This window comes from Lampris incognitus, chromosome 5 (genome assembly GCF_029633865.1).
Source record: "Lampris incognitus isolate fLamInc1 chromosome 5, fLamInc1.hap2, whole genome shotgun sequence".
NCBI classification, from domain to species: Eukaryota; Metazoa; Chordata; class Actinopteri; order Lampriformes; family Lampridae; genus Lampris; species Lampris incognitus.
In genome coordinates, this window is record NC_079215.1 from 16,595,775 (window position 1) to 16,650,548 (window position 54,774).

At 43.8% G+C, this 54,774-nt stretch overlaps 3 protein-coding genes across 6 annotated transcripts; 2 read left to right on the plus strand and 1 right to left on the minus strand.

Annotated features, from left to right (window-relative positions):
* The first annotated feature begins 1,521 nt into the window (after positions 1–1,521).
* On the plus strand, positions 1,522–7,309 carry LOC130112457 (galectin-related protein-like). Its single transcript, XM_056279805.1, has 5 exons — positions 1,522–1,554; positions 3,643–3,735; positions 3,821–3,909; positions 5,308–5,491; positions 7,166–7,309. The coding sequence occupies exons 1-5, from the start codon at positions 1,522–1,524 to the stop codon at positions 7,307–7,309; spliced, it is 543 nt and encodes a 180-aa protein (XP_056135780.1).
* Positions 7,310–9,897: 2,588 nt separating this feature from the next.
* Positions 9,898–28,755, plus strand: aftpha (aftiphilin a). Of its 4 annotated transcripts, none has more exons than XM_056280832.1 (10): positions 9,898–10,071; positions 11,942–13,641; positions 17,456–17,619; positions 21,055–21,184; positions 22,781–22,837; positions 24,478–24,600; positions 25,386–25,449; positions 26,803–26,886; positions 27,384–27,507; positions 28,333–28,755. In XM_056280832.1, the coding sequence occupies exons 2-10, from the start codon at positions 11,980–11,982 to the stop codon at positions 28,475–28,477; spliced, it is 2,553 nt and encodes an 850-aa protein (XP_056136807.1). In that variant the 5' UTR covers positions 9,898–10,071; positions 11,942–11,979; the 3' UTR covers positions 28,478–28,755. The 4 variants fall into 4 exon arrangements, with proteins under 4 accessions (XP_056136807.1, XP_056136808.1, XP_056136809.1 ...); XM_056280833.1 differs by having other exon boundaries at positions 25,389–25,449; XM_056280834.1 differs by lacking the exon at positions 26,803–26,886.
* Positions 28,756–34,631: 5,876 nt separating this feature from the next.
* Positions 34,632–50,872, minus strand: LOC130113402 (SERTA domain-containing protein 2-like). The gene is made up of 2 exons (XM_056280996.1): positions 50,695–50,872; positions 34,632–36,039 (listed from the first exon to the last, which is right to left on the minus strand). The coding sequence occupies exon 2, from the start codon at positions 36,033–36,035 to the stop codon at positions 35,106–35,108; it is 930 nt and encodes a 309-aa protein (XP_056136971.1). The 5' UTR covers positions 36,036–36,039; positions 50,695–50,872; the 3' UTR covers positions 34,632–35,105.
* Between the last annotated feature and the right edge of the window lie 3,902 nt (positions 50,873–54,774).

Sequence of the window (54,774 nt, forward strand, 5' to 3'; positions counted from 1 at the left end):
TTAACAGGGGGAGCTATGACGATGATTGGTTGGAACAGCGCCATGTTGCTGGGGCTGTTGGTTTTGGAGAGGAAAATAAAAGACACACGCGTTCGTGCAGTCAATGAGAGAAATTGTCCATCTCTTCTTTCCTGCAGTTTCCACAATGTATACTTTTGAAAAATACAATTAATGTATATCCTTTTTTTCTCGTAAGGAATTAGCATCAGTATCAAGCAAGTATCGCAAAGACACTTTTGATCAGGTGGATGCCAGGAGGAAATAAATAAACAAAATGAAGTCTGAGCAAAGTCCACTAAAGAGTGTGACACATCGGCTACACAAGCCGGACTACCACATGATTAAGATGACATTTTTGCACTAGTTTAAAAAAGACGCTCTTACAGACGAAACATGAACCATGTTTTGGCTTGAATGTATATTATACATTTATGTATTTTTTAAAAATTGCCTCATATTTCTTTATCCTGCTTTGTATGAACTATGACTGAATCTTCCACCGAGGGCCCTGCAATGGCAGAAATGCAGGAAGGGAAAGCAGACCGGTCCCCTCGACTGCCCTCAGGAAGAGGAGCAGACCTCAACGGCGCCGGAGAAACTGGAGGAAGTGAAGCCAACACAGGAAGAGAGCAAAGAGAAAGGGACAGTGGAAGGCCAAGAGCCGGGGGATGAGAGCAGGAAGAAGCAGAAGATCCTATCTCCTACAGAAAACGACTCCCTTCTTCCCTTTAACCCGAACAATCCAGTCGGTACGGAGTTTCTGGTTCCAAAGACGGGGTTCTTCTGCAAAGTGTGTAACCGTTTCTTCACTGGATTGCAAGCAGCTGAAATCAGCCACTGCAAAAGCCTTAAGCACTATGAGAACCTGCAGAAATATTTAAAAACAAGGAAGACGGCAAACACAACTGCCAACGAGTCCGGCTGAACTTTGCTATGAAAACCAGAGTGAATCTAGCCATTCCTCCTTGAGCAAGTAACTGTTTTCATTCCTAATTGTTCCAGACTTTCCCTCCTTGGTGTAATTTTGTGTTATTGTGTTCTTTATTAGCATTAGTGTTAATCTGTCATGTGTAAGTGAGATCAGCGGAAGCCATCTGCATCCAGAGACAACCCAATAAAATGAATTTTTGTTTTGGGGGGGGGGTCACGCCTTTTTGCAACAGCTTCAATGCAAAGCATTCATGTTGACTCTTGGTTCTGAACGTTTCATTAACTCTGAGCTTTTACCGAAGGTCTATTTGCAAAAGATCAAGGGGGGGGGGGAGAGAAAGCGTTCCAAGCTGATTTAAAAAAAAGGGGGTGGGTGGGGGGGGGTTAAACCCCTGATCTAGATAAGTGGGTAAAACCCAAGATTAACGGCTACGTCAGCAAGCATTCAGACGAGTAGACCGAAGCGGACCAACAGCACCGGCGCGTCTTTCTCCGCAGAGCAGGCTCGGTATCAACAGAACCGGAAGTCCTGCGTTTCTCTCCAGATCCCAACTCCGGGTCAGCCGCGCTGCCGTCTCTCCGCTGGCCGAGATGGCGAAACCGACTAGAGTTGACGGGAAAAAGGTAAATAACGAGGTTTCTAACTTTAAACTCTTGACTCGAAGAGGCGGTGGGCCGCTAGAGCTGCCGTGGCGGCGGGAGCGGCGGCCGTCGGTCTGAAATTCAATAACTTCAGCCGCTTTCACTTACTAGTGAAGTCCGTGTTTGTCTATTGTCCCCCCCCCCCCCGAGACGACGTGGGTCATTCAACTGAAAGACCTGTTACACCGGGTGCCATTGCGGTGAAGGGGCGCCCCCTGTCACTGCAATACGTGCCGGACCCAACTGAAATATTAATATTTAATAGTATTTACTGGTGGAATCCATTTCGTGATTGTCGCCCCGCTGCCGAAATACTAAACACGGGGACGGAACTTGCCCGCGCTCCCAAATTGATTGACAGGTCTCTCAGTACAGAGACAACAACTAAGCCTGAGTTACTAGTGATTTTCTAGCGCTGTGTAAGCCTCTTTACATCGCTAATGGTAGTGAAGTTCGGAGTAAAACAAGCCCATATTTTTAATAAGATTAGCTGAGAATATCGATGTCAATTCTTAACAAACTCTTCAGTTATTCACGTAAATATACCTCAATTTGATACGGTCAAATCAAATCACAGACTGGGCCATAATCGAAACACGTAATATTTTCTGACATCACTTAATTATTCTGATCGCCCTGCATTTCTACACTCTTTCTGCTAAAAGAAGTAGCATAGCATTCCGTTTGTTCTATTTGTCTCTTTTTAAAAGAGTCCCTTTTCTAGGCAGATTTATTTGTATAGCCCTAGATCAGTGTTTCTCAACCCAGTCCTCAAGGACCCCCTATCCTGCAGATTTTCTTTGCAATCCTGAATAGGTACCTGTTTGTAGTTATTCAACCAATCAGCAATGAATGTCCGAGTTTGCACACCTTGCATAATTAAGTGCTATGAGATGACTGGTCGAGTAAGTACAAGCAGGGCTACCTAGCAGGGTTACAATGAAAATCTGCAGGATAGGGGTTCCTTGAGGACTGGGTTGAGAAACACTGCCCTAGATCACAGTTTAGCCCCTGGGATTTTCACAATCACAATTTCATTCTTTACCCTTACATTCTGTATAAGGTACAACACAGAATAACAGAAAAACAGTTTGTTTAGCAAACTGATACTTTCTCATGATGTAATCAGACACACTTATTTACACACAATGTAATTGTGTAGTTGTACTCAAAGGTCAGCTCGTGAATATGAATCCAGACTAAACCACTACCACACAGTTCTTCAGACAGTTATGGTTAAATGTATTGAAAAAACAAAAGCAAAATACTAGTTATTAACATGTAAAAACTGTTGCTGAATGCTTTATTACATCATTTAGACATGAAAAGTTAAATCTGCTGATTTCAGTCCAAACTTGTCACCCTTTCTTTATTGATAATGCTGCGTTCCATTCAAAGGCCGACGTCAGAATTTCCCAGTTGAAATTTTCAATTTTCGACCTTCAAGCGGTCCGAGTGTACAACATCAAATATAAACAAACAAAACATGGCTGACCGTGACAAACAGTTTTTTTTGTTTTTTTTTTGTTTTTTTGGCAAGTGTATAGACAACTGAACTGTCAGCAGTGCAGCCTCCTTGCATGTATAAACCAAACGGAGGAATAATTTTTGTGCAGCGAAGATAACGTTAAGCGATTGTTTACTGTAACCAGCAACCTAATAACATTGGCAACATATTTTGCCATCAATTTACAAGAAGAACAGGTTTTACTACATGATATTATGAATCATTTTAATGAAATACTGGCAAATTTACGTTGCCTTTTAGTTGATGGTTTACCATTAACACTGTGTGCCTCCATGGGTGCTTCCATTGTTGTGTGACGGCAGACAACCTTTTCTCCATGAAGTTGGGGTAGATGGATTTGCCCCGAGTTTACGATTAGGAACTCTGACTTTGAGTGGCGTTCCATTGTAGTTTTTCTAGTAGGAAGTCAGAAAGTCTCGAATTCTGAGTTTTTGTTACGCGGCATAAGCCATTGTATTGTTATGATAAAAATTCTGTTATTGCCGCAGATAATAAGAGCTTATTATGATCTGTTGTAACTAATGCTTGTCTTTCATTTTAAGAGCCGTGATTACCCACAGAGTTATGACCACCTCCAGAAAGTGGACAGCAGGCAAAGATCTTCCTCTCCTTACCAAAACCCCAAGAGTAATTTGGTAAAATATTGGTCCTGTAAACAAGGATATTTAACTAACTCTGGTTGTCACTATATCTAAACACATGAAAATGTGTTCATTTTAGGCAGTTCCATTCAGAGGTCCAATCAAGGGTGGTATGCGACCGGGAAAGAAGGTCATAGTGGTGGGTGTTATAGATTCTCAACCAAACAGGTAAACATTAGTGTGAATACAGTTAATCTCTTAAGTCACAATGTGAGTTCCCTTTTCAGTGGCAGCCTGCACAGTCTCCAATAATCCTTTTGTCTTGGCTGAAAAGCACCAGTTTATAAAGTTCCCTCGTCAAACACACACAGTCCAGATGGCCAGCAGTTCCAAGATGTTTCTCTCCCTACCAACTGAAGCATACACATTAAAGACGAAATCCCTAGAGGTGTCCGGGTATCATAGCGGTCTATTCTGTTGCCTACCAACATGGGGATCGCCAGATCAAATTCCCGTGTTACCTCTGGCCTGGTCGGGCGTCTCTACAGACACAATTGGCCGTGTCTGTGGGTGGGAAGCCAGATGTGGGTGTGTGTCCTGGTCGCTGCACTAGCGCCTCCTCTGGTCGGTCGGGGCGCCTGTTGGGGGGGGGCTGGGGGGAATAGTGTGATCCTCCCATGCGCTATGTCCACCTGGTGAAACTCCTCACTGTCAGGTGAAAAGAAGCGGCTGGTGACTCCACATGTATCGGAGGAGGCATGTGGTAGTTTGCAGCCCCCTCCTCGGATCGGCAGAAGGGGTGGAGCAGTGACCGGGACAGCTCAGAAGAGTAGGGTAATTGGCTAGATACAATTGGGGGGGGTGAAATCCTTGATTCGCAGATCTGCCTCTCCCTCTGACAGTGAGAACTACAAACAAGATGTAGCAGCCATTGTCGCTCATGTGCTGTCAGCTCAGCAGTAAAAACAGCTCCCACCCTTGTAGAAATGGCAACCTCAGACCAAAGCTAACACAGGCGATCTAATATATTACAAACTACATCAAACTTCACGGGACACTGTTCCACTGCAATATTGATTGTAGAATTGGTGAATCAGCTGACCAACAGAAGCATCACCACATTGTCATCACATTTCTGTCTGTTTTTCCTGCTTGAATAAAAGTGTTTGCTGCACCAGTGTTCATTCTACTCGACTGCAGAGTGTCTCCAACCATGGTTAATATGCTTGTTAGTGTTACGTAACATGACCCCATGATCCAGATGGATAAGATAACGATTTATTATTTGAGGAAAACTCCAGATTTTAGCTTTAATGAAGGCCTAGAGGTTAGTCACACAACAGCGCATCCCACCTACTGTATACAGCGGTGTTTGTTGTCTCTATGCGGGCTATGTTCAGTGGAGCTGAAAATGGTGCAATAAACATAACATTAAGTTTGCTATCTGTTCACCATTTCACTTTATTAATAGTTTAAACAAATGGACATTACTGATAAGATTTAGAGGATATGTATGCATCGCTGCATGCATGTATTATGTATGTGTGGCTGTCCACCAACATTTTTGGTCCTCTGATAGAAATTATACTTGGCCCCTTAATTGTTTTGGCTTGTGTGCGTCTGCAGGTTCTACATTGTCTTGTCGTGTGGCTGTGGCTCATTGAAAGAAGCTCCATCTGATGTGGCCCTGGAGCTCAGTGTCAGGTTCAAAGAGCGCCTGGTCCTCCGCCGGGCCTGTGTGTCCAGGACCTGGAGTGACACTGAGAAAACCCTCCCATTCTTCCCTTTCATCAGGGATCAGCCTTTCAGGGTATCAGTACCTTATTCCCAGTGTCAGACAGGGTAACACAGGTGGTATGAGGGGAACACTGTTTGATGTGGCTGGGTCACACTCACAGCCCTCACAGCATGTTTGTTGGCAAACATGTTGTTATTTAATCTCCTGAGCAATAGGGGCACGCAGAAATTTACAAATTGCTCCATTGATGGATAGGTTCACTTTTTTTTCCACCCAAACTTAATTAAAAACATTGCGGGGCATAATTTAGAAACACACAGACTAAAACACTGATCACTTCAGAATTGAGAAACTTGCCACTTAACTGAATTTACTCACCAGGCTTCCACACAGTCCAATGGGGCCATTGTTTAAGCCTTTAAAAGCCATGATATATCTCATTTTTCAAGATGGGAAGCTCACAGTATGATTATACATAACTTCATTTTGTTTATTCAGAATATATTTTGAATCAATCAATATCTGTTAGGACTTGGAACAACTCTTTTTTTTAGTTGATGCAGTACATACCAACCATCTGTAAACTGAAGCATGTGAGATTGGGAAGTAGGCCAGCAGTCCCATTGCGTTCGCTACCGCTGCTGCCTTCCAGAGGCTGGCGTGGAAGTAGCCAGGAAAATGTATTTGCAGAAGTTCAAAATCAAGTCATTTTAACTTGGTAGTTGATTGTACTGTAAGCTTCCCATTTTTGAAAAGGAGCTATACCATGGTTTTTGAAGGCTTAAACGGTTCCCCCACTGAATTGTGTTGAAGCCCAATGAGAAGATTCATCCATCTATCTATCCATTATCCAAACCACTTATCCTGCTCTCAGGGTTGCAGGGATGCTGGAGCCTATCCCAGCAGTCATTGGGCGGCAGGGGGGGAGACACCCTGGACAGGCCGCCAGTCCATCACAGGGCCGACACATTCACACCTAGGGACAATTTAGCATGGCCGAATCACCTGACCTACATGTCTTTGGACTGTTAGAGGAAACCGGAGCACCTGGAAGAAACCCAGGCAGACACCACACAGAGAACGACCCAGGATGACCCCCAAGGTTGGACTACCCTGGGGCTCGAACCCATGACCTTCTTGCTGTGAGGCACAAAGTGTTAAGTTTCTTAATACTGAAGGGGTCAGAAAGGTTTTTCTCTGTACGATTCTAAATGAAACCCGACAACTTGTTTATAAGGTTGAGGATACGAAAACCGAACCCAGCCTTTAATAGCTGAAAATATGTCTACCAACACAGGGATCGCCAGTTTGAATTTCGGGCGTCCCTGATGACACATTTGACTGTGTCTGCGGGTGGGAAGCCGGATGTGGCTATGTGTCGTGGTCGCTGCACTAGCGCCTCCTCTGGTCGGTCGGGGCCTGTTCAGGGGGGAGGGAGAACTGGGGGGAATAGCGTGATTGTCCCACGTGCTATGTCTCGCTGGCGAAACTCCTCACTGTCAGGTGAAAAGAAGCAGTTGGCGACTCTGCATGTATCAGAGGAAGCATGTGGTAGTCTGCAGCCCTTCCCAGATTGGCAGAGGGGGTGGAGCAGCGACCAGGATAGCTCGGAAGAGTGGGGTAATTGGCCGGGTATAATTGGGGAGAAAAAGGGCGGAAAAATCTAAAAAAAAAAAAAAAAAAGGAAAACGAAAAGAAAATGTGCGGAACAAACAGTGATGATGACTAAATCCTCTTTTCCGCCAGATGGAGATCTGCTGTGAACAAAGTCGCTTTCGTGTCATGGTGGATGGGCAACAGCTTTTCGACTTTAACCACAGAGTGGCGGCTCTTGAGGCAGTAGACACCATTTGGATCAAGGGCAGTGTGAAGATTACCAAATTGGGCTAAATCTAAGGAATCTCAAACTTTACCAACTTTCAGGTGAAGACGATACATGAAAGGGTGATAAAGGAGGTATGTCATATTTAAGGACAGGAAGAGCAACGGATCCCTGGGATTCACATTGCCTGATGCTGCTTTCCATTCAGCTTGGAAGTCAGGGTTTTCGACAACCTACTAGAATAATAGGTATAATACTGAAACAGAAATAATGAGCTGGGCAGGCCTCCGAGAATCAGCAAAGATTTTTCAACTCCCAACATTTCTGAGCTACGGTTGTGTATCTCTGGCCTTCACGTGTGTTATGTGGTTATGAGAAAGCTGCAACTGACAAGTGGAAAGAAGCGCTTGGTGACTCCACATGGTAGCCTGCACCCTCCCCGACGACTGTTGAGGATGTGCAGTGGCAGGACCAGAACCATGAGAAATATCTATATCTATGTAATTAAGTCATCATGTACACTTTGAAAGTGATGTGTTTAGTTGCTCTGTATGCTCATCAGTTTGCTGATTTAGTTGGAAGTACCCAATGTCAGTGTTTCATCATCCATGCAGTCATCTTTCTTGGGACTGACCATGGTCCAAGTTGTGGTTGTTTCCCCAAATTGCTGCTTTGGAATGGTTTTAAATTTAGAGGTGGGAACTTCCAACCTGGCAATCCTGACTTCTTATGTTAAAAGGGGTAAAGTAAAATACTGCCTGTTTGCATTTATGCCGACAGTTTGACTGCAAAATGGAAGGGACACATGAACTGAAGACTGCCTAGAAAACAAGATTGAAGTTTTCCTTTTAAATTGGTTTGTATTTTTAGTTGATATTGTTTATTTGCAAGAACAATAATCTTATATAATTTGATAAATAATCAGACACTGTGTGATAACTGCTACCTTTTTGGTTTTAACTGTATTTACTCTGGAATTATTCATGAGGACTCACGCACAAATTCAAGCATTTGTTTGTGATTGTGAGTTTATACCTGGCCAACATTGATTTACTACCACTACGCCATTAAGTCAGTACAGTTGGTGGCACTGTAAATGGAGATGTTTTGTCAGATGTCAACTCCTCCAAGGTGGACAAGAGTTGAAGGAATTTGTATGGGGTAATATGTAAAGGGGCCAGTTCTTTTTGTTTTTTTCTTCACAACAAAAACCTTCGATTTTAACCTTCAGGGCTTTTAGCCTACATTATTTTTACTTGAATCAAACTATATTGAGGACAGTCTCAGAAAATGTTTTGAATTCCCCAGATCCTCTAAACACTCAGTAGTGACAAATAAGCCGAGTGAAGGATCAGGGCCACAGTGCCCTCGCAAAAGAAATAGTGCCTGGTAGAGAGGACAAGGAGGCCTTTTCTTTTGAATAAAAAGCAATAGTTTGATTTGATGCGAAAATATGTAATGGCTACCTCTAGCCAGTTTCAGAGTCTCCAGTCTGTCAAAACAGATTCATTAATATTAGTTTTATGGACAGAAACTATATAGTGAAACTACAATGGTAACTTGCCAGAATAAATGTTTTTATATGCATAAAGCAATCCACCTGATTTAGATTCTGATTTAGGTGCAGAAGTAATGAATATCAATCTCACAGTCAGATTTTATTATGTTAAAAAATTTAGTTACATCAAAGTGCCTCGAGCAAATGATAATTTATAATTCAATATAATCGTTTGTCTTTCAATGATATTGTATTGGGATGAAATTCGGATTTTGTCATACCTTGGTACAACTTTTGTTGTCTAAACTAATAACGAGAATTTATTGCCCAAAATTTCTCACAAAATATCGTCTGAAATATTTGAGGAAGTACTATTTGAAAACTAGTTTTGGTTTGATATACTTAACTTTACCAAACAGTTCAATGTGATGAACATCAGTTGGATTCTTGAACGTGAAAGCGTTGCTTATGTAAACTATCCATCCATCCATCCATCCGTTATCCAACCCGCTTATCCTGCTGTCAGGGTCGCGGGGATGCTGGAGCCTATCCCAGCAGCTGGGCGGCAGGCGGGGCGACACCCTGGGCAGGCCGCCAGGTCATCACAGGGTAACTGTGATACATATTGATATCAGGTAAAGTTCCATATGATTATCGTGGAAACTATTTTCTGTATCACTCATTACTATAAATGCCCAGTTTCACACAAATGGGCATTTGTAGGCATTTGTAGCTGAATTAATTTAAGAAGAGTAAGTGAGAAGGGGTAGGATACTTCCGCCCACTCCTTTTCGAACAGGTAACAGATAATCTGATACATACGCAGATCTGTTCGCTGAGTTTGATGTGTGGACTGGATTTGTTGATCACTTCAGATTATTGGCAATAAGGTTTATCTGTACGTTATCCTGCTCATTTACACGTTCGAAATAAATCATACATTCATTCTGTGTATACAATGGAAGCATTTTTTTCTGACCTGAACCACCTCCAGTCCTATCTACATATTATGACATATTAGGAATTTTCTTTCGTTGGATAAAGTGATAGTTTTTTATTCTCTGATTTATTTCATTTTATTCTCCGAGTCCTGTTGAAACGTGTTGCCTGCCTCGTCGCGGTGCATGTCGGGTATTTTTCGGGCAGTGGGGGGCCAAAGTATCACTAACCGGCTGACTCAACCCTAGTTTTTACTTCAGTACTAACCGTCTACTTCTGCGTTGTCAGCGTCGATTTGAGTCAGATGGAAATCCTAAATCTGTCGGCGTCTTTTTTACCGAGTCATGGAAATAACTAATCAAGACCCCACGATCAGCTGAAATGTTCCCTTTTGTGAGTAACAGCCTTCTACTGTCAACCAACCCGGATGTACAGGATAAGCTAACGTTAGCCTGTTAGCCAAATGTTAGCCAGAATTGCTGGAATATATATGTTGATGGCGTTAGCATTAGCTAGCTGCGCAGTTCAGCTAACTCGGAATATTTAACCTGTCAACCTGTGACTTAGGTTGTCTGTCTAACGGGTTTTTTTGTTTGTTAATACCGTACTAGCTAATGGGTTTAAGGTGATTAGACGCTCAAGTGTATGTTGCATGAGTACTTTAAATGAATCGGTAAGTGGGTTCTACAGTAATAGCGCCTTTTAATAATAATCCACGTAGCATGTTAACTAAGCTAACACTGTTACCACATTTCAGTGAGTCGAAGAAGCACAAGCTAAGTATTTTGGCCTAATGGCTTAGATAGCAAACTGATTCTTGTCATTGTTATGTTAATCTTGGCCATGTCTATCTACGTGTCATCCACGCACCAATGTTGGTCAGGTGTCAGCTATTCGTATAGCATGAAAATCAGTTTCACCCCAAGTGTGAAACGACAAATTGTAAACTTGGAAAAGTAACAAGTTGGTATTCCGGGCGTTTGTCAGCTAAGTGGAACTTGTATGCCAACTAAATAATTGTCAATGAGGCTTATTAATCATGTTTTCTTTCTGCTCGAGAAAGCTGCTGGCTTGACAGATCAAGTTGGTCTCTCGGCAAAGGTTGCTAATTAGTTAGCTTTTTAGACATACCGAGCACTACATTGTTAGACCCACCAGCTGCTCTCTCAGTGTACACATGTATAATCTATCTGACCAACTGAAGATATTTGGTGTACTCGGCCTAGTTGTTCTCAAAGGTCATGTGAACCCATAACGTAAATAAACAAATACCCTTTGAGATGGATCATCGACTTCTTACCGAAGTTCTCTCAGGATAGATTAGGGACACTGTTACTCTCAGAAATATTTTTGGGTTTTTGTAATAACTGTTTTGCTTCTATGTGTACAACTCGGCATTACATTGGTTTAAACCATCCCCTCCAAGGTGTTCTTTGTGATAAGGAACAAACAAAAAAAGCAAACAAGCCTTTTGTTAGACTCCCATTGCTGGTGTTGCAGGCAAGAAATGTGAACAGGCTTTCCCAAAGGCTTTCGGAAGAAAGGTTGAAGTGGTATGGTGATACAAACTCACAAGGAGCACAGAAATATATATATATAAGAAAAAGCCCTTGGAGAAAATCTCCCTTAATTTTCCAGGTCATTTTTAGATATTATTGTCTCTAAGGTGGACAGGGAAACAGTGGTAAAATGACTTGCTCTATCCTGTAAAAACAGTAATAGCCCTAGACAGTGGAGGTCGATATGTTCTTTGAATGACTCCAATTAAATTTCTGGTGGCATTCAATATTTTGATGCGAGTTGGCTAAAATTTGGCCTGAGGTTGGTGTTTTACCTTGTGCGAACACTTTGCAAGCTCAGAGTTCACGAGTGGAACCTGTTGGGTTAGAAAAGCATATTGAGGATCATGTTTCTCTCAGGCTCCCACTAAGAGCAACTACTCAAGCTGTGCCTAAGTTTTGTCCATCACAGTGTCAGTTTCTCATTAGTACTTAATTACTGTCAATTTTAAGACAATTTATTCTCTTTTAGTCAGGAGTAATTTAGTAATTAATTTTGTAGCTCAGTGTCAGCAAAACGCTGAGCTATTAGGCCGGGAGCACTGTCTAGAATTGGTCTAAATCTTCTCTTGTTAGTCAGAGGGTAGAAAGTGACTTCCTCCCGGGAGGTTCACATTAGTGAAGTATAAACATGTGACTTTTTCTTGAGCCTGATAATACTGAGTCCTTTGTCTCTTTTTTTCCCTCTCATTCTGTTTTTCCAGTTGTAGCCTGGGGAACCCTTCCAGACCATCAGAGAACCATGGAGCCAGACGTGATCCGTATGTTCTCTTCCTCCCCACCCCCAATGGAGGATGGAGCTGAGGATGAGGAGGATGAGTTTGGTGATTTTGATGGCTTCTCCAGCGTTCCCAACAGCCTTAGCTTCTCTGAATTTGATACCCCCACCACCTTCAACCAGGCTCAGGCTCTGACTGCCACCTCTCCACCTGAGTTAATCAATAATGGTAGGGTGGTCCAGGGGCTCCCCAGCCTCACCTCCACTAATGGGACAGCCCATCCGCCTGATGAGGTCGCTAAGGCCAATGGCACTGTGCATGGAGGCTGTCAGGGCAGCGGTTTCTCGGCCAGAACTGTCAACCGTGAGATAAAAAAAACTTTGTCAAACTCTCTGGATCACCCGGGGAGTGGCTTGGCTGGCAGCCAGCCTACCAGTGGTATGGATGGAGATGCTGAGGTGCTGACTAATGGGTATGTGGCAATGGAAGTTGAGGGAAGCCCTTCCTCACCAAATTCTGTCCACTGTGGTAAAAAAGGAACTTCCACTGAAGACAATGGGGCCCTCCCAACCTGCAACCCAGATGACGATTTTGCTGACTTTGCTGCTTTCTCAAATACTGAAGGACACTTTGGCCAGACGGCAAACACAAACAAGGACTCAGTTAATCCTCAAGGGGGTTGCTGGCTAGAGGAGGGTGTCTGTCAAGGGCACCGTTACATAGAACAGGGAATCACTTTGGAGGAAAATATCAGGGACATAAACAGAACTGGACCTGCTTCGGCCCACTCTGATTCCATACCTGTCTCTGCTGGGTCCCCTGATCGGGGCTCTCACTCAGTCGTTGACTCTAATCAAAGGGACACAGCCTTTGCACAAGAGCACTCTGCTTCTGAGGCAGTTTGCACTAAGGAGCCACCTGCCTTGAATTGTGTTGGTGTGGATGGCTCTGAGGACGTAGGAGCAGTCAGTGGGGAACACAGCCTCTCACTGGAGATGACCGCAGATGGCAACAGGGGACAGTCAGAAGGGAAGGGGTCTGGCAACGAGACAGAAACAGAGACGGAAACATCGTTTGGCCGGCCACTGTCTACAGATGCCTTGGAAGAATATGGGGACATGAGCACCACGGGCTCGGTTCCCTCCCCTCCTCTCCAAGAGGAAACAGCCACGCCCGCAGACCACAGCCAGCTGGCTGAGGATGAGGATTTTGGGGACTTTGGAGACGCGGGATCCTATGGTGGGCAGGGGTTCGCTGACTTTGAGCAGATAGAGGTCCAACAGGAGGAGAATGTGTCCACCTCTGCAAGGGAAAAAATGGATACAGTGGAGGACAAGGGTGCTGATGATGACGACGATGACTTTGGCGATTTTGACACCCCCAATTTTCCCCCCAGCAGACCAGAGGGGAAAGATGGAGGTGAATTTTCGGATTTCCCTGGCAGTGAGAGTTATGGGAATTTTAGTTGTGCATTTGTGGGTGTGGACTCAGAAGCAGACACAGGATGGAGAGCCTTCAATGAACCTGAACAAGGGAAAGGGGAGGGAGATTCCTGGGCAGCATTTAGCGATGAGCCCAGCTCTGTTGCACCCCAGGTAATACAAGAAAATGGGTCACAGGACATCAGAGCTGTTGCTGCCCCTCCTCCCTTTAGTGACCAAACCTGCCGGACAGATGCTCATTCAGTAAGTGGCTGATCTTATAGTCAAAGAAATTTCACTACCTTACTTAGATAATTTAGATTTTTGGAAATGTTTAGGAATATAGACTGTTTTAAAGGAATTAAAGTTGCCGATTTCGTGCATATTACTTAAACGATAGTTGAACATGTTAACAATTGTCATATGAATAATTGATTAATCATCAATAATTAAGATACAAAGCACACCTTTTTCTCAGTTGAAGTTTTATTTAAACAATTTTAGCGGTACATTAGTTATGCAAAACATTAATTTATGAAGTACAAGCAATTAAAAAGAACAAAATAAAGCAATAAGGCTCTCGTTTTGAAATGGCTGCTCTTGTATGCCTGTCCTTATTCAACAAATGGTACCGGCAAATAAAACAATATCAAATGGGGTGCAGATACTGCCATTTCTAGACTAACAAGGCAGGCCAAACCAAACCCATTTTTTAAATAAACAAAAGTGCTGTATAAAAGGAAAATAGAAAATACTCCAAACCTCTCTCCACAATAAACTTAAATTCTACTGGTTTGTATTTAAAGAGAGACTGACATGCCCTTTCTGAACACATTTTTTAACATTGGGAGTTTGAATCATAACCAAAAATAGGTGTGGTTTTATGAATTCAAAGCCATTGGCTAATGTCTTCCTGGGTGGGTGGGGCTCGGTACCACTCGTCACTTGTTATTTACAAAAAATGTGAGATAGCGAGAGGGAGATCCTCTGCGAGGATTACAGTTTCGAGGAGGAGGATTTGGTGATACAAATAACTGTTAGGTAGATAGATGATAGATATTTAGGTAAATAGATAGATAGCAATACGCCGTAGCAAGATCGATAATAAATTCTCAGCAAAATAGCACAAACTCGAGCCAAGTAGCTAGCAGGAGGGGGTGGAAGAACGGCTTCTCCGTGGTCTATAGCATCTCGCTACGGACACACCCTATATGCAAATTGACTGGTGTCTACGTATCCACCGGCACAATTTGTCATTGGACACCATCTACAGTCAATCACAGATTCATCTCGAGTGGCCGCAGGCACGCTGATTTGGCCGCTGAATTTCTCCGTGGTCACATTCCATCTCGGAACTTAGCCTGTCAATAGGAATTTTCAGATTTTGATGTCAGTATCACTTGAAGAAAATTAATATATCAGGACTAGAGCTAGGCGATATGGACAAAATCAAATATCACGATATTTTTGACCGAATACCTCCTATATCGATATTGTGACAATATTGTAGAGATGACTATTGTTGCCCTCACAAAATATTTACAGGTTTTGATAAACACATTAGTAATGTGAATATGATGTCCAAACAGGTAGAGACAAATAATATAACAGCTAGAACAGTTGTTCAGAAAATTGCATCTCTTTACTGTAATGCAGCCTTTAAAACCAGGAAAAGACAACACTTATGTCATATCAGATGATAGCTTATCACAATATCACGATTATCACGATATCGATATATCGATATACTGCCCAGCCCTAGACAGGACTGCTTCTTCCTTTGTTGCGCCTGTAGTTTTTCTGAACTGCAAATGTGAATTACGCCCTCTGGTGGTATAACAGTTAATATACGTGTGCTCCGGAGAAATGGTACACAAAATATACATTGTCAGTTAATACATTTTTAATCAGTTAAATTCTTAATGGCGGTTAATGATTAATCATTAACATCGCTAAAAGGAATAGTTTGGGTTTTTCGAAGTCTTTCAATTTTGTACAATACTCACTTCTCAATTAGTACATAGGTAGATTTCATTTTCATAGGCATCTACCCACAGATCTTGCAGTGTCCAGTACAGTGCAATGCAATTAATGGAGGACAAATTCACAATCCACGTTCAGTGCAAAAACACTCCACATTTCGGAAAAGGTAACATGATGCTGCTGAAGTCTATCATAGTGAATTTGAGTGGTCATTTTAAAAATGTCCATTTGTTTTTATTGCCAAATGCCCTCTGTGTTTGCCTTGCTGTCCTACTTCCTGCAGCAGCCTACAGGCAATTACCAGTAGAAGTCAATCTGCCAGGACACAGCAAAGCAGAAACTATTAGGGAATTTAGCTATGAAATTGATTGCAAAGTTTTAAATTGACCTCTCAAACTTGCTATGATAGACACCATGTTAGCTTTGGCTGAACTGTGGAGTGTTTTTTTTGCACTGGTTGAGGATTGTGGATTTGTTCTCCATTAATTCCACTGAACTGTAGATGGCAGGTTGTGTGTCCAGTTTACCGTATATTTGAAATTTAGGATTTATGTGTACAAGCATTAGTTGAAGTGACAGATAACACCTGTCAAGTATGTTTATAAGAGGTAATAAAGTGTATACCAGGAAGTAAAACAGGTTTGCTGCAGCAAAATAAATTCCATACTTATGTATCCCCAAGCTAGTATGAGAAGTTTACAGAAGCATAAATAATTCAATTTATGTGTTCAAGAGGTAATGAAAAATTTGCTTTAGCAAATAAAATTGAAATGGTGGCTCTAAATTATTGTGTATACGTTGAGGAAATGGTGCAGCAAACAAATGGATATAGGTAAAGGAATCCTGGTTCACACAGCGATTATCTAATTTGTCCCCATCACCCCCCTCAACCCCAACGTTGCCCGGCCCTACATTCTTCAGGTACTTATGTTGTAGTTTTACGTACAGTTCATTTGCAAACATTAGGGCTGTGTATTAGAAAGAATTTTGATAATAGGATTTGTACCAATATATTGTGATACTACCAACACTGCAATATTTTGCAATGTTTTGTCAAAGTTTTAGAAAAATATCAAAGAAAACTCCTTATTATGCATCACATCAGAGTAAACAGCCATAGCTAGTGTGGTACTGGCAGCGCCTGCTGTTGCTGTGATTCTGTGCAGACCTGTTACAATACTGCACCTGCTGCCTAGTGGTTGGAGATGTAAACGACACAAGGAAGTAGTGCTGCTGGCACATCTCTGTGTGTAATCCTAAGAATCAGTGCAGTGATTTATGAAAATCGGGACAATATTGTAAGAGATAGTATTGTGATACTCAAGTATAAAGATATTTACTTGCGCCCCTAGCAAACGTTACCACTAGGCAGAGGTTGGTGGAAGCTAGGTGCTCCTGGGTTACACAGCCATGTTGGCTGGCTGCCATTAAAACCTGTCTAACTTGACCCCAGAGGAAATGGTGGTGTTGGTAAGAAAATAACTAGAGAGGCAGGTTTGTGATAAGATAGTCATACAGTCAAGGTCTGTGTGCATGTGTGTGTGAGAGAGAGCGCCCCCCCCCCCTGTTCCTCAACAATTAGTGTCTACTTGCCCCTCAGTAAGGCCCTTGTCTTCCAACCACTGCTACCTACAAGCCACTCATAGACCATCAGTAGTAGAATTTCATTATATCTATTACTGTCACTAGAACAATGTAGTTGCAATTTTCAGCTCCTGGTGTCCATCAGTAGAAGATTGTTATTGTACTGGGCAGGTTGCAGTGACCATTAGTGGAAAACTGAGGTTTTACCGGGCAGCTCCCAGGTGGCTGCAGTAGTAAACGATGTAACTTCAGATGTGAAGCAGAGTGGGGCTACTAAAGAGCCTGCCTGTTGAGCAGACCTTTCCTAGAGAAATCGAGGTCTTTGAAAAAGAGTCCTCTTGTTTAATCTTTAACAGTAACTGACGATGTTAGAAATACTAAACATTTGTCAAGGTTCAGCCAGCCACCAGTTCTTCAGCTTGAAAAAATTACTAACTTTAAAAATTCTGTTAAAAAAAAGTTGGAAAAGCCAGTTTTTCACGTGACTCAGTGTGTTGGTTTGTTCTCGCAGGCGTCACTGTCTAGCCGTTTGGAAAAGCTGTTTCAGAACAGCTTCCCTGAGACTCCTGTCCCTCAGATGGAAGAGGAGGTGATGCCCTTGAAGAGCGTTCTGGAGACTCCCAAGGAGATACCCCAACCTGGACAAAAGGAGGAGAGGATGCCAACTAGCAATGGGTTAGTCTGCTATAGTCCTATATACAGAGAAATTGTCAGGATGAAGACCCTTTTGTGGCTTGGTATGTGATATATCATAAAAATTCCATGTGGGAGCACTAGATGCAGTGTGTGGGCTCTATTTTCTTTATTCATATTTGTCTGTCCTGCACCTACCAATATTAGTGGAATGTGTAAATCTGAGGTGCCCCTTGAGCTCCCAGTGGCTGCCCATGTTAAACATGGGAGGCTTTTAGCCTCTAGCAATATTTAAAGCGACCCTACAGGACCTACACATAGATTGATGTGCTAAGAACACAAGAGCTTTCATAACCCTATTAGCTAGGAGACTAATATTGCTTAAATGGAAAAGAAAATGTCCTTCCATTCCATTATCCAAGCCGCTTATCCGAATTGGGGTCATGGGATGCCGGAGCCTATCCCAGCAGTCATTGGGCGGCAGGCAGGGAGACACCCTGGACAGGCTGCCAGTCCATCACAGGGCCGACGCATTCACACCTAGGGACAATTTAGTATGGCCGATTCACCTGACTACATGTCTTTGTACTATGGGAGGAAACCGGAGCCCCCGGAGGAAACCCACGCAGACACAGGGAGAACATGCAAACTCCACACGGAGGACAACATGGTATGACGCCCAAGGCTGGACAACCCCTGGGTTTGAATCCAGGACCTTCTTGCTGTGAGGTGACTGCGCTAACTACTGCGCCACCATGCCGTGAAGAAAATGTCCTCTAACTTTTAATTATTGGATGAAAGACCTTTTGCGTTATTTGACATTAGAACAAATTCGATACTCGATGAGGCAGTACGAGTATGTTTTATAGCTATCTGGAAACCTGCTTTGATAAATCTAGAAAGACTGGATGCCACAGACTTCCTAGTTTTATAGAGACTACACACCCCACTTTTTAACTCATTTATGTAGTATTTATTTATTTGTTTATTTCAATTAGAATTTATTCATATTGTTTTGATGTTATTCGTCCGTCGCAGCGACGAGGACCATCTAGTCATCCTGTGATGGATGACTGATGACTTGCGCAAGGATTAAAGTGAGGAAGAGTTGCGCATCATCAACCCCACACTCTTGTCCGAGACCACCTACTACCAGTGGCAAGACTAGCAAGGTGACTGGCAATGGAGACGGATGCAGATTTTTCCTCAGGGTTTCTTCCTGAAGCCTTTCCCATAGACTAGTATACCCGCAAGGCAGCGGAGGTTATAAATCAGAGTTTGCCTTCTCCTAGATGAACTGCCTGACAGGCAGACGAGCTTCATCTACCCAGGTTTGAAATCAGAGTTGTCCTCCTAGTCTGGCTGCCAACCATGGCTAACCAGTCCAATCGACCCACCCGGTTATACCGCCGGGAACTCGTCGCCCCCGCAGCAGACTTTATGAAAACAGGAGGTACCACGAGAAAGTGCTGCTGCGGACACATTTGCATAGGAGCGGCCATATGCTAAGGTCCTGATGGACCCGCTGCAATCACTACACCAGGAAGCGAGAGGCCACCGCACCGCTTCGCATTCCTTTTGGCAAGTAGGACATCTAGCCCAATACTTGCCACCTCCCTATTGTTTTGATAAAGACTATGGGGAAAGTCATGGGAGGGATGATTTTTACTGTTTGACAGAAAAATAAAACACCTTTGGGCTGGGCAGAGAAATTGTTTGAGCCAAAAAAAAAAAAAAAGATCTGTTCACGTGAGACTGTCATTTACCTGAGGTTATGATTTGATTTAATACCAGCAGCATGTGGCTGGCTAGCAATACCATCTAATTTACACTGTTGTTGCCAGTAATTGGCACGTATGACATGAGATTAAACTAGGATGCTGGAATGTTAGTGCATGAGCTACATTAGTTGAATATATTTGGTAATAATAAGATAATTAATATTCAGTGTGTTTTTTTGTGGGGAGATTTTTTTTCTCCCCAATTGTATCCGGCCAATTACCCCACTCTTCCGAGCTGTCCCGGTTGCTACTCCAACCCCTCTGCCGATCCGGGGAGGGCTGCAGACTACCACATGCCTCCTCCGATACATGTGGAGTCACCAGCCACTTTCAGCTGACAGTGGGGAGTTTCGCCAGGGGGATGTAGCACATGAGGGGATCACGCTATTCCCCCCAATTCCCCCTTCCTCCTGAACAGGCGCCCCGACCGACCAGAAGGAGGCTCTAGTGCAGCGACCAGGACACATATTCACATCCGGTTTCCCACCTGCAGACATGGCCAATTGTGTCTGTTGGGACGCCCGACCAAGCCGGAGGCAACACAGGGATCCAGTGCGGCAATCCTGTGTTGGTAGGCAACAGAATAGACCGCCACGCTACCCGGACACCCTTATTCACAGTGTTGAGTTAATACTAGTTTTGCGCAAACATTATATGCTTTAGAAGAACTGCCCATGGTGACAAACTCATTGGGTATTATTTTTAAAAGTAGAACTGACCCTTCAAATGTCAGATGGGAGACTGCAATGTGTAAAGGACTAAGTTGTCCCATTTTTGGATTAACCTTAAAAACCTGACATGGTAATTTTTCAGGATATGAGATAGTGTCCGAGTATGCCTATTCATAATTTCACTATTTAGTTGAAAGTGTGATATTCAACAGAGTCCATGGAAAGCACTTCTGAAGGTCTGATTTTGGTTTTGGAGAAAGGAATAAAATATACATTGCCCTCTCAGTCATTCACAAAAACAATTGGTTGGTTTTACAGTTACCCCATCAACGTGTTTTCACCCATTTCCCTTTCTTGTAGCTGTCTTTTTTTGGGGGGGGGGGATTTTTCTCCCCAGTTGTATCTGACCAATTACCCCTCTCTTCTGAGCCGTCTCGGTCTCTGCTCCACCCCCTCTGCCGATCTGGAGAGGGCTGCAGACTACCACATGCCTTCTCTGATACATGTGTAGTTGCCAGCCGCTTCTTTTCACCTGACAGTGAGGAGTTTCACCAGGGAAACGTAGTGCGTGGAAGGATCATGCTATTCCCCCCAGTTCCCCCTCACCCTCGAACAGGCGCCCCGACCGACCAGAGGAGGCGCTAGTGCAGCGACCAGAACACAGACCCACATCCAGTTTCCCACACACAGACATGGCCAATTGTGTCTGTAGGGATGCCTGACCGAGCAGGAGGTAACATGGGGATTCAAACCGGGGATCCCCGTTGGCAACGTAATAAACTGCTATACCACCCAGGCGCCCCCCATTTAGCGATGTCTTTGTACTAATCTAGCACTGTGCATTGCACCAAAGCTGCTTTAGTTGCTCTTGGTGGGGTGTCGGATATCTGAGGAAGCAGGCATGGCTGCTAAGTGCTGATAGGTGGATTAGTGTGTCAATTATTATTTTGCAAAAAGTCAATTCCGTTTCAGCAGTACTATTTTATATATAGAATCTAAGGTACTGTGTCTTTCCATTGGTCCAGGACCATGCACAGGGACGTTTGGAGGCAGCTTCAGGACATCCACGAGGCTTTTGGCCTCCGACACCAGTGGGGTGGTTCCCATAGCAACAAGACCCTTCTGTGCTCCCTGGGAATCGACATCCGAAACATTGTGAGTTTTCTTAATGTTTTCACGTGATCAGTATTCCTCCTGTCAATGCAATGAATTTCAACATGAGTACATTCTGTTTGATTTGTACTTTTTAAAATGGTTTCATGCTTTACAAACAATAAAACCAATATTTATGAAACTACAGACAGATTGGAAAATAAATATTAGTCATCAAGATAAACAAGCTTTAAAGCCAGAATAAATAGGTATCTGTTCCACCGATATGTTTTAAGAATTAAACATGAAAAAAGATGAAAACATGACTAATTCCTTTGACCTCGTAGAGTTGGCAATGTAGACACACAGCATGTTTACCAAATCTGTCTTCAATTATGCATGATTTCTCTGACCTATCAAGAACAGGAAAGATGAAACTGACATGGCCTCCGCTTTAATGTTTCTACATCAGTATGAGCTACATCTTCAGGCAGGGATTTCTAAGCCTTCCCCAGGTTCTGGCTGTGGACCCGAGGTGGAACTAGGACCTTGAAACATCCTTTCTGTCTCTGGAGAGTAGCTGAATAGATTAGACAGAGGTGGAAAAAACAGTAACAACATAAAACCATTTGTTAAAACATGTAAAGACAGATAGTTAGTTAGAAAGATTTATATAGACAAAAGGATAGGTTGAACATTAAAATGGCAAGGTTTAACATTTTGACTAATAGACAGGTGATTTAAACATATCAACAGATTTCAGTGCAGTATTCTAAAAATATTTTGTTCCTGTTCAATTTTACATTCCTTTTTTCCCCCACTTTTTTAGTTCACCAGTCTATCTTTTCATCTTATCTCTTTAGTTTTTGTTTATTGTCTTTGTAATAACTTTGTTTTTAGACAAACATGATAGCCTTTATTCCAAAACTTTCATAATTTGGCCTGATAATAATTCCCTAAATGTCATAATTGTAGGGCGTCCAGGTAGCGTAGCAGTCTATTCCGTTGCCTACCAACACGGGGATCGCTGGTTCAAATCTCCGTGTTACCTCCGGCTTGGTCAGGCGTCCCTACAGACACAATTGGCCGTGTCTGTGGGTGGGAAGCCAGATATGGGTATGTGTCTTGGTCGCTGCACTAGAGCCTCTTCTGGTCGGTTGGGTCGCCTGTTTTGGGGTGAGGGGGAACTGGGGGGGAATAGCGTGATCTTCCCTCGCGCTACATCCCCCTGGTGAAACTCCTCACTGTCAGGTGAAAAGAAGCGGCTGGCAACTCTACATGTATCGGAGGAGGCATGTGGTAGTCTGCAGCCCTCCCAGGATTGGCAGAGGGGGTGAAGCAGCAACTGGGACAGCTCGGAAGAGAGGGGTAATTGGCCGGATATGATTGGGGAGAAAAAAAGGGGGGGCACCCCCCCCCCCCCGAAAGTGGTATTATTCGGTCAAAGAATTCCTAAAGTTACCTCTCATCTGCCTGTATGTGCCAGCATGTGTGGAAACCTTTGCAATCGGCCATTTGTAGAGTGGATAACTCGTATTTTTCATCACACCAAACTCTAAATCTATTTTATAACAAAGTAGATGGTGGCAAAGCTTTGTGGTGTAGCAAACTGGCCAAGCAGTCTGATTGAATGTACTATCACCCTTTCTCCACCCCCAGCTGTTCACAGGACAGAAGAAACAGCCACTCATTGTCCCCATGTATGCTGCTGGCCTGGTGAGTCCTTTTTTCCATGTACATTGTGGTGACACTTTGAACTACATGCAGCAAATGGTTTTGCAGATATGCTTCCCTTCTTTGAGGGGTGGGCGATTCATATCAAGGTTCAAGTTTCAGTGATCAGTCACTGTAGAGTACACCCATATTGGAACAACCTGAAACCTTTTTGATTTTATTTTGAATTCATTTATTGTCTATGCCTACTACAGTAAAACCACTCCAAACGGAACCACCTCTAAATCAAATTTCACTCAATACCAAACAAATTTCATTGTCCCAAAATATTTTCTTTTCCCTGCATACCCACAGTATTTACACTGGAAATTACAATGCCGGCTATCATATTATTACTATTCAGTGCCCCAAGAAGCCTGTAGGTTGAAATATGTTTTTTAATTGCTGACTCGTGTAAGTAGCTTTAGATAAAAAAACTAAAGGAAATGTAAATATAGAATGGCTCCACTATAGTGGAAATGTTCCAAAATACTGGTTGAAAATGGAGTTGTTTCTCAAAAAATCTAATAATCCTGGTTGATAAATGAGGTGACACCGTTTTACAAAAACGTGGATTATTATTTTACCTCTAATGCTATAATCTTTTAATAGAAAGCAGTTTCCAGTGCATTTCACTTACAAATATGTTTCGCTGTCAATTGATGGTAACTGCTAAAACTGTTAGTTTAAACATTTCCAACATTACATTTACATTTACTCATTTAGCAGGCACTTTTATCAAAAGTGACTCACTCAAAAGCGACTTGGAGTCAGCACATAGCTAATAAATTATTACGTCTCCAACAGGCACCATAGAGTGCTAGATAGTAAGCACAGAGTATATCATAATGTCAAATGCATTTACAGTGTAAGTGTGCCTTAGATCATAAAGTGATAGGGGATTCAGAAAAATAAGAAGATGAACTATGTCACATTTCAGTATCACAACGTATCATAGCCAAGAGTGCATTATCATGTGCAGGAAGTGCAGGAAGTAGAAGGAAACAGTGTTAATAGTAGAAAGTGATTCACATTAGCGGGACATGCAAAAAACTGTTTAAAAGTTGGGCTTAGGGACAATTTAAGGATTAAGATAGTCCTTGAAGAGGAAAGTTTTTGGGTCTTTCCTGAGGGAAGTAAGTGAGCCAATAGATGTGATGGAGACCGGGAGTTCATTACACCGTTTTGGGGCTAAGTGAAAGGAACGTCTGGACCTCAAACGTGTGTCTTTTGTGGTGAGCATAGATAGTAACCTAACTGGGATAGGACACAGAAGTTGAGCAGGAGTGTACATGCTAATATGGGTTTGCAGTTAACTTGGCGCAGTTCCTTGAACTGTCTGGAAAGCCAACAGCAAGTTTTGAACTTTATGCAAGCAGCAATATGGAGCCAATGCAACCATACAAAGAGAGGCAAGACATGTATATTGAGTATATGTTCTGGATTTATTAGTCATCATGAAGATGGGAAATAAAATATTCTCTGTGACCAGACCATCTTCTGTCTCCATCTTTCAGTGTAATTGTTTTTGACTCTCTTTCTGTATCTGTTTATCCATCTCTCTCTTTCTGTCTGTCTGTCCGTCTCTGTCCACATATCTTTGTCTTGGTAATTGTTTTTGACTGTCCGGCTGTGTCCTGAAGGGCATGCTGGAGCCAACCAAAGAACCTGTGAAACCCATATCTGCAGCGGAGATGATCGCCTCCATAGCACAAGCCCCTCCTGTGGATCCAGAGAAAAGCACGTGTGTCCCAGACACAGCCCAGGTGGGACTACATTGGGGTAGATCTCTGGTTCTTTTTAGATCTTACACATTGAGTTGACACATGTATCCTCTAAAAGTAAGAGCAACAGTACAATTAGCTTCAACTCGAAGACCACTGACATTACATTAGGCCTTCAGAAATGTGGTCAAAGGCGTGAAGTAAAGTGACTTAATTTTCTAAGTCTGGTTAGGCACATGTTCTGTACTAATAGTCTAAAGGCGCCGTGGTACTCCTAAATTCTCTACTACTACTACTACTTTCGGCTGCTCCCGTTAGGGGTCGCCACAGCGGATCATAAATGACATTCAATTTAGGTACTCCTAAATTGAATGTCATTTATTGGACTGTTTTAACAGGTTGTGCCTATCACAGTGCAAATAACAACAATCTTAAAGATAACATGAGAGCAGCTAATGAGAAAAAGCCTTTCAAATTGTAAGATAAAAGCGTAAATCATTTGTAACCTTTTGTGAGGAAGAAAAAAAATCATACAAAACATACTGATTAAAACCCAGGCTCATGCTGGTTAGTTTGTAATGTGATCAGATTAATACTTTGGTAAGTAACCAGCCCTGACCAAAAAGTCCTATTCTGGTGGATATAAAGGTGGTGCATTTTTGGATACACCAACCATTGTGCCATGTGGAGAAAAAAAAGTTAGTTTCCTGCTCTGTTGAAATCCATAATACAGGTTGATTGTAGAGAATTTTAATTTGTGGAAGTGGAACTATTTCTGAAAGCCTTTAATTTAACTTTTCCCCCTGTCTGGTCCTGGTTCTCTCCAGCAGGAGGTGCTCCCACCCGTCCAGTTTGACTGGAGCAGCAGTGGCCTTACAAACCCCCTTGACGGTAGGACCCTCCCCCACAACCAGTCATCTCTGGTTTTCTCTGAACAGGATCCACCACTTTCTTCTTCACTTCCTTTCCACTTTCTCACCAGGCACCCTTGCCTCCATCCATCAACACACTAATGTTGTAAATATCTCAGTCAGATCTGGCTCAGGTGACTGTAGTCCAAAGTTCACCAACCACCTTCACTTATAGACAAAATTATTCAATTGTCCACCTACCTGTGTTTGTCAGCCAGTCTCAGTGTTGAATCGTAACGGTAGCTGGTCGTAGGGATGCCCATTTGAAAGAATTTTCGTTGTCAACAATTACTCAAATGATTGGAAAAATTATCAATGTTTGCCTGGTCTAACCGGCCAGACTCACGAGAGTCATCTGGAGAATGGGGATCGTGCCCACTCCTGTCTTCCTGTGAGAAAGTTTACTCACCCTGTTAATTCAGCATGTAGAGAAACTGGGATGTGAGGAAAAACAACATTACAAGACTGCAGATTTTAATTAATGGCGAATAAATGATTTCCTTGTTTATCTTACAGTCAGCAGTCATTATTTTATTTAAGAGTTGATGTAAATTTGAATTGAAATATGTAAGCTCAAGCAAAACCTAAGCCATAGAAAATCATCAAGTGAAACAAAATGTCAATGTTTTTATTTAAAAGTTTCAGCTTGTCAACATGTTCAAGGTGAAGTCCTGAATGCAGTGTTTTCACTGTAAGCTCCGTGGCTGGTGGAACCATTTGGTAGCAATACTGGTACAATTTGTTTACTTCTTGAGACTGATGGTGGTGGTTACATGAGCTCAAAACCACAACTACAGTCATCAGCTACAATAATTTGTGGTTGATTACTCATGAGCACCTGAAGCTGGTAGTGTAGGCTGACTGACCAGACACAGGCTGAGTTCTCTGAATTTGGTGGTAAACACACACACACACACACACACACATACCATCGGATAGAGTGTGTGACATGCATTTCTCATTAATCCCACGCCTCAGCCAAACAAACTGTCTTAAACCAACCAGATGGTTCCTTTAAATGTTCTTCTCTAACTCAGGCTCTTGGCCTTAAGGTCTCATCTCATCGACACACATTTTCACCAGGCTGTAAAATTGAGCTTAGTTTGTTAACCCGTAGATGCCTTCTCTCTTTTTGACCACTGACCCAACTACCTCTCTCTTTATTTCTTTCCTCCTTTCCTTCTGTCTCACTCTATCTCTGTCCCACTCTTGCTTTCTCTGTTTTTTCTGTTTTATTTTTTTCTCTCCCTTTCTTTCTCTCTCTCCCTTTCTTACTCTGTTTTTTTTTAAACCTTGGCTGCCCCCTGGGCCTGCTGCCCTGTTGGCTGTGCAGCAAGTGGCGGTTCTTCTCTATTGAACCTGGATTTCTTTGGTCCTGTGGAGGATTCTGGCTCCACCAGCTCCACCTCCATTCCAGGTCAGCAGCAGCATGGCCTTTTTCTCCTCCTCTGCTTCCCAATCACAGAAAACCACCTCTCCTCACCAGTTTCTTTCCAATTCCTACTTCTCTACTATGGGGGAATCACCATCTGATCTGAGATGAAATAATTGTTGTCAGTGATTACCAGTGATTTTTGGTCCTGTTTGCTGAGGTTTTGCTGGCAAGCGTCTTGCTGGAAATTTCAATCAAAGGCTTTGGTGTGGTTGGATGGCCTTGCACTCAGAGAGGTCACCTCCCCGACCACAGAGTTTTGTTTCCCTGGACTGTCATGCCAGTCAGAGTAACCTTGAAGAAGTCTTACCTTATCTGCTCTAGGAATGATGCGCTAACTGGCTGTCCAAAAGGAATTTTCCACTTGGAGTATTAATAGTTTCACAAAAAAAAAAGAAGAAGAATCTCAGATTGGCATGATGGGAAATGTGAAAACAGTGTGCTCTCCTTTGGTAAAACCTTGTGTTCTCTGTGCTCCTCAGGCGTGGACCCAGAGCTCTACGAATTGACCACCGCCAAGCTGGACACCAGCAGCTCCACCAGCCGCGTGGCCGACGCGTTCGCCCGCCTCATGTCCACCATGGAGAAGACCAGCACCTCCACAAGGTCATAGATCAGTAGGCAAAGGTCATCACTGAATGACATGCCCCGCCATTAAAATAAAACAAACATAGCATTTGAGATCCCATAACCAGGTGGGCAGCACAGTGGCTAAATGGTGGTTGCTCACATGTGACAGCAGGAGGTTTCTAGGTTTGATCCCAGTGGTTTTGTTAGGAGTTTGCACATTTCTTCACTTTTGTTTTTCTTCCTCAATCCAAAAGCATGCATGATATTTAATTTGAAAGTGATATTGCCCGTAGGCATGCACAGTCTTGATTGTGATGATGTGGCATGAAAACCGAACGGACAAGTGAATAAACCACCTGCTATTGGTCTTCATGATAAAGGCAGGGAAAGTTAAAACTATTTAAGAAGAAATTCAGTTCAAGAAATTAACTTATTCACTACACAAATTCTGCACACTACGTGGAGTGATCAGATGCTCATTTTGACCCGTGTAGTAGACACAACCCATCATTATGAGAGGTGTAGATAGACAGCTGTATCTCCAGGATCTCCATTTTTCTCCTGATATTTTCCTGTATTTTGATTAACCCTGATCTAATAGGACAGTTACAGAGTCTATAGATGGATGATAAAGAAGTTCTTACATATACAGCATATATAGTACCAGAGACGGAGTCATGCGTGTAGACCTAGGTAGATATACAACCCGGAAAATTAGCTAGACATAAGTCCAAAGGTAGAATTAGAAAAGTGTCCAGATGGGTTTATACGTACATGGATAAGTTTTTAGGTAGAAAGTAGGTATTGTACTGTGATCTGATGTGTTGCCGGTGGTCTTGTTTTTATCTCTGTGTTGGACAGGAAGCCCAGAAGGGAAGAGAACCTGAGCGAGGAGGCAGCCAAGGTCATCGCAGCCCTGCCAGACCTGTCCTTCATGCAAGCCAAGGTCCTAATGTTTCCCACCACACTGACGCCTCTGGGGTACTCCCAGTCTACACCAGACTGAGCACCCCTGCTGCCTCCTCCCTGGTCCCGAGCCCTTGCCACAGACCCCGCCACCGACACACACACACACACACACACACACACATACACACACAGTGTCCTATCCTCAACTTTATCCCACTGTTTTCTTTCTTTTTTCTTTTTGCTTCCACATGGTGGCTTCCTGCCCTTTATTTTATATTTGCTCTTTTATTTCTGATTTTAAACAAGTTAAGCATTTATATATCGGTTTGAGATATGGATTAAAGCTGGTCGGATCCGGCGGGGTGTGGGAGTCAGCTAATGTCCTGCACATAAAGCTCACTAACCTGGCTGATTAGCGCTGTTAAAGGGTCCTGGGAGGGCTGGGTTTGGGACATGTGTACATATAATCAGGGACAAATAGTTTATTTTCCCGCTCTTTGTTTTTATATCTGAAATACCTTTTTTCCCCCCCTCCTCGAAAATACTTTTTTTTTTTTTTTTTGGCTCTGTGGTCTCTGAAGGAAACACTGGCAGATATCTTGGTGAACTGAAAAGGAATAAATGACATATATTTGTCATTTATTATTTAATATATATCATACAAATATATATATATGAACTTGAAACCACACTGCCTGCAAAATCTAACTGAATGTTATTCCCCTGTTTAGGTTTTGTTTATGTAGATTTTACATTTTATCATATACTTGATTTGTATATGTCAAGGCTCCAGTTGTCTTCTGTTGTCCCTTGCTTGTTGGTCGTGGTGTTTTGGGTCCGTCCGTTCTCCCTATCAGCCACCGAACGACAACGTCATTCTGTGTTCAGGGTGGGGACATGGCACCAGCCAGCTGGTGGAGGATGATTCAGGAGGTTACATAGTTAAGACACGACACAGCAGAATTGTAGACAACAACTGGGCAGCAGAGACAAAGTCAAAATCAGTCTCTAGTCCCAGTCCATAGTGTTCATACAATCGCTTCATATTATATATATCTGACAGATCCAGAGTGATGTCCATGACAGCAGCTGATACGCGGTCACATGATGAGTCTGGGTCACATGGCTCATTCTAGCAGTCTTGCTTTAGTTGTGCTTCCTCGACACAACTGTCTCCTAACATTCACCACCACCGGCTTTGTTGTTTTTAGTTCCACTGTGTCACACCGCACAGTGTCAACTACGTAGCTCTCTTGGACCAATCTCCAAAGCCGGGATTTGGCTGTTTACTTCTTGACAGCCTGTTTTTAAAAATTTCTATTTATTTTATTTTATTTTATTTTTTTTTGTAATGACTCTCCCATCAGAGCGAGGCTGCGTTCGCTATCGCGAGAGACCGACGTGAACGACCCGGGGCTCACTCTGGTTCGCAGGTCTACTGAATTGGTGGCCGCTGCCTGTGTCTGTCGAGTTGGCCTGTCCCAGGAGCCTCTTAGGCAGACAGGTAATATGCTGTTGGTTTGGAGGTGTCCTCTATTGTTGACACCCGATGAAAGTGGCTGGTGAAATTTTGAATGTACCAGTCGCCGTAGCTACCAGAAAAGTTTGTTTCCTGCCTTGTTTGTGTTTCTCGCTGTTCTTCTGGATGCGTGTGTGTGTTTGTGTGTGTGTGTGTGGGGGGGGGGGTGCATTCGTTAAGACCACTGAATCTCTGACAGAGGCTGAGCAGTGAAGGTCAACTCAGAGGATTTAAGGGACCAGTTTCTGTGCGTTCAAGTTCCACACTGTTTTTATTATGAAGTACTTTTCCTTGTCACGACCCTCATTCGCTCACATTTGCTTTGTTATTAATATTATTATTTTTACTTCATTTGGTTGTACCACTGTCGGCCCTTTCTCCCAGGAGGATTTTGCACATTGTAAAGATGAAATGGATGTAATCATAGTTCACTGTGGCTTCAGACTGTGTCAACTATGGATTGTAAAATGTATGGGAAAATTCCTATGGAAAAAAAGCTGAATCACTTGAAGAGCCTGTCAAAATGTTGACGTGCATGCCCGGGTTCTTTTGAGACTTTAAGTGTGTAAATTTTACTTTTAGTGTACACAACAAATTAAAATAATTAAAGAGAAAAGGGGTGTGGTCGCCTTATACTTCTCGTATGAAATCCTACTGGAAGATGTGCACGGCATTGTGTTTCAAGTACCAGTCCTATCCGAGGCTTCCTGCAAGCCATCTAAAAGACGATGAAGAGGTTTTTTATCTATAAAAATACCTCACTGAACATCTCCAAAGGCAAACAATTGTCCCAGGTTTTGACGAATTTGGTTATTCACTCCAACCGTCACAAGACAACTGTCTGTACTCTCTTGGACTCAAATCAATTCACGTGTTCTTGCCGTTAAAGCTGATCGAACGATTGCGTCCCAGAAAGACTTGAGAAGAGAAGAGACAAAGTGGGTCCTCATTTCAGTTTATTGTAGAAAATAAATTTGCAAAAGTGTAAATCTCATCAACCATGAGCCATTTAACATTCTCGTAAAATTTTCAGGAAAATGTAATGTTTTTGCATAGGACAAGGCACAGATTCAGGTTCAGTCTGGACATGCAACTCCCAAGAAAATAAAAACGCATGTGACCGCCCCCCCCCCCCGACCTCAACCTGCCATCCCGCTACACGTCTGACGCAAAAATGTGACGAACCCAAAAGCGCCGCAGCTACGCCACAGGGCTGCTCATGTGACAGAGCTGTGAACGTTTGGTTTTATTAGAAATAACTGACTCCCTGTTCTCTGTTGAATCAATCCCCCACCTGAAAAAAAAAAGATGGTCTCAAGCCGGAAAAGCTTACGAGGTTTTCCCTGAAAAAGACGTCACATAAAATGAGGACTTAAGTGATACGCCACAGGTGATGGTTAAGGAGTGCCCTGTTGACCCGGGGTGCGATTCACTCACAGCCTACAGTCTCTAAGAGCTGTGTATTACTGGACTATAATTAGAAATAAATAAAATAGATAAAAGAATACAAATAGATAGTTATTAGAACATTGAGCTAGACTGAACAAGAGTCAGATAATTCTAAGAGAACCGTGTTTTGAACAGTATGGCTTACTTGATTTCATTCTCTCTCACACACACACATGCACACACAAACGCAGTTATACAAATTAGGGCTATGGCATGGATTGAACTAAGGTCATTTGTGTCGATGAAAAGTTAAAATATATTACACAGTATTACATCCTATCAGTCCTGTAATGACATACATCTCATTAAGAATTCTAACAAAATCGACTTTCAGACTTTCAGAAGTCTGATGTTTATCAAAAAATGTCCCAACATTCCATGGTAAGTTTTTTTTCTTCTTCTGAGGTTTGTGTTTTAGTTTTTTCTACAGAGAAAATGCATCCTTTAGCGCCCTGCATTAACTCAACAACAACTTAGACTCAAGGGTCAGTTTTGGTCGAACGGCCCTTAAGACAACATAAGTTATGTACAAATAAAAATATTACTTGACTTAAAATACATGTTTTTGTACACCAGAGCAGAAATACACATTTCTGCCAGAAAAAGATCATTCAGAGCCTTTAGTGTCTTTCGATTTTAGTGTGTATTTTACACTAAAATCACTCCCAACTGTGTCACTGTCAGGTAAAAACTACATTCTCGCAAATTTTGTAGTTTGTTTTTCCCTTGAATGCATAGGTGTGTAGTTAGCTAGGGGACTGTGGGGACATTTTGTGTTGCTTGGGGAAAGACAAGTTGAATCAGCTAACTTGTTTCCTAAAGACACAAAGGAAATATACTGTAAATAGAGTATATTATCTAACAATGAAAGATAGAAAAGAATCTGCATTGTGGTGAAAACTCATCTCTATTTAAAATTGTGGCGTTACATTACATGGCCCAAAGTATGTGGACACCTGGATATCCCACCTGTATGAGCTTGTTGAACATCTCATCCCAAAACCACGGGCACTAATATGGAGTTGGTCCCCCTTTTGCTGCTATAACAGCCTCCATTCTTCTGGGAAGGCTTTCCACTAGATTCTGGAACATGGCTGCAGTTTCGCTCCCATTCAGCCACAAGAGCCTTAGTGAGGTCAGACACTGATGTTGGGAGAGACAGTCTGGCTCACAGCTGGCGTTCCAGTTCATCCCACAGGTGTTGGATGGGGTTGAAGTCGGCTCTGTGCAGGCCAGTCATGTTCTTCCACACCAAACTCTGCAAACCATGGGGCCTCATTCATCAATTGTTCGCACATACAAATTCGTTCTTACACACCCATGGAATTTTTTTTTAGCCCCGATGTTTGTCTCAGAAACCAGTGTAGAACCTTGGTAACCCCTAAATTTAGACACCGACTGGCTAACACTGATATCTTGGCAAGCCTAGATGATTGCTTGTTGCAAGAGGTAGACAACAGATGTAAGGGGGAAGGAATTACAAATAACCATCAGGCTTTGCTTCTAACTGTCAAGACCATCTTGAGAGCTAAAAAAAAAATTCCATGGGTGTGTGAGAACAAATTTGAACATACGAACGATTGATGAATGAGGCCCATGTCTTTATAGACCTTGCTTTGTGCACGGGGACATTGTCATGCCGAAACAGGAGGGCCTTCCCCAAACTGTTACCACAATGTTGGAAGTACACAATTCTCTAGAATGCTGCAGCATGAAGGTTTCCCTTTACTAGTACTAAGGGGCCTAGCTCAAACCATGAAAAACACCCCCAGACCATTATTCCTCCTCCACCAAACTTTACAGTTGGCACTGCATTCGGGCAGGTATTGTTTGCCTGGCATCTGCCAAACCCAGACTGATCCATCAGACTACCAGATAGTTAAGCGTGTTTCATCACTCCAGAGATGCGTTGCCACTACTCCAGAGTCCAATGGCGGTGTGCTTTACACCACTCCAGCCGACACTTGGCATTGTGCATAGTGATCTTAGGCATGTGTACGGCTGCTCGGCCATGGAAACCCATTTCACGAAGCTCCTGATGAACAGTTCTTGTGCTGACGTTGCTTCCAGAGGCAGTTTGGAACTCGGTAGTTAGTGAGCGTTGCAACCGAGGACAGAGGATTTTTACCCGCTATGCTTCAGCACTTGGCGGTCTTGTTCTGTGGTCTTGTGTGGCCTACCGCTTCAGGGCTGGGCTGTTGTTGCTCCTAGATGAAGTTTCTAGTTTACAATAGCAGACTTACAGTTGAGTGGGTCAGAAATTTGACCAACTGACTTTCTGGAAAAATGGCATCCTATGAAAGCGCCACAGTGAAAGTCACTGAGCTCTTCAATATGACCCATTCTACTGCCAGCGTTTGTCTAAGATTGCATGGCTGTATGCTTGATTTTAAGTGTCTACCAGCAATGGATGTAGCTGAAATAGCCAAATCCACTCATTACAAGCGGTGTCCACATACATTTGGCCATACAGTGTAGAAGTTATAGGTTTACAAAAAAGTTGATGTACAATCTTTTGTGTGTGTGCAGGGAAAACATTTGTGCGCGTATGACTATGTGTGAAAATTATGTCCCCATCATCTTCCCAACCAAACCTACACTCGTGCGGGGATGCCAGCTTTCCATCATCAGATATCTGCTCGGAGAAGTTCACAACCCTCAAGCCCTGAAACCTCTTAAAACTCCACTGTAGAGTTTCGTCTTAAAAAATATGCAGCTTTCTATCCTTTGCCAAAATAAAATTACACTTTTCCAGATCTGCAACTGTCACCTGACAACAGTGATAAACTCTACCGACCATAGTGGCATTCAGCACTCGTGTCAGTGAAGACCCACACAAATGTGCAACATTATGAAGTGACTCCCCAGCATCATATTGATATAAACGACGATGGGTTCGATTTCTAATCAGCTAAAATGATCTTTAACCTGGTGTGTTTCCCTGACCTCCCAATTAAGAGAATGAAAAGCGAGCGCCCTTTCCAGAATGAGACCCGCTGAAATTGGGGGGGAAAAAATCACCTTAAATGGTCAAATCAAAATCAAAGTAATCAGTACCACAAAATTGAATGAATGTTATATTTTTTTAAAGAACAGTCATTACCTTATGAACTTGACTGACAGAAAAATTGACACTTTCCTGTTATACACTGAATCCTCAAGATTTCAGCTTCAAAACTAACGGGCGATGATTTTCATCCAGAATGGATAATCTAATATTGCTATATTGGTGATGGAGTGATAGCTAGGAGAGCTGTTTGAAACGTAGACCAAGGCACTCAACTGTCAGTTTTTACAAAAAGAAAAAGAAATTACAATATTTTATCTCATCTGGGAACTGTGTGGATGGACAGTAACGAACATCTCAGGTGATGCTTTACATTTCTTACAATTTCCGGACTGCTGTAGAAATCTGCTGGTGCTGTGCTTTTCACCAGCCTTACCAGTCTGAGTTTGTGGATAAACCAATAGAAAAGTACTTGAAGTACACAGTATTACTATGCTTCCACTCTGCTAAAAAAAAACAAGCTTACTAATTTATAATCCACTTCAAAATGCCAGTACTGATAATTGTTGGTAAACTTTGTAATCATATTGCACTGTAACACCATCGTAAAGACAAAATTACATGATATTTATCAAAGTACCTTGCCAGTATCACTGTGTACTTACAATGTTTTTCAAAAAGGTGAACACACAGCTTAACTCCTCAGGGTCAGACAGCTGTAAAGTAAGAGATGGGGGTTCAGCGCATCGCTCACGAGCCCACTAACACCTCCATGATATGGTCCAGCTCGGCCAGGTCCATTTTAAACGGCTGGTTCTGAGAGCTACCGACTGAGATGCTCCTCACCAGCTCCTCTGACATCACCATGGGTGCCATCTTGGCTGCCGATGAGCTGACAGCGGCGGTGGCAGAGGGCGGACAGGGACCAAAGTCGTACATGGAGGTATCGATGTCTGTGAAGAGGATGTCATCCAGAGCAAAATCAGTCAGGAAGCCTCCCTGGGAGGAGATGTAAGTGGGAGGAAGAGGAGGAGGCGAGATGGAGAAAGGGGGAGGCCGAGGCTTATCTACCCTGATCTCCTCCTCCCTGTCGCTCTGTGGTTCCTCCTTTAAGATGGGGTCTTCAAACAGTGCCCGTGCAGTGTGAGGAGGGGATGATAGAGGACCCAGCTCCTCGATGTCCTCCAGCGCCGAGGAGAAGCTGTCTTTGTGTGATGGGGAAGGAGGAGTCGGCTGGAGGGAGTGATGCACTGGGAGGGGAGAGGAGGAGGGCGTCAAAGTGAGGAACAATGGTGGGTCCTCTTCCAAAACAGAAGCAGGGGTAAGGCATGAGTCAGGTGCTGATGAGCGGACACCCAGGGAGGGCAGAGGAAGAGGTGGAGGGGGAGTTGCGAGTTGGCGGGCATGGGCAGCAATCTCACCGGGCGGCATGGTGAGGAAGAGGGCACGGATGCCTCCTTCCTGTTTAAGGTCCTCGTGGATGTGACGGATGACGTTGTTGATGAGGACCTGACGCTGCAGGTTGAGGCCGGCCCCAGTCTGCGGCCCGCACAGCTTCACCAGTGACATGTTGAGCACCATCTGCCGCTGCAGTGCCAGCGATGCCCGGAACCCGCCGCCCAACTCCTCCGTTACATCCCCGTCCTCATCCAGTTTCCGCTTCACCCCGTTACTCAACATAAATCTGAAGAGCAAAGAAAGGTCAAAGGTCAGGAAGAGATGTAATGTAGTGTTTCCTTTAGTAATATTCCATCAGTGGGTGGTGGTGTGCGGCTGGGCCGGGGTGTTGGTGGGGGTTGGTATGTGAACAACCAATCAAAATCAAGTTCTTTAAAACTTCTTCAAAACTTCTTTAAAACTTTTAAAACTCAAGAGAAGGTGGAATCTATGTTCACACAACCATGTGTCGCTCTTTTAAGGACACTCAGTGTGTGTGTGTGTGTGTGTGTGTGTGTGTGTGTGTGTGTGTGTGTGTGTGTGTGTGTGTGTGTGTGTGAGAGAGAGTTCCACAATCTAGAAAACACGGTTGGAATCACAGATTGGAGACATAACAGATTTCAGATATTAGCACAGGAATGTGAGGAATTTGGAGATCTGAGGCAGATTATTACAAAATCTGTTAAAGTATTATTAATTTAAAGTAATTTGTCCATACATCATCAAAATAGTATCCAAATAATTTTTGTGAATTGAGACAGTAGCTGTGATTTGCCAACACACCATTGACTGGTAAGGAAAAGACCTTAAATCATGCATTTTTATTTGGACTGTAAATCTCTTATGCAAGCAATATGATTAAGAGGATCTAAAAATGCCATATTGGTTAATATTATGGTTGATTGTACAAACTATGTAAAACAATATATATCTATATATATCTATATCTGTGTGTGTGTGTGTGTGTGTGTGTGTGTGTGTGTATGTATGTATATATATAGTGAAAACATGTCTTTAGAAATTTTTGCAAATTTGTTGAAAATAAATAACTGAAATCCCTCATTTATAAATAAGTACTGAGGCCCTTAATTCAGCGCTTTGTAGAAACCCCTTTGGCAGCACTTACAGCTTAGAGTCTTCTTGGGTAAATGCCTAGAAGCTTTGCACACCTGGATTTGGGTAGTTTATCCCATTCTTCCTGCCAGATCCTCTCAAGTGTCATCAGATTGGATAGGAAGTGTATGTGAACTGCCATTTTCAGTTCTCTTCGCAGATGAGCTAGGCTAACTGCTAGCCCATGCAGACTGGCAATTCCCACAGTCATCCTGGCTGGCGTTTGTTCCCTTGGACAGTGATTTTTTTTGGTTTGGATATATGTGTTAGTTTGAACACGTGTGTTCTTGTAGTTCTTCAATGTGTTTTTGTCTGTATGTGGCACTGCTGTGGGCAACGGCATTTCATTCCACTTCATGTACGCAGGAATCAGTGTTCCTGATTCCTGACTCCCGAGATGTTCTGTGGGGTTTAAGTCTGGGCTTTGTCTGGGGCACTCAAGGACAGTCAGAGACTTATCTCGAAGCCACTCCAGTGTGATCTTGGCTGTATACTTCGGGTCATTGTCATGCTGAAAGGTGAACCGTCGCCACAGTCTGAGGTCTTGTGCACTCTGGAGCAGGTTTTCTTAAAGGATCCCTCTTTTGGCTGCATTCATCCATCCCTCAATTTTGACCAGTCTCCCTGCCTCTACCGCTGAGAAGCACCCCCATAACATGACCACCACCATGCTTCACCGTAGGGATGATATTCGCCAGGTGATGAGCAGTGCCTGTGTTCGCCAGACATTGTGCTTGGAGTTCTGCCCAAAGAGTTCAATTTTTGTCTCATCAGACCAGAGAATCTGTTTCCTTATGTGCTCAGAGTCCTTTAAATGCTGTTTGGCAAGCTCCAAGCAGGCTGTCATGTGCCTTTCACTCAAGAGTGGCTTCTGACGTAGACTGCTTTTATTTGTCATATCCTTATATGCATGTTGCATACATACCAAATGGACCGCAGTGCCACATTAAAAACAAATAACATGCAATAAATATTAAAAACAAAAAGTGCATTAAAAACAAAAAATACTTCACAGGCCTAAACATCACAAGCACACCTGACACGGACAGTGAGTAAAGCCTCCTACAGACTGAGATTTTAGCAATCCTATAAGTTTATTGCAAGCCACAATGGGACATGGATGTAATAAACTTGGGTATGACATCAAGCCTGATGTATGTAGACTGTACGATGATAACACCTACTGAATCGCAGGCTACGACGCAAGTCCATAAAAACGCCATCAGCATGCGTGCCGCATTAGCGCGCGTAATCAATCTACGCCGCTGGTAGAGCAACATGACACCAATCAGGAATCAAGTCCTTTCAATAGTCGTCGCATTCATGTGTTTGGAAAAAATCCACAGAAGAGGAGGAGGAGGAGGATGTGGTTTTGTTAAATCCATCGCATTTGGGTCACAGATGCTAACAGTGTGCTTGTTTGTGTTTAGCGCCAGCAAGGATCCTGCGTCACGTTGATCAGCGCGTCATTTCGTGCTGTATTTCTACTGGTTGGTCAGTAGACGTAGGTCGTGGCAGCAGTCACGTTGTGAGATGGTCATCCTAAATTTCTGACAGTCAGACTTTTTAAAAATTATTATTTTCCCTTTTTCAGTGGCCAATCGATCCCTATTTTCGCTGAAACACCCACCCTCGTACTGCATGCGTTCGCCAACTGCACCTCTCCGGCCGGCAGTCTCGAAGGAGTCGCCTCCAGGCCGAACCACTGCTTCCCCCCCCCCACCCAGAGACGCATTCATGTGACGAACACAAGCCGACTCCGCCCCCCTCCCGAAGACAGCGTTGCCCATTATTACTGCTTCATCGAGTCCGGCCATAGTCGGATCTGACGAGACCGAAGCGCGAACCCCGGTCCCCAGTGGGCAACCGCATCGACACAAAGCCGATGCTTAGACCGCTACACCACCGCGGACCCACTGTCAGACTATTGTCGCAGGTTATCTTCGGTCGCAAGACCGTAATAACGGCTGTCTTTGAACCTGTCTCCCAGTGCAACGTAGGTCCATCGTTTTGGAGCCACGACCAAAGATATCGCCACGTTTAGATGGCCCAACTTCACACAGTGTATACCGGCCTTAGGAAGGTCAAAAAGTCATTTTATGTAGGGTCTAAGTGTTCGGGCTGTTGAGGAACCTCACAGCCTGAGGAATGAAACTGTTGCATAGTCTGGGGGAGGCAGCACGGATGCTCCAGTACCTCCTGCCAGAGGGTAGGAGGATGAACTGATGACCATCTCTGCAGAGGACTTCCAAAGCTCTGTTAGAGGGACAATTGGGTTCTTGGTCACCTCCCTGACCAAGGCCCTTCTTGCCCGGTTATTCAGTTTGGCTGGACAGCCAACTCTAGGGAGAGCTCTGGTGGTTCCAAAATTCCTCCATTTCATATTTATTGAGGCCACTATGCTCCTGAGAGCAGTCAAAGCTTTAGAAATAGTTTTATACCCTTGCCCTATCTATGGATCGCCACATTTTTATTGCAGAGGTTTACAGAGCGTTCTTTGGACTTCATGGCAGGAACACTACTTCTCCTGGATCGCCACCACAGCAAGGTGGTGAAGATTGCATGTACCAATGATCCCAAGAGCTATGCCGTCTGGAGCTTGGCTCCTGCTAGGGTCACCCAAGGCGGTCAAGGGGGAGGTTCCAGACGAAGCGCAATCCAACAAAGATCTAAATGGCGGAAATGGTGGAAGATGTCTCCAGGTCACAATGGTAGTGAAGGCGGATGAAGGCTGCAACAGAAGGTGGTCCCCAATCGTCTTGGTTCTCCATGCCATTGGACTCTGGCCACCCCCTGCCAAGGACCGTGTGGTGGCTGCTGGCCCCTCAGCCACGCCACGTAAAAAGCTGTCAAGCACAGGCGGTCTACCATTATGCGGCTCCAAGATCGCCTCTATGCCCACCGGAGGACCCAGAAGGACCCAGAGGGAGGACGGTCATACTCGACCCCGAGCGTCTGCCGATGATGATGATATCAATAAATTCATTTTGCCACAGGTGGACTCCAATCAATTTCTAGACACACTTCAAGGATAATTAAAGCAAACAGGATGCACCTGACCACAATTTGAAGCGCCATAGCAAAGGGTCTGAATACTTAAATAAATGAGAGATTTCAGTTTTTGATTTTTAATAACTGCAAAAAAATTTCTAAAAAACATGTTTCCACTTTTTCATTACGGGTTATTGGGTGTCAACTGGTGGGCAAAAATCTACAACACAAAAAGTGTGCAAAAAGTGAAGGGGTCTGAATACTTTCTATAACCACTGTGTGTATGTGTGTGTGTGTATATATATCTGTGCGTGTCTGTGAGTGTGTATGGTGTATGTTAACTGTCTGCTGACATGCTCCCGTGTGACAGCTGACAGTGTGGGAATCCTCTCAACAAAAACATGTCACCCATAACAGGAAACCCATAAACCTCCCTTACCACTACTGACCATAGGCTCCACCCTCTCTTTCCCTGTCTCAACCACATCGCTCTCTCTCTCTCTCTCTCTCTCTCTCTCTCTCTCTCTCTCTCTCTCTCTCTCTCTCTCTCTCTCTCTCTCTCTCTCTCTCTCTCTCTCTCTCTCTCTCTCTCTCTCTCTTTCTCTACTGGGTCCTACATGGGTCTCACATTTCATCAATGTGCACCTTTCCATATTTGTCAGTGACTTTATTAAAATATTGCAAAATTTGTTGTTATTATTTTGTCCATCTATCTATAACAGAGATAGCTGGATAGACAGATGGACAAAAAGACAGACAGACAACTGCATAACAAACCCCATTACATTAACATAAGCAACAACATGGGACAGTCAGTTGCCTTCATGAATTATGATGAGTGGCTCACAGGTAAAGTTAATTCAGTGCAACTGTAGCAGAGGGTGCAAAAGCACATCTGAAGTGTAGTCCTTTTTGCACCCGAGGGTCCTGTTTCCGCCACCACAGCAGAAGAGTTCATGTTTTTATCTGGGCGAAATTCACAACTAATCAACGATTCACATCCATCTATCTCCAACAGGTTTTCCCTGGCAGTTATAAAAGTGATGGTGGAGAGAAAAGGCCAAGCTTTCAGATCGTATCCGATAGCTAGTATTACGAAACCATACAGAGAGAGATAGATAGGGCAATTTAAAGGAATAATTAGAATTTTTTAAAGTCTAGTCCTCTTTCATATTCACCACTCATGTAGTGCACAGGTAGGCTTCATTTCAACAGTCATCCGTCCTTTCCTTCATACTGGACACAGCTCGAGCTTGCCAGTTACAGTTTTAACGGAACTACTGAGGACAAATCCACTTCCCTCATCCAGCACCAAAAAACAATCCCAGGTTCAGCCCAAGCTGACATGATGCTGCAGCAAGTCTATCACGGTGAATTTGAGCGATTGCTCCAAAATTTCGTTTTCACGGTCGGTTACGATCATCTCCTACCTTGTTGCTTCCTGCAAAACAGCCTACCAGCGACTACCAGCAGTCCCGAGTTACTCCACTGTGGCACAGCAAAGCAAACACTAAGTGAGGATTTAGCGATAAAAATGACTACAAATGTTTGAAATGACCACTTGAATTCACTACGACAGTTGCATCAGAGCTGATGCAACTGTTGTTGCATCATGTCAGCATTGGCTGAACCATGGAGTGTTTTTTTTTTACACTGAACAAGGATTATGGATTTGTTTGCCATTATCTCAATTGATCTGTGGATGACAGGCTCAAACTTTGTGTCCAGTATGAAGAAAAGGATGGACGAATGTGGAAATGAGACCTACCTGTCTTCTACATGACCGATGAACACAAGATAGAGATAGACTTCATAATACTGGAGCTATTCCTTTACTGTCACCCGGCGTTCACCTTCACCCCTCCAACAGTGCGTATTGCTTCAGCCCAGTGTACGATTACCGGTACCCGATACACAAACTAGAAAAGGAGAGGGGGGGGGAGGGGGAGAGAAACTAGACATTTGCACATTCGCTGTTGCATTGAAAACCTCTCTCTTTTGAAAACAGATCACAAACGAGAGCAAAGAAGTGAAGAAACCGGCACGTGTGTGCGTTTGTGTGTGCCATGCACACACACACAGACTCTCACACATTTGCACTGGCTCATTACCATAGCAAACATGGCTAACCAGGACTGTGTGTGTGTGTGTGTGTGTGTGTGTGTGTGTGTGTGTGTGTGTGTGTGTGTGTGTGTGTGTGTGTGTGTACGCGCACACATTCGGGGGTGGGAAGCAGTGCAGACTGACTTCAAGTGTGTGAGTAAGCGCACATGGGTTCTATGCCTTGCTCAAGGACCCTTCAGCTGGACACGTGGCGGCAGGAAGTTAAACCTGGAACCTTCATGTCACAGGCAGGCGATATAGCGCTGACGAGCTTTCTGGCAGCGTGCAGCTGATAAGTCCTGACAGGGGTGGAGTCACCCGCCTAGGCAAATGCAACGACCCCCTTCTCAGACAAAATTCATGACAATGACCACCCCCCACCCCACCCCCCACCCCTCACATAAATACACAAAAAAATCCCTGCACCCTCAGTCCTACTCTTCACTCACGTGACAACCATCTGCTCCCCCTGAACCCCTGAGTCAGACCAGGGTGAGACGGACAGCGAGGGAGAGAAAAGAGAAGAGACAGACAGACAGAAGGCAGAGCAGTCGGAAGACAGAGGGAGAGATGAGGAGGGAAGATGTGAGGAGATGAGGTGAGGAGATGACGAGTTGTGAGGAAAGGAATAGAGAGGAAAAGAGGTGCTGAGGAGAGGAGGTGAAAGTGAACGAAAAGGAGAGGAGGAGATGTGAGGACTCCTAGAATGGGCCATTGTACTAAAGATGTCAGAATTAGCCACCAGATGGACAGTCACCAATATTAACACAGACTTTCCAAAAACACATTAAAATCGGATCAAAAGCAGTAATCAGATTAAACTTTTCATGTCTAAAAAGCTTGACGGCATAATATAATGTTAAACTACAACATTTTACATGTGTAAATGACCAACATTGTGTTTTTTACACTAAAAAAGAAAATGTTATGCTCTCATCCACAAATGTTCACAGTTGTCTTAACAAAAGTGAGGGAGGGGTGGTCTACGCCTCATTGATATTCGTGTTTTCACGAGCCTACATGAGTGACAAGCAAACAAGGTTCGTCGGTGAGGGTGGGCGGGGTTTCATAATGTGATGATCTGATCTGATTGGCTGTATGTAAATGAGTGTCTGATGACATCATGAGTATCAGAAAAATGAGATTGGCTGTGAGAAGCTGAACGGGGAGCTCTTTTAAAAAGTGAAAAATAGTAAAAATGGATTCTACCTTTCACACTTCTCAGTAGAAAGAGATGTTTAAAGCAATAAGTGATGTTAGAAAATATTAGTGTTTCAATTTCAGCCCAACTTTATGATGCTTTTTTTCTGTTCCCTTGAAGAAATTACATAAATGTGCTACTTGTTACAATCTAGGCTATATGAACTAAAACATTTATAACTAAAACATTATAAAGATGACTGTCAGTCACAAAAGGCAGGTAGACTTAGGTGGGGTCATCGTCCATTACCTGCCTAGTGGTAGGTGAGGACAGGATAGGAGTATGTGGCATGTATAGGGTGGATTTCAAAGGCCACATACCTTTCTTTTGAGCAAACAAAAAGAAGCGGTGTCCTGTTACCACATCTTTCCAGCCCTCGAGGCCCTGCCGCGAACACGAGTGAGTCACTGCTACACTCACACTGGTCCGAGGCAACAGGCACTTTTGGTGGCGATAACTTCAATGCCCTGCCCTGTACCTGCTTTCGCATCTAGACCACCTATTGTCTGGAGGTGTCCGGTCCCTACCTGCGCTCCCTGAGTGTCTGGGGCTGGGCTTCTAGGATGAACCAATTTATTTTTAGGAAAATGGATGAAAATTATATTCAGGAGGGCTTGCAGAGAAAACATAGCCGTTGATCAACATTCCCCAGCTGTTCTGAGAACAAATGCCTTGAGATCTCAGAGGAGGGACACCTCTCTCTCCCTCTCTCCCTCTCTGTCTGTCTGTCTGTCTGTCTGTCTGTCCTGGCTTGGCCACCCTGCTACTGGCGATGCAGTCTTCATTTATTGTCTATACCCACATTGTGTTGTTTACATCTATGGCCACTAGGTGGCAGGTGCAGTATTGTAACAGGGCTGCACAGAAACACAGTGTATATAACACAAGATGTTGCAAGATATCAGTGCAAAGTGTTATAATAAGGGATGCACAGATACTGATACTCACATCGGATTTTGGGCTAAAATATAGTATCGTATCGGAGATTTCTCCCAAGACTAAAATCTGATACCAAAACCCTCAAGTAATATGTTGTAAATAAAAGTAAAATGGCTTGATTTACAGCACTGTTGACACATGGAGTCCTGTATTTCCTTAATGGTGAAAAAAATGATCCTATTTTAATCATTTTGCCCATTCCCCCCAATCTAATGGTCTATGTCTGCACTGTTCAACAAAGGTAATGGACTGGATCAGTACTTGGTATCAGCCACTACTTGAAAAAATCATACTTAAAATCTGTATCTGTAGTGAAAAAAAGTAACAAGTAATATCAGTGGATCCCTAGTCATAATACATCACAACATCCTGCATCATACCGCCAAATTCTTGCCAACACACAGCCCTACTCCAGACTGAGGGAGGAAACTCACGCCGACACCATACAGAGGGGCTGGGATTGAATTTAGGACCCTTTGTTGCAGTGTTGTTTTTTTTTAAGCTAATGCGTCAAGTAAACCATGAGCATCATAATACCTACAGTAAACGGTCCAGATACATTGAGGTCAGGGTGTTTCTATAATTCTATGAGGAGAATGGGGCAGCTTCGGAGGACTGTCGCCTCTGCAGGAGTTCTCTTGCGTAGCAGGCTCTGGCATTCAGTCATACTGAGAACAAGAAGCATTCTGGGGGTTTTTTTTTTAAGCATCTAATTCCTGCAGTGCAGAAGCCCCTCTGGATTCTGCAGTTTGCTTGCTACCGCAAAGCTGCTAAGATTTATCCAGTCCAGACACAGGGAGAATTTCTCCTGCCCGGCAACAGTTGAGAGTCACTTACTCCAGTATGAGAGACAAAGCACCTCATTACCTCACGTGAAGCACCGTATGTCCTGCACCAGCAACAGAAGATTAGCAAATATGTTCATTTTTGCAGTCTATCTGACTGTTCGCTAGAGTGGTTTATGAAGAGGAAATGTTAAATGTGTCAACCAGTCACTGCTGGTCCTCGCTCCGGTTAGAAACCCCTTCCAGCTGCCTGGCCGCCAGGCACTGCAGCTGGCCGGCCCAGATTATCAAGGTTATTTATTGGACCTTGTTTCGTAAAGACAGTGAGCTTTATTTCGTCAATCACAGTAAAATCTTTCAGTTGATACATTTCTATAGACTTACGCTTCTACCTTCAGGGAGCGAAGAAAAAAAGACGTGGGGGGAGGGGGTGACATTTCTAGGGAAGAGTGAGGAGAAGCGGTATAAAACAAAATCTCTAGAGAAGAAGGTATAGTATTATGGTAAAATTGGAGAAGAGGGGAGAACAGTGGTCCATAGAAACAGAGAAGAAGTGGGGCGGAATGGTGTTTAGCCTGATAAACACAGAGGAGAGGAGAATGGAAGAACAAGTTTTACTGTAAAACAAAGCAAAGAAAAGGGAGGAGGACTAGTGCTTAGTCAAAACCAAAGAGAAGAGCTAGGAGGAATCCTGACATGACAGCATCCATGCAGTGAAAATGGACTTTAGTCACTGACAAGGAATGCTGTGTGTTTGGGGTCACTGAGCGCCTGATCTCTGTGCCAAGGACTGCTTCTGCCCCTCAGGGTGTACCCTCCCAATATGGGCACAAATGACTCACTTCATGACTACCTTCACTTGTCACCTCAGCTGCAAGGTTGAAAGGTAAACATAATTTTCACAGCTCATTTTTCCTTACATATTTAACCAGGAACAGTGAGGCTGTATCTTCTTTAAGCAAACGTTAGGTTGGGAACTATTTATCATCCTCAGCTTTTCTGTCTGTAGCAGAACTTCAGACGAATAAATAAATTAATGTGTGTCTGTGACTGACTGTCTCTTAAGTAGCTTTGTTCAAATTTGCATACGGTGTTACTACATAGTACTATATAGTACATGTGTAGTCTGTAGAATTGAGTGCAGTATTTCAGTAAAGAGTACAATGGCTTTTTGGATATACTATACTACATCCTCGTAGAGCCACACCACTTCCTTTCAACCCTTTGCAGGTTGAGGACAACACACTGCATATGAAGTTCTACTAATATGGTGACAGAAATCTTTTTAAAAATGTAAAATATCAAAAATTATTTTAACTACGTTCTGCTCAGCATAGTGAAAGGTAATGGTATTTAATGTACATTTAAACTTAACTTGTCATTCAACATGTTTTTGATAATTATTGGTATTTATTGGCAAATTTCAAATGAAAATACTCAATATGGCTGTGAAACAGCCGATAATAATAATAATAATAATATTCACAATCATAATAAAAATGGCAAAAAAATCTCATGTAATGCAAACGTTTTATGATAATAAATTCAGTCTCTGAGTTAGTTTGCCCCACAAGTCAAATGCTCAGCTTGTTTTGTTTCCAACATTTGAAAATAGAACAAGTTTCTGCCGATTTAGTAAACCCAGCGATTTAGTGGAGGCGTGCAGGTGGTGACAAAGTGTAATGTCACCTTTATGTAGTCACCATACGTATTACTTTACAAAAGCAGAAGAATAGAAAAACAGGACATGAAAAAATTAAGTTTTACTGTAATTTCAACAAATCGATACCTCATCATTTTCTTGACATAAAAATGTGCTGATTAATGTTCAATGTATCTCTCATCTCATCTCATCTTCAGCCGCTTTTCCGGGGTCGGGTCGCAGTGGCAGCAAGCTAAGTAGGGCACTTCAGGCTTCCCTCTCCCCAGCAACGCCCTCCAGCTCCTCCTGGGGGATCGATCCCAAGGCGTTAACAGGCCAGATTGGACATGTAGTCCCTCCAGTGAGTTCCGGGTCTACCCCGGGGTCGCCTCCCAGTTGGCCGTGCCCGGTAAACCTCCAAAGGAAGGCCCCCAGGAGGCATCCTAATCAGATGCCCGAACCATCTCAACTGGCTCCTTTCGATGCGAAGGAGCAGCGGCTCTACTCCGAGCTCCCTCCGGATGTCCGAGCTCCTCACCCTATCGCTAAGGCTGAGCCCAGACACCCTATGGAGGAGACTCATTTCAGCCGCTTGTATCCGCGATCTCACCCTTTTGGTCACTACCCAAAGCTCATGACCATAGGTGAGGGTTGGAACGAAGATTGACTGGTAAATTGAGAGCTTTGCCATTCGGCTCAGCTCCTTCTTCACCACAACGGTCCGGTACAACGTCCGCATTACTGCTGATGCTGCACCAATCCGCCTGTCAATTTCCCGCTCCATCCTACCCTCACTCGTGATCAAGACCCCGAAATACCTGAACTCCTTCACTTGAGGCAACAACCCAGAGGGAGCAATCCACCATTTTCCGGTAAAGAACCATGGCCTCAGCTTGGAGGTGCTGACTCTCATCCCGGCCATTTCACACTCAGCTGCAAACCACCCCAGTGCGCACCGGAGGTCGCGTTCTGACAAAGCCAACAAAACCACATCCTCTGTGAAGAGCAGAGATGCGATTCTGAGGTTCCCAAAACGGACACACTCCTCACCTTGGCTGCGCCTTGAGATCCTGTCCATGAATATCACAAACAGAATAGGAGACAAGGGACAACCTTGGCGGAATCCGACACCTACCGAAAACGTGTTTGACTTTGTGCCAAGAATGCGGCCACAGCTCTCTGAAATTTACTTAAATAAGTAAATTGAACATATGTTGATTAAAACTTCCGCGTTTCTGCCGCTTGGGTTTGAATCACCCTCCGCCATTGTTGGTTGTTGTCATGACGTATCGCAATGCTTTGTAGGACACTCATGCCAGTGTAGTGTCCAGTTTTTGCACACTACAATATTTCTCCAGCTCTAGTATGACATCCGGGTATTTTTAGCATACTACTTGATGTATAGTATGGTTACTAAGTGCATTCGCAACTATTGCACATAATAAATAGTATGCTAGTATGCAATTTCCGACGCAGCCACTATCCCTCTTTGTTTAAACCCATTGTGGCCTGTAAGGTTTAACATGCATAATATTAGCTGTGTGTGACACAACAACACATTCCATTCACATCTATCCCTTTTAACTACCTGCATCCCACACACTTTTCCCGGTAGGCAACGGAATAGACTGCTACACTACCCGAGTGCCTCCAGACATTTTTCCTAAATCAAATGGTAAAGGATGACTTTAATGCCCGTTATCATATGACCTAACTAATAACTGAGACTGTGCATATAAGCCAAGCATTAAAGTTCCCATGAAATCAAAATAGATGTTTAAGTTTTTTATCACGTATGTCTGGCACTGATCGTCACCTATAAACCAGTATCTGGCTCAACAATAACAAAAAAGTGTTGTAGGTATTCTTAATGATATTTTAGACTGTCATTTCCTGGAAAATGATAACAAGATGTTGATGACTCATCCTGTACTTGGGGGCATATACAAATTTTGTGCCCGAAGAAACATTTTCTTGAATTTTTATGTCCCTCCACCACGACTATAAATTCTGCCAGTTACCAACCGGCGCACTGGACTTATGAGCTAGCTAGCAGTAATGGGCCGTTGCTGTGTTTTTAGTTGTGGTAACTCCTGCAATCTTTTCCTCTTTCTCCCCAGTGGGTTTGCATCAGCTGGGGAGATCCGCAAGAAGGGCCCAGCGCCCATCAAGAGTCACCACCGTACACTGCTGTATCCAGTTTTCGCCGGTCCGCCTTCCGCCACAGCATCAATCACAATCTCACAGGGCCCCCTTCCGTCTGCAGTGCATTCCGCACTATTGGCTACTGTAAACGCCAATCAACAACTGCAACAAGTCAAGTCAAGTCAGTTTTACTTGTATAGCTCAATATCACAAATTACAAAATTGTCCCTCCCTAGCTTCCTATTTTAACAGGAAACAAGTAAATATGGGGAATCAAATAGCACTCTGCTCGCTGTCTCATGGGAACTTTAAAACTGTGAGGCGTTTTGGATTTTTGTTGATTTTGCGCACCCTACTGGACAAAAGCGGTAGTGTTTCATGGAACAATGACTTAATTTCACCTAAGCATTGCCTCTTGTTGCAAAGATCTCTACCCTCTGATACCTGGTGCATTTGATCTGAAGAGGAGAGATGGTAAATGGACTGCATTTTTATATAGCGCTTCACTAGTCTACTGACCACTCACAGTGCTTTACAATGCATGCCTCACATTCACCCATTCACACACACATTCATACACCGATGGTGGAGGCTGCCAGCCAAGGCGCCAATCTGCTCATCAGGAGCAGTTAGGGGTTCAGTGTCTTGCTCAAGGACACTTCGACACGCTCTCTGCAGGAGCCAGGGATCGAACCAGTGACCTTCCGATTACTAGACGACCCGTTCTACCTCCTGATGCCGCCCCATGTAGTTGTGATTGGGAAAGACAGCTGTTTGTAAGACATACAGCGATCATGAGGTAATGTATATCTCGCTACTCGGGCTATGTATACTGTATGCATACCATAAATCCTTTGGCCAGATTTCGTAGGGAATCCAACCGGCGACAAGCATTTGGAATTATCACATCAAATCTTTTTGCTTATGGTCTCATTTGAGCCACGCCGTTATGCAGAGGCATCAAAATTCACCCGAGTCTGATAAACGATCAGTGAAAACCTTGTAGCAGTTTTGAACATCTGCATTCAGCAAAGGTTTTTTTTTTCTTTTAACTCATATAGGCCAAGCCAAAGGTGAGCTACTCCCACCCTCCTATGGACTGACTGATAACTGAAGCTGTGCATGAGAGCCAAGCATATGGGCTGTCTTCTCTCACCTTAAGTATATATTATAAAGTAATACTTGTGCGGAGAACCACATGATAACTCGCGTAGTGTGCGTTATGCTGTAATGCTGCGAGGCTCCGCCCCCTCATTCTTTAAAGGTCTGCTCCGCATTTCTTCCCTTGGCGGGGCACACACACACACACACACACACACACACACTTTCAGCTCAAGCTATGTTGGGTCCACTCCTCATTTCCTCCTAATTGCTTTTGATCACACTTTGACACATTGTCGTCCACCTTTTCCCCCTTTAGTTTTCGCTTATAGGGTAGCATTAGAGTACAACATACCGGGACGTGAACCAGTGACCTTCGGGCTAAACCTGTCACAGCAGCTGCCCCAGATCTCCGAGAACAGGGAGCTGCTGCTGGGATGGGGGCGCCATAGTCTGCTCACCGCCACCTGCCACCATAAAAGCCATGAAAAAAAAACGGTTCGGGCTTTCTCGTTGGAGTGTGCGGGGGAAAACACCCCTAATTTCTGTGGATAGCTAACGTATGCTAACACTTAGACTTAATAACTCGGCGAGTCGTAGCTAGCGTAGCGATTACGGCGTAACGAAGTCTGCATTTAAAAACAACTTGCGAGCTTTTCTTCCGTGGCGAGTTGGGACGTTTGATTTAAGACACAAGACGAGCCGTTTGCACCCTCGTATCGAGAGATCGCAGATGGGCGGACACTAACTAACTTATCTGCAAGGAGAGGGGTGTGTGTGGGGGGGGTGGGGGTGGGGGGTGTTACTAAAGTCCCGAGAAAACCAAAAATATCAAGTTTTTATGGGATAGTGTAACGTTAGAAAATAGCTCCGTCAACTTACCACATGTAGTTCGGGCAAAGATTGCAAAGCCTGCATCTGTGTCAGTGAGACGCCAAACAACGCCGGGGCTGGAGAGGGACATGGAAAATATTTCCGCCGGTTTCTTACGCTCTCATTTTATCTCCACCATCATCAGCACCACCATCAGCACCACCGGCACCACCGGCTAACGGTTACGGCCACGGCTCCTTCACACAATGGCGAGCAGGAGATGTGTCACCGACCACCGCTGCAAACAAGCACCGATGTGACGTCACGTTAAGTTGGGTTCAGAGTAAAAAAAAAAACTGCCGCCTCGCTTGGGTAAAGATCCGCCTCTCTCTCTCTCTCTCTCTCTCTCTCTCTCTCTCTCTCTCTCTCTCTCTCCGTTAATACCCGAGAGGTAGCGCAATGTGTTACTAGTATTACTACTGCGTATTTTTCGACTCAATTCCAAGGCTATCAAAATACACCGTGTCTATTATTATTATCGTCATTATTATTATTATTATTATTATTATCATCATCATTATTATTATTATTATTATTATTATTATTATTAAGTAGGCCTGCTGCAGTAACTCGAGCACAGAATCGCTCGTGCTTGTGTCGCTGTAGTATTTCTTAGTTGAAGTGCACCCGCCGAGCGCGAGTGACCGCAACTATGTGAAGCATCCAAGTTATTCAGCGTTTGGACGTCGTAGCAAATAGCGACGCAGCAGGGCCGTTAGAATGAAAAGCGTCGCATTGTCTGCTGGGGGAAATAACTTGTGCAGGTCCTCCGTTTGGTTTGTGAATAACGTGCACAGGACAAACGGAGAGGGGGGAATTTTGATACTTTAAATTCTTGATTCATGATAAATACAGCTTTTAATATGTAGTTCGCTTTAGGGAGCTGAGCAATATCTAAATCGAAATGCGCGTAAAACTGGGCTTATCCGCGCACCCTTGCAGCACGTCTGGAGTTACGGGGCGAGCATCGCGGGTTCGCAGCAAGCTGAACTGGTCTGACGAGTCGGACTGAACCAACTCCTCCACACGACACACACACACACACACACACACACACACACACACACACACACACACACACACACACACACACACACACACACACACACACACACACAGGAGAGCAAAGGCTCATGCAACATTTATGAGCACGCAGCTGACACGCCGCACGATCGCTGTGCGAATAGGCGTGCGCGCGTGCGCGGCGACGGGGACTCCAGTGTTTTCAATTCCAGTGTGCTTTACTGGCTTGATAAAACTCACATTTCTATTGCCAAAGGATCAAGAAGTGCGTTTGTCTGAGAACGAAAAGCTGACTGCCTGCCTACGGTTTGGAAACAAAAACCTACACACACACACAACTGCTTATTCACAATACAGCGCATCGGAGGACGTGACCCGTCTTTTTGCTTTTCTTCTCATTTACTTTTTTTGCGTATTGGACACTCATTCATGTTCTCTCTCTCACTCATACAATAGTCCCGTGCATTAACACACACACACACACACGCATACGTATCCACACAGACAAAGCATGGTCTACGCTTATTCGTTACACACACGCACGCATGCGCACGCACGCACGCACGCACACGACACTTAGGAAAGAGTGATGCGCCATTCTCAGGCATCTGTTCAGTAATGTGCTGGTTAGCCCTGACTCAGCTAGAGATGGACATAATTGCTACCAGATGGCAGGGCTTAAAAAAACCCAGCAGTTCCAAAACCAGCAGCTGATCCTGTTAAAAAAAAAGCGAATGAAGACATCCCATCTGGATGGAGAGAAAGAGAGGGGTGCGGGGTCTCAGCACAACACAACGTTGCATTATGAATCGCAGACAAAGGGAATAGATTTTGTTTCCTTTTCCACGGCTGACACTCGTTCCCATTATACAAGGGTGAACCCCCCCAGCTGACTCCGGGGAGAGGGGGGCATTCTGTTACCTTTATTCCCGTCAGGATTTCTCTGCTTGGTTCTTATACGATGGGAATCCAGCAGGCAGGAACAACAAGACGTCCTGAATACTACAATAATGTTGGTTTAATCAGCATCTGTACGTAATCTGCATTTAACAAGGACACCGTGTCATTGATGCAAAGCGCCGCTCTTACACAGGACCCCTGGTGCCGTGCATGTGGTTAGCGCCCCCTCGTGGAGAATCTTCAGCCTGCCAGATATGAGCGCGCGTGTGAGTCGAGTTACAGGCCGGCTCCATGAGATGCTCCACATCTGAAGAGAAAAAAACTAAAATATGGGTTGTAATTATAGCACCCGTCAGCCGGCAGTATATTGTGGGGTGTCGTCATGGTGTGGTATCAGGGCCGAGAGAGGCGGGTCATGCCTGAAACAAACAAACAAACAAACAAAAGGATATATCTTGATATATTTGGTTTATAGTGTGGCGAGACAGATTTATTTGACAGTGTCAGCAGCCTCAAATGTCAGCAACCTCAATGTAAATAGAAATGATAGGAGACCGCTCCAGTACCTGGTTATCATTAGAGCCCTCCTTGTCCGCTCTTATGAGGGGCCCTTGTCTCTCACGCCCCCCCCCCACCATATTTCAAGTCAGGGTACTATAGGTTTTCTTTTCTCCAAAGGCTGCTCTAAAGATCAAGCTGTGACCACGCGCTCTTATTTTGTCATGCGTCATGTTTTCCAGAACAGTGTTTTATGATCTCGTGCAGGTGGGAGAGAATAGGACGGGGCTTGTGATGCCTCAGCTACAGGGGAAGTTTTTCAAATCCTTTTCAAGGCCAACCCATTGATCACTGACGTTATGGAAAGTGGGAAGTTGCATGCAGGTTAATGCCTCTGGGAAGTTTTTTTCCTATCAGTTCATCTGGCGGTGTTTTTACACCCAAGTTACAACACTATCAGCTATTGTCAGCGTTGCATGTAACCTTACCTATATATACAACAGTTGGTGGATATTAAAGGGTATTTATGCAACACGCTGCAGCAAACCCCCCAAAAATTGTTGGGGTCCCAACCAATTTTTGGGGCCCTGCAAACAGGCATCATAATAGTGCACTAGTATAATACATGTGATCAGTTTCAGGGACCCAGAAACACTAACAGCCCCCCTGGTCATCACACAGACTCAACACTGTACTTTGCTGCATAGTACATGGCCTTTATTATGAACGGTGCAGAGGCTCGACGGGAACCTCCTAGCAATGTTGAATGTTGGAGTGTCGGCACAACTCTCCCTCAAGTGCACATTGCGCAGTTCGAAAAGAAGTGAAAGTCACCCCATATGACTGACACCGGAGAGGCCTGCGCCTTTGACCCTTTTTTACGACGAGAAATTGGCTTGCCTTTTTGTGGAGTGTGTGGGCTATTGTGAGAGCGATCTCCACAACTGTCCCTCCCCTTTCTCTGAACCCCGGGGCCTCTTCAGCCACCGCCTCGACAGCTGTCACAAATACTTCCCCCCTTTTACCACTGCTCAGCACAAACTGGGGGGGAAACGAGTCCCCAGTGTCGGGGGAAAGTACTTCGAAAGCATAGCTTTACAAGCTGCACGTTACTTCATACTGAAAGTAACTGAATTAGAGCCAAACGACCCCCAAAGAAATACGGTTCGGTTAACTAGTTACTCAGAAAATGTAGTTCAAACTACTTAAAATAAATAAATAAATAAATCACACACACACACACACACATATATATATATATTCACACACACACGCATACATATATTCACACATACATACACACATACACACATATATACATATATATATATGTGTGTGCGTGTGTGATCATATTTACTGTGTGGAAATTCCTCCTTGAAAATGAGTTGAAATGTGAATTTCGATCGAGAGGAGATGCAGCGGTAAAAAAAAACAACTTTCCTTTTCTTTTAGACCACAAAATAAATAAATAAGTTGTACTCCCTCTAGTTAGCTACACCTCAATATGACAAAAAAGTAACTTCACTACAAAATAACTACAAATTTGAATCCAGCTGAACTACGAGCAAATTGCGGCAAAATGTCGTTAAACGGGTGGTTTGACTACGTGTTGCAGGAGTTTGCTAGTTTAACTACATGCAGTGTGGGTTTCTTTCTCCACACTGGGAA

Excerpts from the sequence above, each read along its gene's own strand:
- LOC130112457 (XM_056279805.1), top strand. The coding sequence starts at position 1,522 with ATGGCGAAACCGACTAGAGTTGACGGGAAAAAG. Across the intron at positions 3,910-5,307 it reads ATAGATTCTCAACCAAACAG|GTTCTACATTGTCTTGTCGT; the intron begins GTAAACATTAGT and ends GTGCGTCTGCAG. Across the intron at positions 5,492-7,165 it reads TCAGGGATCAGCCTTTCAGG|ATGGAGATCTGCTGTGAACA; the intron begins GTATCAGTACCT and ends CTTTTCCGCCAG.
- aftpha (XM_056280832.1), top strand. The coding sequence starts at position 11,980 with ATGGAGCCAGACGTGATCCGTATGTTCTCTTCCTCCCCACCCCCAATG. Across the intron at positions 17,620-21,054 it reads AGGATGCCAACTAGCAATGG|GACCATGCACAGGGACGTTT; the intron begins GTTAGTCTGCTA and ends CCATTGGTCCAG. Across the intron at positions 25,450-26,802 it reads CCTTACAAACCCCCTTGACG|CAAGTGGCGGTTCTTCTCTA; the intron begins GTAGGACCCTCC and ends TTGGCTGTGCAG.
- LOC130113402 (XM_056280996.1), bottom strand. The coding sequence starts at position 36,035 with ATGTTGAGTAACGGGGTGAAGCGGAAACTGGATGAGGACGGGGATGTA.